Here is a 71,901-nt window from a genome sequence, read left to right on the forward strand (position 1 = left end):
CCCTCTTCAGACAATTCGACCTTCTCCATCCCTGGAGTAGGCCCCACAGCTTCGATATCATCTCCTCCAGTAGCAACCTGATTCAAATCAGACAACTCAACCATCATTATCCCGGCTGGCTCGACGTAATTGGCGTTGCCAATTTGCATTGGGTCAGAATCAATCTTCATAGCAGCCTTATCCTTTTCCTCGAACTTGAGCCGTCCTTCTTTGATTGCGGTTTGCACCAGATCCCTGAAACGTACACAATTATTAGTCCAGTGACTGAATACATTATGAAACTTGCAAAACTTTTTTCCTTTCCTTTGGTCGAAAGGTACTTCTTTTTGATCAGGAGATACTTTAATTTGACCATCTTTTAACAGAATATCATAAATCGCGTCGCATTTAGTAACATCGAAATTATACGCTTTCACAGGAAATTTACCAACACCTTTGTTTGTTTCCGCATTTTTAGATTCATAGGGTTTTAACATCCTACAAACATAAGGAGGTCCTGATACCAATTCGGCCACATCAACCTCCTGCTGTTCGATATCATCACAGTTGCCTGGATAAGAGTCATAATCGACTTCATATTCGCAACTTTCGACGAACGCAACTTTACCCTTCTTGGGAACTCTATTAAATTTTTCTTTTTCGAGCTTCAAATTTTCAATCTGTCTGACCCTGTCAGCCAATTGAGCCATGTCCCTAAGATGTTGGGTATCTATCTTCTTACGAATTGAGTAGTCTAGGCCGCCAGCCGCCATTTCGACTAACTCATGTTCTGGGACCTGAGTGAAGCACTTCGACTTCATTTGTCTGAACCTATTCAAGTAATCATCTATGGTTTCTTTGAATTTTCTTTTCACGCTGGCCAATTCCTTCAGACTGACTTTCGACTCACCCCTGAAGAACTGTTCGTGAAAAACTCTCTCTAACTGAGCCCAATTATGGATTGAATTAGGCAACAAAGTAGTAAACCAAGTAAAAGCATTTTTAGTCAAAGAGCTCGGAAAATATTTCATCTTCAGGTTCTCATTATTTGCTATATCCCCTGCTTCTATTTGGTACCTAGCGATATGTTCGACTGTCGACTCTCCAGTATCCCCCGAGAACTTGGTGAACTTAGGAACTTTCCATCCTCTAGGCAATTCTGTTTGCAGGACGAATTCGGAGAAAGCCGAAGCAAAATGGGGTCGATTTGCATAACCCACATTGAATCCATGTTGGTTCAATAACTGTTCGACTATGCCTGCTATATTTTGATGCCCCCTAACGTTATTTTGTCTAACTCTCTCGACTACCCTATCTGCATCCATATTCCGATTTATTAAGATAGGATTTTCAATGTTCAGAGGCATTTGGCCACCAAGGTTATCCAATTGATTTCGACCTTGCACTACCGCCACCTCGGCATTTGCTTGAAACGGAACATTCTGAGGAACCGCATTTATTTCGACGGCATTATTCGCCGCTACCCCCACAGGATTCGCCACCTCGTTTCGAGGGACTCCAAAAGCGTCAGCAATTCGACCCATTTGTCTCGTCAACTGCTGATACGACTCATTTGTGTTTTGGATTAAAGGATTAAACACAGTTCCTATTTGTTGGGCCAACATATTCACCATTTCGTGGTTACTATCATCCATTTGTTGCCTCAATACGTTAACAGAGGTATTTGTCAACGAAGTCCCTAAATGGTTGACACTCGCCCCTGCCATCCCCTGAGGATAAATATTATTTCGACCCCCGACGTTGGAGGCCGAAGCCTGGTGTTGATTCCTCGGGGATCCGACTGACATTACGTTATCTGAATATATGGCAGGAAATGTCCCTACTCCAGCCATTAACCCTGGAGGCATCCCAAATGGCGGATTCACCGGCATGTTCACCGGTTGAGGGCGAGATGCCCCAGCAACCATTTGTGATACGACTGGAGTCGTCGGAGAGGGCACTGTAGCCGCTTGCGTCACCACAGGTATAACATTTTCGGCCACATTGGTCGTTGTTGCCTGTGCCGTTCCAGAGTTCAAGGCATTTCCCTCAACATTCACTCCAGCACCGGGATTTCCGGTTTGATTTGCCGAAGGTCCAGTATTCGCGGGAGGGGAATTACCACTTCTCGATCTACCATTCGCCATACTTACTAGTCTTCCACTTCTTAAACGCATAAACGTGGGTTAAGTAAGTTTGAATGATAACCGAATTCAACAACTATTTTCACAAAGAGGTCCCACCAGGTGTGCCAATTTGTTTACACCAAATTTTGGTAAAACAAATAGAGAATCCAAGGATCAATCTGGGACTGGATTCGAGTCCTCTTGGGTTCTTTGGTGAAAATAAATTAAATTTAGTCACTCAAAACTAAAGAGATTTAATAACAAATTAGAAACAAAACGAATACATTCGGTTTAAATGATAAAAGCAATAAATGAATTTTCTAAATCTGAATGATAATAATGAACTATAAGATGCAGTGTTACACGAATCCCTACTTTTTCACTCTAACTTGGCTTGTAATCATTGTGATTGATTGTAAGCACTTGAGAATTTTCGAGTAAAGATTGTGTACCCCTATTCTTTCTACAACCCTGCTATTTATAGACTTAAAAATGTAACTGACTTCTAACGGTCAATTGATAAAACCATTACAAGTGTCTTCTGAATATGTCTTCGTCCTACACGTGTCCTTTTTTGCTCCTTACGTGTCTTTCGCGAACTGTCTTCAAAACAACCGGCCTCCCGTAATGGATTCTTCACATCTCGAAAAAATACTTTCCAGCCGAAGTCACTTAGCACTTGGTAAATTTTCTTGAGTCTCCTTACTTTCGACTTCATAGGTCGAAATTATGCAACATAGGTCGAAATTATATAAAATTGTGTAGTCAACACCATGTGAGCATTATTACTTGTACTAGAAAATAGAAATCAACCTTTTTCTCTTGAGAGGGACATTAAAGGTTAAAAGTTACATTATCTTATTTTGCATCTCATCTTTTCCTCCACATCTTCATGAATTTTCTTATACACATTAGGCAAGGTATGTTTTATCATCAGTGATAGCAGCCATATGCATATTTTGAAGACATGTTATTATTTTCAGCTATTTTAAAGTTCTTATTATTTTGGTGGCAGCGAAACTTACAACCCTCCAAAATAATGCTTGTTAGCAACGAGAGGAAAATAACTCATTTACCGCTCTAATTCATCTCCTCTTCTAGAGAGAAAGAAATAAAAGAGAGAAAAGTAAGCGGTAGTGTTTCTGTTCAAATCTCAGTTTCATATATTTGAGTGAGCACATACATTGTGAATACCCTTACGACTTACATATAGGTGAGGTGAGTCCCCATAACCCTAATTTAATCGCCTCCCCTCTACACATAGTTAACAAGTGTCGTGATTATGAGAATGTTGACAACAGGCTAAAAATAAATATCTCCAACCCTAATTTACATAGTCCATAACAGTAAAACCATTTTAAAATTGCAAATCCTAGAGGTCGTCAGAAACGCGAGGTCGCCTCTGGCCTTCATTAAGGACATGAGATTGCCTCTAAAGACCTTTGATGAGTCTAGATTGCCTTGAACATATCCGACACAAATTCTTTAGCCCATTTTCCACTGATGAACCCCCATAATGCGATTTATCCGAGTTGCCATATTCTAGTCCAAAAGTCCACAAGACATCTCGCTTGAAGTATGAAGGCTAAATGTGTCATCTTTCAACAGTTGTCATTTTCTCATTGCTCATGATCATCTGGTCCATCCAGTCTAGATATGATATGCGAGTTGATGTGGTATGAGTAGAAGAGCGAGATATGAAGAACAAATGAGTAAAAATGTGATAAAAAAGGAAATGGTTGCGAGGCGGTTTTGGAGGTTGTGATGTGGTTATAGTCGTAGAGGAGGATGCGTGGGAGAGGGACAGTGAGAGCGGTGAAGCAGGATGAATATAAATTTACCATTTTATCATCTTTTCAATCATAACTACCCATCTAAAAAATACTCATAGTTTCTAAGATCTAACAGTGTTCAATGGTGGTCCACCATTGACCTTCGCCTCAACTATACATATATACCTGAAAAAATATTGATATGCACCTGGAATGTATGCTTTCTAAATATAATGAGAAAATACAAATTTAATATTTGTATGTTTTAAAAAGGACTAAGAATGTGATATAAACAAATTTATTATGTTTAACAACAAATATTATTACAAAATCAAGCGAAATGCAAGAATGCAATTGTAACCATCCTATTTTTTCATCAATCTCATGGTTATTGTTCTGAGGGTTATTGGTCTAAGGATGAAATCGAGCGCCTTATGCCAATCGAACATGTTTGACCGAATGTCCTCGCAATTGCTCATGATCAATTGTCAAACCAATGATATTAGTTACCTTACCACATCACCTCACGTGGTTGTGCACAACAGCCAAGATAGAGGCGCGGGATTGCACTAGACAATCATGACAATCTAGAATCTTACAATGTTAACCTCTATCGAAGACAAGTCAATGAGAACATAAGGTGCAGATGATCTATTTCATATCTCAAGTTCCTTAAGCCCTAGGTTCTAACTTGAGCGTCGTAGTCTCATCACATGGACTCTCCCAAACACGATGGAAGATGGAGCTATATGGAGACTATCACCTTACCGCCCTACCTCACCAGAGTTTCATCGATCATATTCAAGCAAAACCCTTCTTGGTGATTGAATTCCTCCCATCAGTTATCAATTGAGTGTTTCTCCACCTGCCAAACATATTTGTAAATTGTAATTCTTGCATTTCACCTCATCATCATGTTTCATACTGTTTAACATTGTTGTATATTTAATTGGATAAGGATATTTAATGTTATAAATTATTATTGTATACCTCATCATCATTTTTCTTCCAATTGAGTTTTAATTTATCTTCTATTCTCCCACTTTTATTTTAACACCAAATAAACCGTGAGTGATTTGGTTAAGATGTGCGATTATCCATTCCATCGCTAACTAATGAGTTACGTACTACTGTTTGTAATTGACTGAATTGAATAAAGACATGGTTTCGGACATAAAAGAAATAAGGGAGACATGATTCAGTGAGGGATGGGACGTGAAATGTATTGGTTCAGGCTAGAGTGTGTGGCTAAGACGCGTTCAACACCGTCGGACAGCAACTCAGGCAACATATCCACCTCACAAACTTAACTAGGTCTAGGTTCCGCCATGTCACACTAACATTCTGGACTGGTGGGTTCGACCATATCGTAACTGGATGAATATCCTGAGCTACCCAATTATAGCTTGACACGTTCCTCTTAGCTTCTTTTAATCCATTTCCTTTTCAGGAATTGATAGATATGAGATATCCTATCCTAAATTGGAAATGTTTTCGGTGGCCCCACAAAGCCAGCTGTTTATAGCGTTTTTTTAAGGAGTAACATTTTGTGGGAAATAAATTATTCACATGTAAATTCCACATCCACTTTAAAATGAGATAAAAAAAAGGTGAGAAATTAAATATAAGATAAAATTGAAAAATCAAAGAGATTCAAATGAAAAATTAATGGAAATGAAATTGAAAAATGTGGTTGTGAAATTTTGAATGTATAAAAGCTCAATTTTGTTTAGGCATTTACATCGTTATTTGTTTATAGTAATTCATTAGGTTATTTGATATTAATAATAAGAGAAAATAAAAAGTAAGCATTTCAAAAAAAAAGTAAGAATAAACTTTGTGTTAGTCTTTATTGAACAAGAGGCGCCAATGGTCCCCAAACTTGAGCCTATTTGTGTTAGATTTCTTCCCGGAAAACCTAACAATTTGGCTTCATACCGTGAAGCACTGGCTAATGTACCACATCCGTGCATAATAATTCTTCAAGAATTTGTAAAAATGCAAAACATACAAATGATTAAATTCTCTTTTTTTATACATCGGAAAATGACAAGAAAACAAAAAAGCTAAATGACTCCTATAGATTCTTGGAGTAGTAAAACTTCCAGCTCCTTAGGAGGAGAATCCAAGACAGTGAACGACGACACACGATCTTGAAAGCTCCGCTTTGCAATCCAATCCGTCGGGCCATTGATCTCACGAGGAATCCAAACAAGTTCCACTCTCCATCCTCTGTTGAGCACAAATGATTAAATTCTCAACCAACTATAGTATTTACTTGAATAGTAGAGAATTTTTTTTTTGGTTAAAGAAGTAGTAGAGAATGTAGTTAATAGAGAATTCTCTTATAGAATGCAACTACACAATAATTACTCCGGTTTAATTTACGGTGATTTAATATAACTGCAATATATTACTTTAAAGTTTTGTGGATTCAACTAAAATTATTATAAATATAAGTAGTTGTTTTAATTCATTTAGAATTTAACTACTTACTCTTTTTGTTTTAGAAAGATTGTTGTTTTTTGCACTCTTTTAATATTCTAAAATGTTTATTGTTTTAAAAATCAATCTAGTTATTATTAATACATGTTTGCATTTGTTTTTCAGTAAGTGGATGTGAATTTCAATAATGATAATGTGAAACAATATTTCAATCCATCTCAATAGAAAAACAAATACACACTCTAAACAAATTGGCAAGTGTCATAAAAAACTTTGAATTGTTTCTTTTTCACATGGATGCCGAGGTATTTAAAATGTTTGTGGGGTGCCTCTTGTCCAATATTTGGTTCTCAACCTCAATGGTCCCTGCCCTTCTTTCATTTTCCAAGTTGAGTGGATGGTCTTGTAGCCTCAAACACATCAATACTGACGCGACTTTAACTCCACATTCTTCCAAAGGCAGCACGCCATTTTCAGGTCCAGCTCGCATTAATTGAAAGAACTCTACCCTTACAATTGAATGGTTATTTTGGTTGTGTAGTATTGGTCAAGTTAGTTTTTGGACTTTAAAAATATGTACCTCACGTATAATTTTTTATGTTGTAAATTGTCGGCCACGTTAGTCTTAAAAGTCTTATACATCAATTAGCTTTAAAGTTGGAGCTGATGTTAAACATCACTTTAATGTTAATTTAGTCTACTCAATTGTCAACTTAGTCTCAGCGAGTCAATAATTAATCACCTTCTTCCTCTCTTGTTAAGCCAAGGATCGATTGTGTGATGTGTTGGGATCGAAATGGGGATGAGATCTTGAATGCACAAGTTAGTGTGAAGTTGGATGAGGAAGGTTGGGTCAAGTCGAATCTTGAGTTTTGGGATGGGTGTTTATACCTGACTCACATAATACCACCTCAAAACACTCTTTTTTGATTATGAGGAAAATCAACGAATTCGGAACGCTCTTTAAATTTCAATAACTAAACGCAAACCACACAAAATAATAATTATTAATTGGACAATGATAATAATAGTACACGTATGTTTCATCCTTATAAAATGCTCCTTTAATTATGTGTTAGAATTTTTGACACTCCTACTTCTTACGGTTGAAGCAATTTATATTCATTAATAAATTACTTTTCTTATTAAAACAATTTTTATATTATATATTTCATTACATTATTTTGTAACAATACATTTCTATTTTACTAATATGATGATATTTCAAATTTTATGTTTATTAATTTTATTGTGTTTTTTTTGTCAAACTTTTATTGTGTATGGCTATCCTATTCTTTCTTTTTATCCGGCCCAAGCTAATTCTAAGATAGCGAGAACCTTCTGTTTCTAGCTTTGCTAAAATCCCCAGGCCCATCTTCTACATGGGCTGTAAAGTTAGACCCACTTCGGAAAGGAGGCAACTTTCCAAGCCTCTTGGTCACAGAGGAGAAGAAGGAGTTCTTCTTGGTTCAGTTTCAGTTTGGTTGAACTTCTTTATAGGTTCTTTTCCTATTTGGACCAAAAATAACTATTTTTTCTAAAAAAAAGTTCTCCGTAGAAGCTCACAATGAAAAGTAGGGGTGCACATGGGTTGGGTTGGATGGATTTATAGGCTAATCAGGATCCGAACCAATCAAAATTGTTTGGGTTGAGTTGGATTGAATTTTGTGAGTTTTCACCTTCTGACCCGAACCAACCCAATCCGACGATCTTCGGGTTGGTTCGGATGAGTTGATTGGATCTATATTAAAATATTAATAAATTTGGAATATTGAAAAAAAATACTAAACCTTCAAAAAAAAATCAAGAAGAATTGGTAAATACGTTATAGTACCAAATAGCATAAAAAAGACACAAAACATTGTACTAAATAGCATTAAATAATATTACATAAATGACATAGAGTCAAATACCATGTAAAACAACTGCGACAATAGAATCAAGTTAATCAATACGACAATGACATGACACTTGAAATTTAAATATCTCAATTCTCCGACATGTCAAATATAATTTAAACAAAAAGTGAATAATGTGAAAAGTAAAACTGTAAAATAAAATAAGGGTTTTAGAATTTACATGTATGTTAGGTAACACTTTTAAAAATATATATTAATAATATATTATTATTATTGTATGTTTGGATTTCGGGTTGGATTGGGTGGATTGTTATTAAATTCGATATCCGATCCGAAGTTGATTGGATCGTAATAAAATCTGTCTGATTGACCCGTTTGCCCAATCCAACCCGCATTTTTGTCATTGAATTGGGTTGGATCGGGCGGGTTCATTGGATCTACCCGACCCATGTGCACCCCTAATGGAAAGCTCCTCTATAAACGCTATTTAGTGTTTGGATGCTCACATGCATAAATAAGTGCTTATTCAAGTAGGAAGTGATATTTGGATATATTTGTATAAGCACATTTATTTTGTAAAATTACAAAAAATGGCATGATTTTAATATTAGTAGATTCAAATATTCATGATAAAAAAATTATTAAACTATTTATTATTTAAAATATTTAATTTATTTTATAAATGAATTTCTATTGACTGTTTTTAAATTATTATATTTATAGATTTTAATAAAATATTCTTGAAAAAATATATTTAAACATTGTTTCTTTTTTAAAATAACATTGAAATATTTTATTTATGTATGGTAACATTATGATGTTATTGCATAATTTTTTTATGTTAATGCTCAAAAAAATTAAATACGTACACTAAGAGCATCTCCAATGCAAGGTTCATAGTTCTTATTTTGGAGTTAAGAATTAAGAACTAAAAACTTTACCATTGGAGGTGCTGACATGGACTCCTTAGTTCTTAAAAATAAGAACTCAGTTCTTATATAAGGAGTTTTGTTTTTTGAGTTCTTAGTTTAAAATATTAATTATTTCTCTCTCATCCAAATTACTTTATAAGTTTTGTTTTATTATTTTATGAAAATAAAAAGTATAAATAATGTAGTTGGTGAGACCAAATGAATAGTGGTAAGAATTAAGAACTAAAAACTCATGGTTGGAGCAAAATTGCTTGAGAGTTGCTTAAACACATGTGAGAATACGGACCCACATGAATAGTGCTAAGAACTAAGAAATAAGAACTAGCATTGAAGATGCTCTTTGTGTGCATATTTTTTTTTTTAACGTTCTTAAATGTATTGTATTAATCCGATAAAAAGAACAGAAAAGAAGAGCTATGACAACATCCCCAGATTTAATTTTTCTTGGTTAGTGATAGAATTAGGGAAGGAATTGAAAGCATTGCAACCCATAAAACTACTCCTATTAAAAGGAAAACCTGTCACTTTATAATAAATACATATAATAAATGAACAACAGCCATTATGTCGAGGGCTGTGAGTTGTGAGGGACCACTATAATATAACTACGTTAAGTCCGCAAATGAAGAATAACACAAATTAAACATTTGAACCAAGTTGGACACCATTGCTTGTACATGCTTGGCAGCATCAGAGTATGACAAGAATGAACTCCTCTAGCTAGAAACATTTAATTTTGCTGTGAAATTCAAACATGCCATCAATTTAATTGTGACATGTAACCAAACGGGGATAGAAAAGATCTTGCAAATTGCATTATTCAATATTTTTGTATGTTTTGTGTGCAGTGAGAGACTCGGATTAAGAAAGACCACTTAGTATTATATATAACCATGTTGATTTGGATATTCTTGTTGGGAATATAATGACTCTTTTGAATCAGCCGGCTATGTGAAAAAAGCTTGTTGTAATTATTCAAGTTGGCAATGATCACATGTGATGGTAACAACTAATTAAGATAAAAATTTGACAAAGGAAGATAATTTCTCCTTGATGAAGTACTGATCTAGAATTTCATATAAATTAGTTAATATTTCTCCTTGATGATGTCCTAATCTATATTTATACTTTTTTATGCATCTGCAATTGGGTACCATCCATTCACATTACATTCATCTGTTTATTTAATTTGAAGTTTTCAATATACTTCATTGATAAGAAACTCTGACCTTTAAACTCTCTAATGCTTTTTTTAAGCTTACGATTGGATTTGTACTTGTTTCAAATCAATATTATTCAAGTTGGAAAGTAGACATATGGTTTGAACTTTCCAAGCTCAAGATCGACCTGGTGAAGCTTGGGTAGATTATATTTGAATTGATAGGATGCCTCATCTCAAATCCAAATATTATATCCAAAAAAGCCCGGTTGTATCCCTCAGTGTACTTATAAGGACCTCACACTCTCCAATCTAGGGTTTGGTGCCGTCAAGAAGATAATGATAAGATTAGAATAGAACTTGTTTCATTGAATGAGGGGTTTTGCCCTTTATATGGGGCTAAGCCCTAACCCTAAGACTATTACATTTGGGTTCAATCTCGTCCTAATGGACCTTTAGTCAAGACGAGGTCAATTCACTAAATTTCGGTCTAGGCCTTAAGGATTCGATCCGCCCAGATCGATAGTGGAGGTCATGTCGCCTGTCCCGGGGCGAGACCGTTCCACTCCAGTAAAAGTATATATTTGATACATGATCTAGAAAGATCGGTAAGTAATTTTTTTCTCCTACCATATTAAGAAATAATTTAAATTGATGCCAAATGTTAATTAAAATTATGTTTTTATGCTAGGGCATTGATACTAATGTCATCCCGACACATCTTAATATCATCTTGAATGAATTCCACCAAAAATATGCATACTGAAACCAAGCCATTTAGAAACATCTTTTTATTATTGTATACGGTTAAATATGGTTTTTACTCTCTAACTTATACACCCAAATTTAAAATAATCTCTGAAAAAATTCCTCTTTCTTTGTCCCTATTTATTTATTCGATTTAAAATAGTTCTCATAATGTCATACATCATGCCCAATGTTTTCTTCTCAACCCTTTGGGTTGGGAAAACTCTTTTGTCTCCTTTAATAAAAGTTCTTTGACTTATAAAAAAACATAATCAACCCGAAGAGGAATCTCGAAAGCCCGCAGAGCTACCCTCATCATACACGGAGGGCCCTTCCACAACCCTAACAACATCCAAAATGCCATACTCTAGAGAAAGATCAGCAAGATGCAAGACCTTCCCAAAACTCTTCCTTGAGTCGGAAATTCAACTTGCATGTTGAAGGAAAACTCAGACCCAAAGAAGCCACATAGCACCAACAAAAAAGAACCTTCATCTCACAAAAATCCCTCATCGAACGATTCGAGTTCGAGGGAGAAGAAGCATAAGCCAGCCACACGGTTCTTGACAACCCTCCCACAACACTTAAGAGAAGAAGAATCCTCTAAATACATTTTTTTACATAATAATAATAGTAATAATATTAAGTGGTAAAATCATTTAATGGAAAAATGGAAAATTGAAAGACTTTGATACATAAGTAAATTAAAAGTCAGTTTTGTACAGTTTTTCTCTACATTTTTCTTGCAGTTTTTCCAATTCATTTTGCTATAGATAAATACCTTTTAATTGCTATCGGTTTTGCTACTATACTTTTTTTTTTCTAGATTTTTTCGTTCAGTTCTCTCCTGCATTTCTTTCTATAGTTTTTTCCAATAAAAATACCTACAACCTCTCCTGCATTTCTTTCTATAGTTTTTTCCGATAAAAGTACCTACAAACTAATACCAATTTGGTTCCTGGATAATTTCATGTTGATTTTCCTACAAGTTACTTACTCTGAATTCACGTGTAATATTTTTCTTCAAATTTCTAATTAAATCCTAAAGTTTTCCACAAACAAGTTTATATTTAATCTCTGAATTTTAGGAACTTTTGACTTTGGTGGACAGACTACTCAAGATTGGCTATGAGTGGCATTTGGTATGCTTTCTGCAATTGCACGTTTGACAAAACTTAGAACTTTCACACAAATTGCACATTATAAAAACCAAACCCATTTTACTGATAATGTAACTGCTCTTTATTTTTTAGTTGCTTTCAACACAAGTAAGTTCACCTTAATTGACTTGGTGCACTCCATAGGCTGACAAGTATTAACCATTTAATTAATTACTACGATTCGTTGTGTAAGCCAATATGAACACATCTCCGTGATGAATTTTGAAAATTGAGTTAAAGATTTCTACGGGTGATCATGGCGTCGTGCTTGAATGATCTTATCTGTAAAGATTATTTATATGTAAAAATATGGACCAAAGCCATAAAATTAGATGATAAGGACCAACATCAAATTTAAATACACTAGTGACTAAAAACTTATCTAATCCTATTATATGTGTGTAAATACTCAAGTGCAATTATTGTGTAAATATAATTTAGCAATAATGAATCAATAAATTGATAGAGCGACGTGCAACATGATCTTGGAAAACCTCCTTGAGGCTCCGCCGACCCACACGACTTGATTGGGACCGTGGGAGGCAACTAGAATAGCAGTCACCAAGACCTCTTGGGTAAATCTGCAAGGCAGAATGTTAGGAAATAGATAAACCTTCCACCCCGGCCTGTTAAGTTCAAATGGTAGAATTTTTTTTTTTTGGATAAGCTATAACATTGCATTCAACATTCAAAGTATACAATCAGAAGTGGACCAGTTAAGAAAGACTAGAACCAACTAGAAAAAAAGGAAACAAGAATGAGAAATACCTGAAAAGCATATCATAAGCAAAAGAATGACAAAACACTAGATACATCGTTTATCATATTTTCATGTGTATTATATTTCTAGAAATAACACTTATAACTCACATCCCTCATTGTCTAATGATTAAGTGCAAGACAAAGTCATAAGACAGTCCACACAAGAGAAGAATGGTCAAAGCTACAAGACAGTCTACACAAGCGAAGAAAGTCAAATCTGCTAGATCATTTGATCACGAGAAGAATACACCCAATGAAGATTTTCATCGTCTATCTCAAAGCTGACCAATGAAAACAATGTCCACATAAATTACGTGATACTCTACAAAGCACATAATTGATCAAGGAAACAAGTACAACAATGTCAATATCATGTTTCCTCCTTCTCTCACAAGGAATGGAATAAAGCTTATCGTCTACGCGACTACACCTGTTATGCTCTATCTTAGTCAGGCAACACACTTTCAAGACTATCAAATTCCTAAGAAGAAGTTACAAGCGATTGGTCAAGGAATATCGTCTAACTCCAGGTGACAAATGGAAATAAGGAAAAAAGAACTATTGAAGCAGAAGGACCATCTGAAGAAAGGAAGCTTATCACATAAAGGAAGTTGCAGTGTCTGAAGAATGTGCATCACGGTCTAATTAGAAAAGATTTCATAATAGCCTTGTGAAGAAGTTTTAAAGCAAGATCACATGATCTGACAAGGTACAATGCACAAAGTGAAAGTACAATGGTGACACTACCAAATTAGCATATCTTTATACCAACGAATAGAAACAAATACCAATGCTACCGACTAGTTGACAAACTACATCCTTTCGGCAAAATGTCTTCATCAAACAATATCATGCATTTAATGCTTCTGACACAAGTACACATGACGCCGTTTGATCCAACGACTAGAATCCTTGTGAAGAACAAGCTCCAACGACTATAATCTCTCCCATAAGTTTCAGAAATGTAAAGAGAAAGTTCTGAAGACACCACAAGCCAACTTTTGTGCTCCCAATTAAAAAGGTTTATCAACACCTTTTGCTTCAACAAACCATACCCAAGAGTCAAATCCCTTTATCCTGCTCTCTCATGTATTAGAGCATAAAGTATATTTTTAGAGTCAAATCTCATCTTTATTAATACTTTATAGTTCATGAGCTTAAAACTCCTCTACTAACACTCTTGTAAGAAGAGATCTAAGAAAACAATCTTGGAAAAGATTATTAGGAGAAGTTTTGTATAATACTTGGTTAGGAGAAGTCTTGTTTAATACTTGTTAGGAGAACTCCTAGATAATACGTGTGGGAGAAGTCCTGGTGAATACTTGTAGGAGAAGTCATTTATACTTGATTAGTGAAATTGTGGTATAACCAAGGACTGGACATAGCCCTACCGTTCTGGAGGTGAACCACGATAAAAACTATGTGTGTTCACAGTTAATTACTCTGCTTGATTATCCGCTGCACCAAACAATATTGAAGAACTAGATGAAATTGCCAATTGTTTGGAAAACAAAAATTTTGGATGACACAATTCAAACCCCCATTTCTTATGCTACTTCTAAATATCTCAAGGCCCTCTTCAATGAAGTGGAAAAAAACACTTATTTGTTAATATCTTGTTATACTTAATTTTAATTTTAGAAATTTAGTAGATTAGTGAAACTTAGAAAAGTAAAAAATATTTACTTGAATAATTAACTAATTAATAATATTCTTTCTGATGTAAAAAATATATATATAGCTTATAAAAAAACATAGAAAATATATCTGATATTTGACTAGAGAAGATAAAATATGATGTCAATTGAGTATCAACTTTAATAAATGAAATTCAACAATGTGGTACCAGATTTAATACCCTCTGGTGGACGTATTCTAATAAATGCCAAGAAGAATAAGAAAACCGCCAGAAATTGGAACTTGGAAATTGTCCCTATAGGCATTTTTGTTTGAGTGATTGTCTAATTCCATGTTACTAAGTTCATCCGCTTAAAGTCAAATACGCCAACCCCATTTCTGAGCTTCTTTAATTTTCATTCATCAACTTTTTTTTTTTATATCATTTCATATTTTGAAAATGATGGCTTCCCTCATCAATGTCAACACCTACCTTTTCTACTACATTTGTTGTAGCGACCCAGTCATATAGACAAGACCAACGAGGCTTATCACCATCCTGTTTTATTTTCCAGCTGATGATTCACTCTCCTGGTATATTAGCTGTAACACCCATGTGCTAGTTTATGCTCTGTTCCTGTTTTTTCCTTCTGAGTTTGAGTCTTTTTTCATTTTGGCTTCAATTTTGTTGTCTCAGGTATTCTTCTTTAGTTTTATAGATTCTGAGCTTCTGCATTTAGATGCATGAAGGAGTTGCTTTTTAAGAAAAAGGGTTTTCTTCTTTAGTTTGATAGCTGCTTGGAATATGAGTTTTATTGATTCTGTTCATGTTATTTTTGGATTCACATCAATGGATGTACCTTACTTGATGTTTTGTTAACAGGGAGTGAAAAAGTGCCCTGCTTAGTTCATGAGAGATAGTTTAAAGTTCTGGTGATTTCAGAGTTCCTGGGATGTATCTTTCAAAGGGTCACGTCATCTTGTGGTTCTGCTGGTATTTGCTACTGGCTGCTGCGCAGGATGCTATCACCGACCCAACTGAAGGTAAGCTCTCTCCCTGTCTCTTGGTTTTCCATGGTTGCTTTGTTTCTGTTAGGGATGTACTTAATATGAAAATCCATTCTGCTTATTGGGATAGTTGGCTAATGATAACATGATACATGAGCTTAGGGTTTAATCCTTGCCACCCCTGTTCTTCTAAATAAAATAAAATAAATGTTGAATTTATGCTGAGTTTGGGATTTAGTGAATGGTCAACTTGGTCCATGAAATATTTTTCTGCTGGCAAGTTAGTCCTGGAACATGGAAATATGTTCACCCTGAATGTGTTAGTTCACCAAACCTAACGTAGGGACTAACTTGACCTGACGTTTTACACATTCAGATATTTTGGAGCGTATTTCTTTCTTCGGACTAACTTGCCAATGGCAGAATCTCTCAGGACCTAGTGTGAGGGGACATGTTAAAAAATATTCATGTGCTTTCATTAATAACTTAAGGTTTTGGGAACCTAGTTCATGATAACTTCTCTTTGTTGGTATATAAGTGTTTCTGAAGTGGTAGTGATACAATTTGTATATATAATTCTGTATTTAGTAACTTTGTTAGGTAGAGGGACTCAGCTGTATAGTAAGCCTTAGATGGAAAAAGATAGAGTCTTCTCTACTTGATTTGAAGGAAGGATAATTTCATGTCTTATCAAGTTGCTATCCTTGAAGAGTATTTTATGTATTATTTCATTGTTCATTTTACAAATGAATATGTCCAGATATTAGTTTGCTTGTGAGTATAACAACTATCCTTTAATGGATCACAAGTAGAATTATTACAAAATCTGCAAGTACATTATTCATATGTCTTTTGCAGTAATAATATCCAGATTAATTACAAACATTGAAAACAGAACTCATCAAAGAGAAAAAGGGCATTGGCTGTAAAATATTGCATATGATGTGTAATTCTGTTTCTGTTAGTTCTATTGATAATATGATAATTTTGTTTTGGATTAACATGCAGTTGAAGCATTAAAAAGGATAAAGGAAAGTTTGAATGATCCTAATAGAAATTTAAGTAATTGGAACCGTGGCGATCCATGTACATCTGGCTGGACTCGAGTTCTGTGCTTCAATGAAACATTAGTGGATGGCTATCTACATGTTCAAGAATTGTATGACATCTATCTTCTACTCGAATTTTTATTTCATAAAAGGCGTAATAACATTTAGAAGCTTCCATTTCTTTTGTCTCTCTTTTATTTGCTTATCTCACTCTCTCTCTCTGGGGGATCTGTGAGGGTGAAAAGAGATTCACAACCATTTATGTGGACCAAACACTTTCTTACTAAATTGTTTGTACTTTTTACACAAGATATTGGTATAATTAACTAAAGAGAATAGGAGCTGTGAGCCACAAGTACAGTTCTTTATGACGATCTTCACAATGTATTTTGATATATTTACTTATCTTGAAGAATTATCTCCATTTGACAAGCAGTTGATTGATTTTTATTTTTATTTTTAGAATTATTCCTATTTATTACTTAATGCAGAGCTAATCATTCTTTGTTTGAGAATTGACAACTTTTTGTTGCTGCTCCTCATTTATTAATTTTGTTTTTCTTGTCTGTAGGCAACTAATGAATTTGAACTTGTCTGGAACTTTGGCACCAGATATTGGGAGCTTAGGTTATATGGAAATATTGTAAGATTTTAGTTGCATTGATGTTTGAAATGACAAATATTTCAAATGATTTTCAATTGAGAAATTGCTAGATGCTATTTTTGCTTATGTAGTAGATTTGACTCATTTGAGTGTTTCCACCCTGTTGTAGTTGTTACCTTCTTTTGATGATACATTCTTTTTTTTTGTATTCTAAAGGAACTTCATGTGGAACAATTTAACTGGAAGCATTCCAAAGGAAATTGGGAATATCAAAACTCTAAAACTCTTGTAAGTTGAACCTTCCCTTTTGACATGTATGTTGGTTTCCATATAACTAACTCAGTGGTTTTATTACCTCCGTCATTTTAAACATATTAGAACATAAACATCCTTGTCATTCCATGAAATCAGAATTATATCTTCTAAATAATTTGAATTTAAATACAGGTTCCTACAGAATGAAAAATAAACTAAGTGCATGATTGATACATACATGGTGGAAAACCACAGTGAAGCCAAAACACGGTGGACTCTTCCCTTAGCTTTTGCGACTGTCCACCATGATTTTGGCCTCATTGTGGTATTCCACCGTATATCCAAATATACACTTAAATGGTTGTAGAAATATAGGAATGGTGTTTTAACATAGAGAGCTATATTGGTGTTTTCAGGCTCCTGAATGGAAATCTATTAACAGGTCCACTGCCTGAAGAGCTTGGCTATCTTCCAAACCTTGATAGGATACAAATTGATCAGAATCATATATCAGGACCTGTACCTACATCTTTTGCAAACCTGAACAAGACAAAGCACTTGTAAGATTCTTTACGATGAAAATGTAGTTTAAGAAACTCTTGCTATTTTTATTTTAATTGAACCTTTTTTCATTATTATAAAAAACGGAAGGATAATAATGTTTCATTTTTCTTCCAATGGAGCAGTCACATGAACAATAACTCACTTAGCGGACAAATCCCTCCAGAACTTTCCAGATTACCAAACCTTGTTCATCTGTAAGTTGGTGATTTGATATCATTGACATGATTGCATCCATTAACATATTGTTCTGGTTTTTATTTAATCCTTAATTATCATACTTATATCTTGTTCACAAGATGTCTCTTTGGACCTGCAGCCTTCTTGACAACAACAACTTATCAGGATACCTTCCCCCTGAGCTTTCCAAGTTGCCAAGCTTACTTATAATGTATGGTTCCTTGCTCTCTGTAATGTGTTTGTAAGCATGTATACTACTGTTCACGGTTTTAAATCAAGATCTGCGACTACGACTATGGCTGTGACATCATAATTTTGATACATAATACTGGAAATTTTCTTTTATTTTTCAATTGTAGATAATTTTAATCCTTTTTTTATGCTTACTGCTTAGATAGCTGTTTTGATAAATATTCCTTGTAGTATATTCAGATTTTAAAAGTTTTTATGTGGATTTTCTTGATCTTGCAGTCAACTTGATAACAATAACTTTGGCGGGAATACCATTCCAGATACTTATGGCAACATGTCAAAATTGTTGAAGTTGTAAGTGAATTTCAAGATTCTTGTCTATGAGTAGGTTTTGCAAGTAGAAGGAGTGGAGCCGAGGGGCTAGAGCCTTTATTTTAATTTTTAGGTGTGAAGTGCCAGTTGGAAATTCTAACATATTTGTGACTGATTTCATATATGGAAAAGAGAGAAATGTAAGCCAGGAACTGTAAAAAGGCAAGCAGTTAACAAAAAATACCTTCTGGAAGTCATGTGTAAACAGTTAACTACTTGATGGAACACCATAAATGAACATAATGTTTTACACATACATAGAGTTGTTTGACTTAATAAGATTGACATGGTTGCATCATATTTCCTTAAAATGAGTATCATATTATCATTGCATTTGTCTTGTTTTATTTTTCTGTCAATTTTTTTACTTTGATCTGTTCTCTTTTGCTTTTATTTGAAGGATAGCACCTAGTCCCTCTTTGCACTTTCTCCTCTCCTCAACTTAATAAAATTTCTCATCCTGATGGAATTGTTTTAGTAAGATTAGGAGATTAGGAGAAGAGTTTGACTTCACGTTTGACAATCTAAACGTTGTTTTTGGTTTCTTGATATTACCAGGAGTCTCAGAAATTGTAACTTGAAAGGCCCAATTCCTGATTTAAGCAGGATACCTTCCCTTCTTTATCTGTAAGTCCAGTTATGCTATTAAGAGAAGTGATTGTTCTAGAAAAAATGAAGATTCTGATGTACATTTTTAAAATAAAGTCTAATGCAGTCTGTATTGTACTTACTGAGTACTGACCATTATTGTGTACATTCCAGGGACCTCAGTTCCAATCAGTTGAATGAATCAATTCCTCCTAATAAGCTTTCTGAAAATATCACAACCATGTAAGAATCTCTATCATTTAAATAATTTGTACTCTTTAGATTTTGCATTTAACTATTTGGATTCCATATGCCAAATATTTCCCTCATATTTTATTGGTTGGGGGTATATCTACTGAATATGAGAATAATTTTTAATTTTTGACTCCTGGGGATATTTGCAGTGATTTATCGAACAACAAACTTACTGGAACAATTCCATCTTACTTTTCTAGTCTTTCAAATCTTCAGAAATTGTAAGTATCTTCTATTTTATCTTTTCATTCTACAGCAAACTGTGTCATATACTATTAGCAAAACAAGATTTACTAGGAATCACCTTATTTCTTGTGCTCATTGTATATCAGATTTAGTAATAGCTAGAGAGATGTTAGTTTTTTTTTTCTTTTATATTTCATACGGAATCAATCATGTTACTAATTAAATGGCTTTTTACTCATATCCTCTCTGGCAGGTCACTTGCAAACAATTCATTGAATGGCACTGTTTCTTCCACCATTTGGCAGGACAAGAATTTCGACGCAGAAAGATTTCTCTTGTAAGAGTGTGCGTGCGTTCTCTTTTTTGTTTTTTAATAAAAGGGCGAGAGTTTTTTTATTAACTGATTGTATGTGTGTGCACATGAAGATAAATATTTGCATATTTATTCTGAGGTATATGATGGGTACTTTTATATGCTAACATCATTGATTCATTTGTATTAACTGATTGTTTTTAGATGCTACCAAGTACTTAGTAGTACTCTTTTGGTTTTCTGAGCCTGGATTTCTGATATTGCAGGGAATTGGAAAATAATAAATTTACATCCATATCTGGAAGTACTGTTCTCCCTCCAAATGTCACAGTCTTGTAAGGTTTCTAAACTTACTGCGCAGTTTGTACTGACATCATTGTAGTGCAGGCTAGAGATTTCCATATATCTTGTTGTTATGCATGTTCAAAAGACTAGTTTCTGTTTGCTGAAGTTCAAGAATTGAACATTAGATATAGCATGTATACTCCATTTGCAAATAGCTTCCTTTGTCATCATTTTAAAATCACTGTATTTCAGGCTTGATGGTAATCCTCTATGCTCAAATGAAACCCTGGGTCAGTTCTGTAGATCTGAAGGTGTTAATGACACAAATGGCCTATTTCCAGCAAACTCCAGTGACTCCTGTCGTGCTCAATCATGTCCACCTCCTTATGAATACTCTGTGGATTGTTTCTGCGCAGCCCCATTGCTCGTTGGTTATCGACTAAAAAGTCCTGGATTTTCAGATTTTCGTCCATACTTGAATGCATTTGAGAAATACCTGACTTCTGGTCTTAGTATATATACCAAGCAGTTAAACTTCACATTTCAGTGGCAATCGGGACCTCGACTGAGAATGAACTTGAAGATTTTTCCATTATATGTTGATAGAAATAGTTCTCATACTTTCAATAGAAGCGAGGTCCAAAGGATCAGAAGCATGTTTACAGGATGGAAAATTCCTGACAGTGATTTGTTTGGGCCTTATGAACTGAATAACTTCATTCTCCTGGATCCTTACAAGGATGGTAAGTCTCATGAACTTCTTATGATCTGCTAGAGGGCTTGAAGGAATTTGGACTTGATGCATATTTATAAAACCAAAAAGCTTGCATTTCACGTTTTCTTTAGCCGGCTGACCATTATGTATTTCAAACCCAATCTATATTGATTCATTCATTCATACAATATTTATTTTTGCATGTTTTGAGCTTATGGTTTTCCATCTTTCAGTACACAAAATAGCTTTCTCTCCATATGCATGCTTGAAATGTAACAGTTTGAGACAATGGTATACTTTTGCTTTACCTCTCATAAAAAAAAGCTGGCTAAGCATGGAAAGCTAATGTCACTAGAGCTCATCAATTATAAGCTGCTGCATAATATGTGCCATAATATCTTATTTGCTAACTGTCATATGATTGTCCTCATACTGCTCATTATTGTTGCAGTGGTTAGCGCCTCTTCAAAATCTGGGATAGGTACAGGTGCACTAGTTGGCATAATCCTAGGGTCAATTGCCTGTGCAGTGACGTTGTCTGCAATTGTTACTCTTCTTATATTAAGATTAAAAATGAGAAATTATCATCCAGTTTCCAACAGACGTCATGGTGAGTACCTTATCACAAATATTTTGAGTGTATTGTTTTGCTCTCTCACTTGTCTCAAGTGCTCTGCTTCTGTCATGACGAGAAGTTTTGATGTTATGGTGTGCTTTTTTTAACTGAGTATTTTAAATTTAACTTCCCTTTGTTATCATTCAAAATTGTCTAAAACATTTGGGGGCTGTTCCTGCTGGTATGTTGCCAGAATAAATGGCTTTATGGGAAGAAGGGTAGGATCCTTGTTAGCATTCACTGGTTTATGTCACTTTGGTTTTGTGAAATTGGCTCTACTTGTATTCCTGTTTTGAACTTGCAATGTCTACAGATGCTATGAATCTACCATCAGAAACCATATTTGATTGGTTATCTAGAAAAACTTTATTCAAGAATCTATTAACATAGGTTTATATTTATTTACAGCATCTAGAATCTCAATAAAAATGGATGGCGTGAAGGCCTTTACTTATGGAGAATTATCCTCCGCTACAAACAATTTTAGCAGCTCTGCTCAAGTTGGACAAGGGGGATATGGGAAGGTTTACAAAGGTATTCTTTCTGATGGCACAGTTGCGGCCATTAAACGTGCACAAGAGGGATCACTGCAAGGTGAGAAGGAGTTCCTCACAGAAATATCATTACTGTCAAGGTTACATCATCGGAACCTTGTGTCTCTGTTGGGATACTGTGATGAAGAAGGGGAACAGGTACTCATTATGTCAAATTCAGAAAATTTAACACTAGTCAGTTAGACTTTACCCTAGTAATTTTTATAATTATCTTGGATTCTTGATGCTGCTTTTGGACGTTTAAATATCTATAAAATATATTTATGTTACCAACTCCCTCTCAATCTTCTTTCTTTCTGACTATTGGATTTCTTCCATCTGGAATTTTGCGTCATGCTTGCAGATGCTAGTTTATGAATTTATGCCAAATGGCACGCTAAGGGATCACCTTTCTGGTACATCTCATGTTCTTATTTTCTGATTTGCTGAATTTATCTATTAACTTTTAGATTTTCATTGCATTTTACTAATGATGTGTGCCTTTATATGTTCTTACATATGTGCTTATTGTTTGACAATTGACACTTTGACCACAGCTTCATCAAAAGAACCTCTGAGTTTTTCCACGAGATTGAAGGTTGCACTAGGGTCAGCTAAAGGTCTTGCGTATCTACACACAGAAGCTGATCCTCCGATATTTCACCGCGATGTCAAGGCCACTAACATATTATTGGACTCTAGATTTTCGGCAAAGGTGGCTGATTTTGGACTTTCCCGGCTCGCCCCTGTTCCAGATTTAGAAGGAATTGTGCCTGGTCATGTATCTACAGTTGTAAAAGGGACCCCGGTAAGGCTTTCACGACTGAATTTGGTTTTTCTAGAATTATGCATGCGCACAGGAAGTACAACATTGGTAATCTTATTGATGAAATATAGGGTTTGATTTTATCCTATTCAACCCAAAAGAAAAAGGTTAGCTGGAGAAGAGTATGAGAACTCAATAATTTTAGGTCAGATATATCATTAATGTGTTTCACTATATAAAAAAAAATGATACCAATTTATACTCTAATAGAGGTCAAGTTCAAGTACCTACTACTAGTACAAGCCAGTTCTGTAAGACTACTAACATAAAACGACTCCTAAATCATGAATAACCCTAATATTCCAACACTTGTTACCTACAAACTTGTCAAGTCTCTCTCAGCCTCTGTACAGGATACCTATTCTGAAACAATTATTGAGGAACTTCCAATTCTCATTATACTGGTAATTTTTTCATCGACACTGACCTAATAATGGGCAATGTTTGGAGTGCTTATTTTGGTAAAAAGAATGGGTGTTGAATCCTAAGTCCGAATGGTATCAGAGCTTGCTGTGAACCCTAAGTCCTACATCGGATGGAGTGGGGATTAAATTACGATATAACCCTGTCCACTTGAAGAAAACGGGCTAGCGTTTTAGCTCATATTCAGCGTAATGGTAGTCTTGGTTTGGTTTAGAACCCCTTTGGATGCAAACTAGAGAACACTTATTCAAGCTTATTTAGTGCTTTTTTAGTAGGTAAGCTCCAGTAAGTCTGTATCCAAACGGGCAGTTAGTTCAGCACAACAAATGGTATCTTAAAGAGCAATGACCAGTCAGAAGTGTGTGCGTTTGTGTTGGAAGGTTGATTTTATTTATTCAGTGAATTTTTATCTTTATTGTTTTTTACTGTTTAAATATGCAGGGTTACCTTGATCCAGAGTACTTCTTAACTCACAAGTTGACTGACAAGAGTGATGTTTATAGTCTTGGTGTTGTACTTTTGGAACTTTTGACCGGGATGCATCCTATCTCACATGGCAAGAATATTGTTAGAGAGGTAATTTCTTCCTGCTGGACTTAATTTCTCTCCCTATTCTCTAACAAGTGTGGTTGAATCAAACTGGGATTAACAGTCGGAAAGTTTAACATTTGTTAATTTCTTTTGTCCATTTTTTGAGTAGAATCTGAATAATACAACAGGTTAATGTTGTGTTATTTGACATTACATACTACATAGGTTGAATCAAATTATGTAATTTCCAAGTAATTTGTATCCTTTTATCATGTAAATGTTCCTTTGTGCATTTCCTATCTCAAGATATCGAAATAAGAGTGCTTTGACATGGTCACTTTTCTATACATTTCTCAGGTTAATGTTGCCTACCAATCTGGTGTGATATTTTCAATTATTGATGAACGCATGGGATCTTATCCATCTGAGCATGTGGAGAAAATTTTGACTTTGGCCCTGAAGTGTTGTAACGACCAGCCAGATGCACGGCCTAAAATGGTAGAAGTGGTTAGAGAGCTTGAAAATATATGGTCTATGATGCCGGATTCAGATACCGGGGCAACTGGATCTATAACCAGTGATTCAAGCAAACCACTAAGCACACCATCTTCATCCTCTGCTATGAAGACTCCTTTTGTATCCGGCGATGTGTCCGGTAGTGACCTTATTAGTGGAGTGATACCAAGCATCAAGCCAAGATAAAACTACAGAAGTTGAAAAATATTAGGTATAGCAATTACTGATCTTTATGTTACTACCCTGTGAATTGGATCATGAGACCATATGTTACTTCATTCCATCTTCACCCTTTACATTATTTTTGTTTGTATATGAGAAACTGATAGAAAACTAGCTGGTATACAACATTGATTTTGTACATCATTTATACCGAGTTGTTTATGTAGTGCAATTGAAGTACTAGGAAAGAGAATTCCAAGGTAGGATATTCAAATCTTTGAAGTTCAGCAACTTAATATAATTTTAAAGCAAGAACTTCTGATTGAAGCCCCTCTTGGACTATTTTTATAAATTTAACTTATTGACTTACATTTATCTTGATACTATACATAATATCTTCATAACATGCGCCCCCCCCCCCCCCCAAAAAAAATTTGGAAAGGCTTTAAAAAGTTCTGGATGATTATGAAAACTTAAGAAATGATTCCTCAAAAAATACTTAGTAAAAGTCCTCATACAAAGAATAATTTCTTTTACCTTTCCTTCTCATTTGACATCTGATATGTTTCATATAAATATACACTATAAGATATAACTTCTCTTTCTAATGACATTATTGTAGATACCTGGGATAAAATGAATTTGTATTATTTGTAAGTGAGATATGGTTGAGCTTATTAAACACAAGAGTGACATATTAATTGGTGGAAGTAAGGGCACTCTTATGCATGATCTTCAAATGCTAATACAGATCATGATATTTAAAAAAAAAAACAGAATATGGTTGATGGTGGAAGTAAGGACATTAAATTCAATAAATGAGAAGCATTAAATAGCAACCCTCAGTTTTACGTAGGGATGACAATGGGTAGGGTTTGGGTATGATACAATAGTACTCATTCTCATACCTGCGTTTTCAAAAATTATCCGTACCCAAGTTCCCACGTGGGTAGCAACTTCAATGCTCATCCCCTACCAATATGCTCGTACCCATGCCATTACGCACAAAAGGAGTAAGCGATTGAGTTAACCAAAATATAAATTTCACTATTTTCATTTCAATTGTAAACAAAAATACAATTACTATTATGGAATAAAATACATAATTTAAAAATACAAAAGATCATCCAAATATTTGACAAGTAAAATCATTTAAGTAAGTATAATTTTTTTGGAGGGAGTAAGCGATCGAGAAAGTTATAAGTTCAAATTTATAATTTTATATTTTTTAATATAATCATAAAGTTAAAAGTTATTCTGCTTTCGAAAAAAAAAAAGTTAACAACTTACTTATTTTAAAAATAAGTAGAGTAAATTATCAACGAAAAATATAATACTAATACTAAGACGTAAATTGCTCACTTATTTAAAAAAAAAAAAGAGTAAGTTAGAAAGTTGCCTCAAAAGATGAAGTTAGAAAGTTGCTCACTTATCAATTGATTGTGCATTTATTTTAACCATTGGTACCAACTGTTGCTATGCTATACAAGATATCTCCATCAATAGAGGTACTATCAACACATCATTGAGATGTACTTGCCTCAAAAGACTTCTCACCATTCTTCTTGTTGAGCGAACAATCGTTATTTAAGTATCCTTTCTTGTCACAATTGTAGCATTTGAGGCTTATCTTTCTTCAAGATTTTAATTTACCATGATTTTGACTCGCATTTTGGGGACACGTTTCGTTGATCCGCCTCTCACCACTATCAAGGCTTCTAATTTGAGCTTTCTGGATGATCTTTCTTATTTTTACGCCTGAATTCTTTGTAGAATGATTCATTGACATATTATTTTACCACTTCCGCTAAATGAAGATAAAGACTTGTTTGTTGTAAATCTCTGGTTCCCCTCGTTCCTTCTCTCTTGGACACATTCTAGGAGAGGGCTCGTACTGATCTTTGAGAAGATTACAAGGTGTTGGAGTGGCAGGCAGGATAAGGGGTCTTTAAGAATAGCTCTTACAACATCTTAAAGGATACACATTCAATATTGTTTGTAATATTGATGACAAGTTGATCATACGAATCTAGTAAACTCAAGCTTTGCACGTTTATTTTCCAGTTTTGAGAAATTCAGGTAGATAGCTAATAAAATAATGTTTCAGGTTGTTGATGTGATCTGACACCAAAGTGAATTCACTCATTTTAAGAGTATAGAACTTTCTCTGTAGGAAAATTATGTTGTGACATGACTTGAACTCGTACATTTAGATGAGAGTATCCTAGATCTCCTTCGTAGCTTTCTTTTCTGTAATACTGAAAATCGAATATGTCATTGCTAGATGCAAGTTGGCATATGTCATCCATTGATTTCTACTTTTTATCAGCAATCTCAACATGTCTACCTTCAATTTCTGCTAAGCAATTACCCTTCCTCAGGAGTTCCTCTATCTTCAATTTTCATTGGGAGAAATGACTCAAATTGAACTTCTCGATCTTAGTTTTTTTGCTGAAATGGTTTTACACCAAATAAAATTGTAACCAAACCGCCTAAAACAATTTCACCATGAATAACACAATATACATGAACATTATTATATATTATGACAACACACTAAAATGAATCTAGTATACGTTAACAATCACTGCAAAAGTCATTGAGAAAGCAAAAAGAGAATCTCAACGCCTACAAAGAGTCTCAAAGTTTCCATAATGAGTAATGTGTATGTAAATAAACGACTACACATGCATTTATAGGTTCAATGTCCATCATAATAGTCTCTCAAGGCCCTTAAGAAGACTTACCAAGATCCTAGCCTCCCTCGGACAACCCTGTGTGGTTGTTAACAAATCGGTTGGCATCTCGCCGATTAACCTTAACTTGAACAGGATGCTCCTTAAATACGTCATCACGTCCGCCTCTATAATACTCACTTAATTGCAAAATCTTTGACCCGACTGAGATGCTATTGGTCCTTTTATGCCGGCCGAAACAAAAAAAATCCTCTAAAATGGTAGGAGAAAAACCCCATCTTTGTTTTTGTCCACTTTTTTATGTTTTGAGTCCAACCAGCTAAGCCACCATCTCGAACATTCTGGGCCGCGTGTGAACCCACTGTGAAAAGATGACGCAAGCCCACACGCACACACCAAAAAACGCGCCATTGCAAAGGTATATATACCACCACCTCCCTCTTCACCTTCCCACCATTTCCATCCCATTTTCAACAACCACAACCGCCATGGGAAGAAGTAAGCAACTCTCTCTCTCTATATATATATATATATATCACATTTGAGTAACCAGCTCTGGTATGAATTTCAGGACCGGCGAGGTGTTACCGGCAGATAAAGAACAAACCATACCCGAAATCCCGCTTCTGCCGCGGCGTCCCGGACCCAAAGATCCGAATCTACGACGTCGGGATGAAGAAGAAAGGCGTAGACGAGTTCCCCTTCTGCGTCCACCTCGTCTCATGGGAGAAGGAGAATGTCTCCAGTGAAGCACTCGAGGCGGCGCGGATTGCCTGCAACAAGTACATGGCCAAGTTCGCCGGAAAAGACGCGTTCCACCTCCGCGTGAGGGTGCATCCCTTCCACGTGCTCCGCATCAACAAGATGCTATCGTGCGCAGGTGCTGACAGGTTGCAGACTGGGATGAGAGGCGCGTTTGGGAAACCGCAGGGGACTTGTGCGAGGGTTAGTATTGGGCAGGTGCTGCTTTCAGTGAGGTGTAAGGATGGGAATGCGGTTCATGCTCAGGAGGCGCTGCGTCGCGCCAAGTTCAAGTTTCCTGGTCGCCAGAAAATTATTGTTAGCAGAAAGTGGTTAGTTTCATGAATTGTTTGCTCTCTGTTCTTCCTTTGAAATTTTTGGATTTTAGTTCAGGTGAAGCAAATTTTTATGCCTGGTGTGCTTGACTTAATAATTGTTCTTCCAATTTTTTTAGGGGATTTACTAAGTTGAGCAGAAGTGATTACTTGAGGTTGAAGTCTGAGAACAGAATTGTGGCTGATGGGGTCAATTGCAAGGTTTGTTTCTAGCATGATGTGGTGGTGTTTATGATGGTTTTGAAATGAATTTGAGCAATGTGATGTGATTCATGGTTTGTTTGTTGGGTAGATTTGATAATAAGGGAGTTTGGAGATTTTGACTATGAGCTCGTTTGGATGCCTATTAACACTGATTGAAGCTTATTTAGTGCATTTTTTAGTAAAGAAGCTTCGATAAGTGCTATTTAGATATCATTCAAACGGGCTCTATGTTTTGGATGGATTAGGGGAATGACTAAATTTGTTTTTTCTCTTCCTTTCAGGTTCTTGGGTGCCATGGACCTTTGGCGAATCGGGCGCCCGGAAGAGCTTTCTTGCAAGCTGCGGCTTAGGCCATTTAGTTGTAGGAAGCTAATTGAATGTATGATTTGTGTTTTCACCTGATGAATGGGGATTTCTGTTTGAATTTGAACTGTAAGAATAAAACTGTGTTTAGTCATACTAGTAGGTATTTGAATTATGTATCTAAATGTCTTCCAAGATGTTATGGGGCATGAGAGATGCAAATTTGATGTATCTAATTTGATTGTTCTGTAAAGTTTTCGAAATATATAAATAAATGTGTTGTTGTTTCATTGTGTACGCATTGTTCTTAACTATGATGTTCCTACTGTTACCCGTTGTGTTCCTTTAGTAACATCCATTTGCGTTGCTTTTCTCCTATAGAAATAACACCTTTTAAAATAGGAAAACTATAAGCAACATATACTTTTATCGTGCATCCTTCCGACATGTTTGCAGCAGAGTAATTTCTAACCGCTGCAAACATTGGCTGGGTTATTTCTCTAAGCAACATATACTTTTATCGGACCCCTAAAAAAACACTTAAACATTCGCCATTGAAGGAAATATTGGTTTGGGGTTTTTTCTTAGTCATTCTGCTCACTAGACCGCCTACCTGGACGTGACAAAGTTAGCTTATAATTTGTATTCTGATCTCTCAGCTTCTTCAACAAGCAATACGGGATATGTGTTGCACCTTGATCGAAGAGTTGACTCAAACACCCGAGTAGCCAAATAAGTCAGACTACTTGATTGGGGGCCTCCTATTCTGGACCGACGTATTTGACCCAATTTTAGGCCAAAGGAGCGTCAACTTAGTCCACTCGGCTTGAGGCTTTATCACATGGTTCAAATATTTAAGTCTCTACTACTCTATAAGGATATGGGATTGGGTCAAGCCCTAACCCCCTCAACCTCAATAACTCATCTCACAATATCTTGGACTCTTGGTCTTCACGGATAATAAGATATCTCCTTCATGACAGCCATAACAAACATGGGCATATTGCAGTATAGCCTACGACAACTTTTATCACCAACTATATATAAAGGGTCGCCCCACACAATTCAGGTACCGACACTTTCTATGAACTTACACTATGCTCAACTATTTACTTATTTGAGTATCATAGTCTCTTTTACAGGTGACCCTCTGCTGATCCAATCATTCGGAACATCAAGAACATCCATCCATCATTCGAGTCTGAAGCTCCGTCACCAGGCCCACTCACAAAGCTGTTCAAATCAATTAGCATGCCTGCTGTCAATTTACTTGCATTACCATATTCATTGACTACCCATCTCTACTTTATGTGACAATGACAATATTTACATGTATCCATCTCTGCTAAATATATCGTAAATTGCACATTCTCATGCTTTCAAAATCTCATACATCATCCTCCCTCCACCCAAATCACATCTTTCTTTCATCATTGACTCAATACTATCTTAACCTCTTGAAAGTCCCTCTAAATCTACTAAATAATGAAAAACAGTTTTTACGAGGACTTTGAGCATCATTGCAGTTCAATTAGTCCCCTAATGTGGCTGTTTGGTGCTACATTGCGGAATTTTTCACGATTTTAAACACACTGTAATTGCAAACACCTCCACAACAGCAAAATACTGAAGCTCTGTCACGTGATGCAGTTCGTAATTTGAATCCATGATTGATCATCAAGCTCTGTGATTTCAAAATGAACTATAAACTAATGAACATTATTTGAAGGTTGGTGGTATATGGTAATTTGCCGATAGAACTACTCAGAAAATGTGTTTGTTTTACGAGGTAGTAAAATTTTGCAAACAAATAAGCAAAAAGCGGGATCCTACTCTTTCATGAAGGAATCATTGCTAAAGACTCAATTACAATTGCTTGGACCTGTAATATGTGCTTGCTTACGGCTGGTTGTTGGGCAGTTTGCTGAGAACTGAGTGCTCCGGTTTGTGATCACACTCGAAGTCTAGATGAACAAATGCCCGCTCAACGTCTGGAAGCTTCTCAAGCTTTATCTGCAGAGTCTCTCCAATCGTATGCGCTTCTTTTAAGGGTAAATCTTCTGGCAGTTCAATGTCAACCTGCCCCAAATCAAACCCAAATGAAGAGGCATTGAATCTTATCTTTCTGAAGAATATATAATAATGTCTATACTTCATATCTCCCAAACTCTAAGGTTGACTTTTTTTTTTTAAAGCAAAGATAGTTTATTCATCAATAAAATTCTGAGATTATCTCTCTCAGATAAGAATAAGATAAAGACAAACTCCCACCAATCATAAAAAAACCCTACCAATGAAAAACCATTACAAACACCCACCAACTCTAAGGTTGACTTATATGAACGATTAAGAAAAAAAGTATAGTGGGATCAAGGTGTTATTTGAACACAAGGGTCAGGTTTGTGAGAATAAACCCTGTGCAAGTCTCATCATTTTTTGTCATGATAAAATATAAGTACTGACATTCAAAAATAGTCACAAATATGTTGAAAATGTAATATATCCATTTCGAATGTTATTTTCCAAAGAGAAAACTAACTGAAATTAAGAGAAACTTGACTGGATCCATTAAGCATATTTCTCCATAAATGAGTACAGGGTTAGATTCATGTAAGCATTTTGTCATTACTAATGCAGAATGCCAAACTAAAAATTTAAAAGATTAGAGATTGCTTTATATAAGTTTTAGTTTGGCAATACAAAAAAAAGTGTGTATTTTGGTGAACAAGGCTAATCTAAAAATGAATGCTTCTATAAATTAATCTGGTATAACATAACATACCTCCACAAAATATAGAACGCCAAATGTGTATGCGCGGACGGTGTCAACACGCTTAATTTGCGGGTGCCTTATAACGAGATATGTCAGCTTCTGCAAAACTTCAGGAGGTGCAGTTTGTCCTACTAGTGAAACTGGGCATAGGAAGCAGTCTCAGAATCAGAATTGAAACACAAATTTGTTCACAAATAGCAAATAATTTTGCATCCATTTTATACAAGATAATGCAAAGTATTAATTCTAAAACCATTTTAGAATTAATTGCAGAATGATTTCCATACACGCTATAGGAGGTGAAAAAAATCTACTTTTTAGGACGGATATGGCTTGTCCTTCCAGGAAAACATTCATTTTTCATCTCATTTCCAAATCAAAACACTTCATAATTGAAACCAGATATTGCTAATGTGCTAATAATTCTCATTTCAAGGTTTTTTTTATTTATTTCTCTCACTGGCATATACACTTATTGTAACAGTATTCTGTTTGAAATTCTGATAAGGGTTTACCTGCATTTTCCATGACAGTGCGAGACCAATTTGAAATCGTATAAAGTGCAAGCACAATAGCTCCAACCGGGTCAATCCACCAGTAAAATTTATCACCAAGAACAGCCGCAACTAATCCAACCACATTTGTTATAACATCAAAGTGGTGATCCTGCAAGTTGACAATTCTAAGATGGTTCAACTATTTTGTGACTAAATTGATAATATAAACATACAAAGTAGAGCACTAACATCTGCATAGGCACGGACAATCTTGTTCCCTGAGCTTCTGCAGTAAAGCCAGAGAATAAGCTTCACCACCGTTGCTAATATCATAATAGAGTACAACCATATTAGCTGCTCTGTAGACATCTTTTCACTTGGGCTGTTTTGTATTAGTTGCTGTACGGCTGTGATTAGCACCTGAAATCCTGTAACAAAATGGACTCTATGTATCATGGAATCTTATGAATGTTCAAAACTATAAGGTAGTACAGTCTTAGAAGCAGTACAATTCTAACCATTAACACATTTCAACATATACATCAATATGCTGAAGTTCACTTTTTATCCAGCACTTCATTAATAAAATTGAGTTCAAGTTCTCTGATTGAGGCTAATATGACTGATACTCTGTGCTGTCAATTTTCTGAGGCAAAAAGCCAAGCAATCTATGTAAGGTATAACATTCTTTGTTATAACAGAATCTTCTGATATATGATCAAAAAAATTAAATAAAACTAACGCATCTATCTTAGTCCCTAAAGGTGTAAATATTCTGTCATCAGCTATAACCAATAGTTGAATGCTAACTTCATAAGAAAGCCTACTCATTTTAGAAATTCTTTTCAATATTTGTTCTCAAAATGATATGGCCTTCCAAGTTTACCAAAGAACTTAGAATTTAAATAGAAGCAACAGAGTGAGAGTGTGGAAAGTAGGAAAAGTTGAGGTGAGTTTGACGCACCAAGTGTTGCCATGATGGCCGCAAAGACGATTATACCCACAGGCTGCACCCTCAACTTTCCAATGGGGTACTTGTAGATATTGATGTTCTTCATTGAGACGTGAGTGAACCAGAGTATGCCACCAGCCATGAGATCAAGCAAAGAATCCAAAGTTGATGCTGCAATAGCTATTGACCCACTCCTTAATGTGGCATAAATCTAGACACAATATGGATATGTATATTGTTATTTCACAGAAAGTACTATGATTGACTTAACTTTTTAACAAGAAATTACAGGAAAAGAAAAGTTCAAATGATGTTACAATAATGATAACTTTTTTAAATATTAGCTTTTTGCAGAAGTTAAAATCAACTTTTACACACCTTAACGGCTTAACCTTTTCAGATGCTCTCTGCTTTATAACAACATATAAGTACAAACAAAATACTCATGTCAACTAAAAGCTCCTATAAGCTACAAAGTAGTTCAACTTTGCCTATCTATCAGCAAGTATAATATAAAACAACAAATATGAAAGAAGCCAATCAATGATTGAACAAAATGTTCAAATATTCGATTCTCACAAGTCACTAGTTTCAATCCAGAATTCATTATTGATAGAATTGATTTTGGTAAAATTGAGTTGAACTTAAAGAGATTTATGTTTGAATTTATTTATAAAAAAGTGATTTCTGTAGGATATTGTTGAGAAGCTCAATTGTAAAATTTCACGATTGATTATGTTCACCTAGAAGCTGTTTTTTGGAGCTAAAATTGATTGTGAAAGGTAACATCAAAACATGTACAAATTGATTTTGACATACCTAGCATACACATGAGCAGAGCAGCATAACTAAACTAGCTACTACAAAATGAAAACATGAAATTCAAATGAAATATACCTTCAATATCAAGAGAGCAACATTGGCGTAATTTGAAATCTTCATTGCCCACTCTTGTTGAGCCTGTTCTTGATTATCCTCGTCAACATTATTGCAACTATCAGATTCCTCAATGCAATCCACTTCCTCAAACGATTTGAGAGTAGCAAATTGTCTCTCATAGTACTCTTTCTCCCCTACAAATCAAAATTCCAAACACGCCATTAATTCATACTTCACAAATCACATATAAATAGAGAGAGAGAGAGAGAGAGAGAGAGCTCTACCTTGGCTTAAGGCGGTGGCGTTGGAGAGATCAACGTCGAAGGGAGACTCAGGGTCAAGAACAGAACGGACCTTATCGGGAAGCGTAGACAGAAAGTTGGATCTGAGCGAGTGAATCGAGTTCCGGCGAGCGAGTCCGTCGTGTTCGGAGGCGGCGGTGGTGGTCCGGCCATTTTTTATTAACAGCGGTTTCGTGGGATCCGAACCCGAATCTCCGTCCATGAAATGAAATCAATGAAATAATAATCAGCGGCGGTGGTGGTGTATCATATGATATGGTGAGTCACCGGCGCGCATGCAAACAACAACAACAACAACGCTCGCGAGCGGGGGGGACACAGATAACGAAAAGGAGAACGCCCATATCTTGTTCATATATAATAACTGCAAATAAGTCATAAGAGACAGAAATTAAAAATATTCATTTCGAATTGAATATTCTTCTTGCAAGTTTTTTTTTCTCCTACTAGCTAGGTGTCTGTACGTAAGTTTAATAATTTACTGTTTTGTTTGACTACCAGAAACAACTTAAATAGAAAATGCCACCAATACATTTTTCTTACACCAAATTGTCACGACTCATCCTTTAAGTGTATTCACTCAATTCAATAAGTTCAATCCAATAAGTGCATTCTGTTGGCTGAATGTGCATTGAAAATCGTGATTTCGAATTCCAATGCTTTAAAGTTCAAACAAACTTCCTAACTGAAAATCAAACAGATACTAAATGTTTAAAGCAACTCCCGACAGTATAATATTTTATTGGTAGTAGAAATTATTTTGAACATATTTGGTGTATGATGAGATACTTTATGTTGTGAAAACTAAAAAGACAACTGACTTTTAATTTGTGTCTTTTAAAAAAATAAACTAATCAAATAACTGTGATTAAAAGAATGTCATCACACATAAGTTGTTGGTATGTGGTAATGAACACATACATTCTGTGAGGAGAGTATAAGTTTGAATTTTAGGAAAAATATTTGTTGGGATAAACAAATATATTACAATTTCTCGAATAGTGAAATTTGTCAAAAGGTAAAAAAAAAATTAAAAAAATAGTATCATCAACTGGGCTATGGGAATTGAGCGCATTTTGTGGCTAACTCATTTACCACTTGATAGGAATGTGTGGATACTATAGTGAAGGGTTAGTCACCAGACGGTTATAGTACTTACTCTAAAATGAAGAGTGTTATCAGCTATATATATATATAACGGTGGTAAAATCTTTGTCTGTGGGCATGAAAGAAACCATAATAGTTGTTATCAAAAGAATAAAAGAGCTAGAAACCATAATTGTTATTTTTATGATAATATTAATATCATATCAAGGCTTTTTAGATAGTTTCTGCATAAATGTTTAGGAAAACTGGTAAGCGTGACAAATGGAGGAACAAGCTAGATATATTTCGAAATTGGTATTTAATATACAGGAATAGTTTTTTTCATAAGCACGAGTGGAATAGTTTATTTATATTATGTTAGGGATGTGTTAATTTGACAAGAATATTATGATGATGACTATTAAATTGTATTTGAAGTTGTTGATGATTGATGTTTGCAGTTAAAATATAAGTTCCCCTAACCCAGTAGTAACCTACCATCGATATATTGGTTAATTGGTATATATGTAAGGTTCCGGCCGGAAGAGATCATGTGAAAAGAGATGATGAGAAGGACAAATAGCTTAAAAACTATATTTTCCAAAAAAACTATATTCACACTTCATCTCTCGACAACACTTAAGGACTCATTTAGTACGCTGTATAATATAAGACCTAAAAGTATAAGACATGATTCTATTAGACCTGATAGGATAAGGCCTGATAAAATTTTAATACTATATATCGTTTGGTCATACATTGTATAATTTGATAGTGACAGTGGTGAAAGTTATAGTGGTGGTATTGGAAGATGATGATGATGATGGTGGTGGTGGTGGTGGCGACGGTGGTGGTGCTAGTCGCGGCGATGGTGCACTGGTGGAGGGTGGTGGTGACAATGGTGGTGGAGGGTGGTGTTGGTGGCGGCGGTCGTGTGCTGGTGGAGGGTGGGGGCGTTAGTAGTAGTGGTATGACGATATCAACAATGGTGGTAGTGGTGGAGCGTGGTGGTGGTGGCGGCGACGACGGTGACAGTGGTGGTATGACGGTATCAACGATGGGGGAAGTGGTGGAGCGTGGTGGTGGCGGTAGTGGCGGCGGCGGTGGTGGAGGGTGGTGGTGGTGGAGGGCAGGGCAGCAGCAGCAGTGGTATGACGGCATCAACGATGGAGGCAATGGTAGAGCGTGGTGGTGGTGGCGGTAGTGGCGGCGACGTGGTGGTGGAGGGTGATGATGGCGGCGGTAGTGGTGGTGGTGGTGAAGGGTGGTGGCGACGGCGTGGAAAGTAGTATTAGTGGCAATAACGATGACGGTATCAACGATGGTGGCAGTGGCGGAGCGTGGTGGTGGTGGTGGTGGCAACGACGGTGGTGGTAATGATGGCGGCGGTGGTGATGGAGGTGGTTGTGGTGGCTGTTGAATATATTAAATATATTCATGTAGTTTATTATACATCACACTCTTATCATGCTTTATCCATCATCTCTATGGTGGATTAAATAGTGCATCATTTAATGTATAAGAGGGGATTGATGTATAAGCTTATACAATACAATGTGAACACCAAACAATGGATAAGTTCATAATGTATTGTATAAGCTTATACTATCATGCCTAATATGGCGTACCAAACGAGCCCTTAGAGAGCAAAAGAACTACAGATTCTCGAGGGGAGAGATATGAATTTGAAGAGAAATAAAAGATATGACGAGTTAGAGGTATATAAGATACGACCTTGTCTGTTGACCTATCTCAACCCAAGTATTGAACTCGCACTTCATTGTGTTTCATCGTGTCTAGTGACATGTTCGAGTTTAAAACTGATACCCAATAAATATTTAGGGTCGAGTGAAAGACAGGTTCAACTCGTCCATGATGAAATGACAAACTTAAGCCTTTTTCGTCTCATGATTTATTAAACGTTTCTTCTTTGAATGAGTGAAATTCAATTTTTTCCAAGGGTGTATGTATGGGCTGGTCCCATGACACCAGTGGCGGATCTACATTGCTTTGAGGGGGTTTAGATGAACCCCCTAAAAAAAGGCACTTACCCCCCTATATAATTATTTTTGAACCCCTTGAAAATTTTAAATTATACTAGTAAACCAAGTTTTGCACCTATTTGCATCAAAAGACCCACACTCACTTACTCCTCTCACTCTCTCTCACTCAATCACTCTGTCTCTCTTTCTCTCGCGTACGACATACCCTCGTCCGTGGATCTTCACGGGTTGTTGTGCACTGTATGTATAATATGCCCCAATTTTTCATACCAACACCCCTTTGATCTTGTTTTTCTTTTTTTTTTCACTCTCAAAATCGGTTTTTTTTTCTCCTTCAAAGTTTTTCCCATTCTGAGTTTTTATCTGAATATTGAATGAATTTAAACTATGGAAGCTGTGAAATAAATTGAGTTCTAAACTAATTGGATATTAATTGACCAATCTGCTATGAATATTGTGAAGAATAGGTTGTGTAACCAAATTGGAGATACATGGATGAACGATTGTTTAGTTACTTACATTGAGAGTGATGTATTCAATAACATTGACTCTGAGCTTATATTGTTGACGATTTCATAATATAAAATCACGTAGAATACAACTATGACTTGTATAATTTTTTATGTATAAACATATTAAAGTTGTTTTTAATTATATTTTTACCGATTTGTTTATTTAAAAAATTTGAACCCCTGACCCCGGGGTCCTGAATCCGCCACGGCACGAAACCCAAAATAATTTAATTTCTTTGCACACCAAATATGTTTATATACTCTATTGAGCCCCTTCACAGATTTTGTGGTTTTGTTATAATTTTATTCTGACCGCATAAAAAATTTCAAATACGCCCTTGTATGAGATAACTCTTCCAAACCAAATAAAAAGTATGGTTGCAATGAAAGAGAGAAGAGAAATGAGAAAAATATAGATTCCATATATTTTGAGTTTTTTCATAAATGAGAACAAGATATGGAATTTGAACAGAAAAAAACAAAAAATTTAACCTAACTTTTTTTAACCAGAAAATTATTTTGATATAAGAATGAGGAAATAAATAGAGACGTGTACCCTTCTCATAAAAGATAAAAAATCAACAAGTTCAGGAATCAACACTAAATCGGAAAAAAAAAAGCTACCAGCCTAAAAGAACCAAGGAAAAAAACCCTAAAGCCCTCTAAGACCCCAAAAGCACATTAAGACCCGAACTTCATGCAATACCCAAAACCCCCCTAGACAAATCTAAGGATCCCTACGCACTCGAATTTGAGCTACAATCTCGGAGTGGCACAATCATATGAGCAATTATACTACATGCCTAGATGCTTCCCCATCATAACATAGCATTGAGCGCTCGCGTAATGTCGCTTAAAGGCCTAGAAAGGTCCTCAGACAACACATCAAATTTCAATAACTTATTTCTAATCGATTTTTAATATTTGATATTTGGAGCAATAAAATATGACATTTTATAAATAATTTTTTCATTCTCTATATAGCCAAATAAAATGAGAGTTATGTTTCTAATCTTTCTTTCTTATTTTGATTTTATCAAATAGGCTTAAATACTTTGGAGGTCCCATGAATTGTACCCCGTACAAAAATAAGTCCCTGAAATTTTGCTACATTTTTGTCTTTACTTATCTTCACTCTTTTCATTGTCTCTTTACTCACCTTTTCTACAAAACCAAACACAATAATGGTATGTGAACAAAATCAGCTACATAATTATTATTTTTAGAAGTCAAAGATGTATTAAAAACTAGAGTACAAGGGGTACTCGATCCAACTCATAATACAAAATAGTATAAAGGAGAAAATCAAAGGAAAACAAGAAAATAAGCAGATAAAGCCAGTAGAGAGGCAGCAAAAGACAACAGAAAAACAAAGACAATCAGGTAAATATGGTTTGTATTTAAGAGAGTAAACTGCATGAAAAAATTTAGTAGTTTTACTACATTAAAATATATAGATAATAACTTATAGTTTTATTAGAAAAACCGTCTAGCTATATTTTTTACTTAATTATTAGCATTTCTTATTACATTTTATATTGTGCATATATCCTATATTTGAAAATGTAGAAAATTTACTCGGGCCACTGTCCTATTCTGAAGATCTGTTCAGTTAAGCTGTAATAATAACTAAAGAGAGAAATAGAAAAGTAAAAAGCATAAGCATAACTCAGAATATTCTTGTTTTTTTATATAAAAAAATCAGATAATAACATTCAAATATAAGGATCAAAATAGGATAAAGCTGTCTCTAGTAATGAGATAAGCACCAAGTTGGTTCTCCCCACCACCAACTAGAAAACTGAAAGCATGGGCAGAATATTCAGAGTTGAACACACTAAATAGGAGAGTACAACATAGAAATATCGTAAAAGGCATTACTGATCGATAATGACTTCCTTTCACCGGTGTGATCGGATGGCACCGAGTTGGTTCAGATTCAGAATGTTTAAATGTCTGAATCAATAAAATATATTTGGTTTGAATTGGTTTAGATTTTCTAATTTTATCTTTTAAACTCGAACCGAACCAACTCAATCTCAAAACCTCAGTTCGGGTGGTTGGATTTGGAAAAAAATATTATTTAAGAATTTGCACGAAATTTACACTAAAAAAAGTGAAAAAAAAATATAGGAACCTTATATAATTCAACATCTTCTGAAAAATAAAACATTTCATAATCCATATAATCCAATATAAGCAAGGTAAAAAGTAAATTTGTAAACGTGTTAGGGCGTAAAACCTAAATGAGTAAATGTAAATTATGTATCAGGATGAAAATATTTGAGTTGAATGGTAAAAAATAAATCTCAATATTATTGGACTGGTTCGAAATCATCAATTACTCAATCTCCAAATTTAGTACCAAAACCGATGGCGATCAGATTCAGTACAAAAAACCCAAGCCGAACCAATAACTTAATCCAACTGTACCATAATGTGTTTGATTTAGTTTTGAAATTCTGGTTCTCGCACAGGACAGATGTCGAACGCGATGCTGGGACAACTGGTTCGACAACTGACTAACAGTAACAACTGATGTGCAGCACAGTATTAAATCAACAAAAACAATAAAGAACACAGAGAATTGTTAACCCAGTTCGGTGCAGCATCACCTACATTTGGAGGGCTTCGCCCAAAGAAAGGAAATTCACTATATCAAGATTTAGGAACTACAGACACTCATGAACACCTCAGTTCATAGTTCTTTTCCTAATCTACAAAGTGTTTTTCTACTTAGTATATCGACCTAAGTATGAGAGCCCCTCTCACTTTCTCTCAATCACTGCCACAGTGATTGGTAACAACAATAAACACATGTTTGAAGAGATTACAACTCAACTAAAACAAACCAACTCTATGCCATATGAAGATCAATGGAGGCAGTAGAGTGGTGTACAAAATAACAGAACAAGGACTCACAAAATACAATCCTAAAACCCAATCATTGGGTGCCCAAGGCACACTTTGCAACTAGGGTTAAGCCTCCTTAAATAGTTTTTCTTCTGGTCTTGATCTTCAATGGGTTTGCACGAAAATAGAGTCCATAAAACAGATCTGGAACAAATCTTTTAAACCAGTAACAAATCTTATCAAATAAGATTTGAACAAAAGATAACATCTTTCACAATTTAAACCAAATCAAATCTTCTTCAACCTATTTGATTCCACTATATTATATTCCAGATAACAAATAGAAGCTTCTTCAATAACCCTAACTTGATTATTACGAAATCAATCCAAAGCTTCTAGAAAAACCAGTCAAACACACAGCAGATCCGCAGGGACAAATGTCACAGCACGATGATACAACATCTGCTTCGACATCAGGTTGTTTTTGAAAAAATGCAGACAACCAAAAGTAACAACAAGTTTGGTCGGTCTAATTGAGTGAGCGAATCAGACCTTACCCGCAGGACTACTTATAAAGTTTCGAGATATATGAGTTTCCTAAAGCAAGCATAATTTCATCTCATAATTGATAAAGAAAAGCGCACATTTTGAAAAAGAATATAATTTTAAAGTGAATAGTAAAGGGGATTTTATGGCTTTTTGATTCAATACTTCATTCCTTCCACAAAGATTATTGTTTTAGCCTCTCTTCATATTTTCTAAAATGTTTGTTGTTTTATAAAATTAAGACATTCCCTTTTCGATGAAGTAAAAAAAAATTAAGACATTTTTTTTCTAAATCTTTCACCTATATACTGTCAATAAATAATTTTTTTCTCACTTATCAGTTATATCACCTTTCATATTAACTAATTACAACTCTTATCTATCAACTACATTCTTCTCTATCTAAGGTAGAATTAATAGTTGCACGTGACACTAATAAAACTAAATAAAGATAATTTAGTAATATTGTACTATCAATAATTGATTGTCATCGCTTAGTCTTGTCCCTCGGGAGGCAAACATGTTAGCTGATTGTTTAGCTAAGAGTGCCCATGTCTTTAACTTTAGGGTCCATATTTTACATTTTCCATTAGTGGAATGTCGTAGTATTTTGTGTCAGGACGTGTTAGAGGCTACAGCCGCTCTTAATCGTCCTGTAGGTTAGCGTCTTGTCGCTGTTTGGGGCTCCGCCCCGCCATGCTATCAAAAAAAAAAATTGTCATCTTACTCTTTATGTCACAACCTTCAACAATAATTTTACTATTAATATTGTACTAGCTGACTCTATAGGTGTCTCATATGTGAGGCCTTAGCTCGGACTCTCCCTGTTTTTCATTCCTTTTTTTATGAATTATAAAAAAAAATAAAAATCTTTATGGAATAGAGAGTGTACACTCTTAATCATATATGATTTTTTTTTTTGAAATACTCTTAATCATATATAATAAATGATGTTGTATATGGTAGACCATATAAAATACGGAGAAAACCTACGTACAGTTAAATAAAAACTCATGGTGTTGTTGCTAAATAAAATACTAAGTAACCCACTTTTTAATGATGTATTAGTTTTAACTTTTCTCTCAACTACTTATTGAAAAACAGTCAAAATTGTACCAATAGAATTTATGTAGGTTTTGCCTATAAAATAATGGTTCACTTGTGCATCACTATCGAAAGTAAAAAATACGCTCTACCACACTCACTCTCCTCCCTCCGCATCATCCTCTGTGAGATCGTACGAGAAGGGAAGCGAGCATGGACGAGTGATTGTGGTAAGGGGAAGATAGGACGAACATAACTCATGTCCAAGCTCATAGAACAAAAGGCTTCACACAATTTTTCTTAGAGACAAAGTCTACGATGTGGTTCCAGCCACTAGGCCGAAGAGGGGGTAAGGGCATCACGGCTCCAAGGGATGGTGTTAACAGAGGCTAGAGAGGATGGGACCATGGGACCGTGATGATCAGTTGTGGCTAGAGCTACATCGAGACACAGAGAATGGAGAAAATTACAACTGATTTTTTTTCTTGATAAGCGAGAAAAAAACTGATGGTTTGTGTTTTGAAAAGCCAGCCAAATTTTAATAATTGATAGAAATGTGTTAACTTTTAAAAAAATAAACGAATTAAATGTTAGAAAATTATTTAAAAGAGTGTGTTAGTAACACTGAACAAAATAGGTGGTAAACCTCAGTTTGTGGAGTGTGGTGGACGGGCATGAAAGAAAGGTATTGATATATTCACCCTATTTTTTTCATCCACCTTATAAATTGATAGATATCATTTTATCACTATTTGTATTTTTTTAATTACAGTTAAATATAATATTAATTGAGTATTTACTTGTTTCAAATCCTTTCATTTTTTTATATATCGGAAGACATTTCAAATCCTTTCATTGTCAAATGTGTTTTGAGTTTGACTTATATTTATCAATTTATTCATTACACTTTAAATGCATTGACTGCCACGTGCTGATCATGTCAGCTTAATTAAACTGTATCGAGATCTTCTTAACAAGGAGTATAACAATGTTGAATGGTTCCTCCATTTAATTGTTACAGGTATATATGCATCATCATCACGCCATGCATAGTATGTGGCTGACAATCTTTTAATTATGTTTATAATCTTTTTTATATTAATTCAAATAATCTGAAATATTAAGCTCCTGGTTGTGTGTTTAGATCCATTATGTTAAAATATATGCAAAAGCTAAGTCAAGTTCATATACAAACGAATAATTAGCCTGTATCATGCAGTTGTTTAGTTCATAGTTGACAATTTTGTTTAATTACGTACATTATAATTTATTTAGTAAACAAAAGCACTCCAATCATTAAGATGCTATATAGTTGATTAATTAGATTCTCATATTCATAACTGCGTTCAATAAACACCACTTTAAAAGTAGAGTGCTTATACACTATAAAAATGATCCTTATTTATCGCGCCGATTCTGCTAAGAGATTGTATTCCATAAACGAATTACTTATTTCCAGTCTTCACAAGAAAGATTGTACATTCCCTAAATGGATTACTTTACTTTTCGCTTGGTGGACTGCATTCATTGTCGAATTGCTAATGCCCAATCTTCGTTGAGACACATAGACTATATTGCTTGAATGAATTCCTAACGGTGTCTATTCCACCCCAGGGAATGCATTGCTTAAAAGGATCGCTTGTGTTTGGTGTTAGCCCATATAATAAAGATTGCATTTGTTAAATGGATTACTTTGTTTTACGCTCGATGGACCGCATTCCTCATCGGATTGCTTATATCCAATCTTTGTGGAGGTAGATAGACTGTATTCCTTGAATGGATTACTTATCACATTTATTCCACCTAGGACTGCATTCCTTAAAAGGATTGTTTATGTCCAATCTTCGCTAAACAAGATAGATTGTGTTCCTCTAATGGATTACTTATCACGTCTATTCCGCTCGGATGGTGGATCACGATCCTTTCGTGGATCACTTGTCTGAATAGTTTTATCTGCGAATACAATAAATAGACACAAGAATCTTCGTGTAATTTCTCGTCAACTTTATTAAATTCAAATATTCAAACGTGAAATTAAGGCAAACAATAAACAACTTATGGAAGACAAGATTCATGAGTTTTTTATATAAAGGAAAACTAAAGCTCACATCCCCATGGTGACGTGAGAAAACTCCCTAGAGCATGTTGACGAGTTCCTTTGGGTACTTTTTCCTTCGAACTCGGCCCTTTATTTGAGCCTCTTCCATCATCACTCTCTTCAAAAGACTAGGTTTCCTCATATTGAAGATGCTCTTTCGTCTATTGGTAGTTTCTCTGATATCGTCATCATGACTCCACTTCGGCTTCTGAAACTCAACCAATTGTTTCTAGTCGAGACAATAGTTTCTAAGTTGTGTAAGGTTGGTTACCCTTCACGCCAGGCCATATAGCGAGCCAACATAATTTAAGGTCGGGTGGAGTTAGGCTAAAATAAACGGGACCTCGTGATTTCTAAATCCAGCTCACCCCTCAATGGTCTACGAGCCAAACGAGTTAGCCCATGAGACACTTTTGTTACAAAATATATTTACTTAACAATAATATAAAAATTGATTAATTAGCCAACGAATTTAGTCTCAATTTTTTAGAAAAATTCACTTCCCAACTACAAAAAAGTTACTTATAATATCATCAAATGAAATCAATAATATTAACATCAATGTTTAATGATATATATAATATTTAGATTAAAAAGAGTATATTTCCTATATATGAAAACAAAAAAGACATGAAAATATTAAAAAAGTGACAAGCATTTTATTGTCATTTTTACCATTTTATGGGCCAGCTGGTCAGCCCACATCGGGTCGACATATTTTCGAGTTAAGATGGGCTGAACCAAATTTTTTGTGGGCCTATATTTATTAGCCGAACCCATGCTTTATCCCGGGTTATTCGGGTCAGGAACATCTTGAGGTCTCTACTTGGTAGTGATAACAATTGAATACATAAAGTATAGCAGCTTATTTAGACATATGTAGTGTCTCTGATACCAGCATTTGAACCCAGGACATGAGGTGTTGAGATCCAATAAGTACCATATAGGCCACCAATGCTGGTAGACATATGTATTGTCTGAATATATTGTTAATCGCAACCAAAAGAATATTGTACAATGATGATGATAGATCTGCTTACCTTAATTCTTGAGTTTAGCAAGTCATAAAACATACTTTTAGCTCATCTTTATCCCCACAAAGAAAAGGCTTGTCTTTATGATCAGTAAAGGGTTAGAGAACTATTGATTAGACCAAGCAAAATCAGGTCACCTTGTCTCATAAAGCTTCAGTAAACAACATCCACATCTGCATTAAATAGATCAAAGGCCCCACCATTTGATGTTGCACCTAATATATGAGCTTTCTGCTAAAAAAGGGATCTGCTAAAAAGTTCAACTAACTGTTTGTGCTCCTATCCATGGCCAAACTTTGTATAAAGAAGTGGTATATTGAGAAGAAATTGCTGTTATACTATGCTCAGTAAAGTACATGTGATATGAAACAAATCTTTCTCATACTATCAATAAACAGTTTATAAAATCCCAGCAATACCATAATTATACACATCACAGATAGATATATGAACAGGTCAAATCATAGTTCAAAAAGAATTCTGCCAGTTTTGCAACTCCACTATTGCAATAGACTGGCAGTGAATGTGTTTCTCCCCTTAGTTTGTTCTCCAAATCAGCAAGATTTTCTCTTTGCAGCCTTACAGAATTCATTAGTAGGAAGGAACATCAAGTGCAAGTGTGCAACAATCTCAACATATAACCATTATTGATCCGTTTTTGCCCGTTTTATTTCATTAGAAGTGAATGGAGAGACACTACCGCTAAGTTGAGGGCTCTCTTCTCTAAAATTGGAATTGAGCATTGCACGCTCTCTTAGTTGCTGTCTCTTGTAAAAGTCCTGTGATTCATCCTGCATATGAAAAAAGAGGAGAATCAGAAACAGTACTATTATAAGTTATAACAACACAAGAACCTCCTATTCCTAGAAAATTTGGCTCAAAACAAGGCCCATTATATACGTGAAGACGCAGGATTGCCTGCACCAATGGACCATAAAAAAGACCACTAAGAAAAACGGACACTGAATCTTCACCCAAAACCTTAAGGTGTTGAGTTTATAGATCATATATTTTATACTACTTTCACCTCACTCATTCTTAATTAATGTCGGACTCCAGACATCACACTCGAATTACTGATACATATGAGTGCAGATGTTAACAATGATTATTGAGCATCAGAGTTAGGAATTAGGATGAGATACCACGGGCTTAAGTATCTCTTCGATGATTTCCTGTGCTTGCCTCAACCTTACATCAACAATATTGGCAGGTAGTTCAGCTTCAATCAAAATGTGAAGCGGTTCACTCAGGTGCTCATAGCCCGGCCTTCCCCTTAACAAGTCTTCCTATGGAGTCAAAAAGGAAGAGAAAAGTTAAAAAGTTACAAACAACATATGTTGAGAAACATTGCCAACAATTTGATAGGAGAAAGTATGAAAATTTGAGACACTAAATGAGTAACTATAAATCCCAGGTAGTTAAAATTAGGCTCTGGAGAAACATGATAATGCAGCACCTTGTCTAGGTCCTTAATTGAACCTTTCCCTCTGATATATACACGGCAACCCGTGGTAGCTTCAACTCGCTTCAGTGAATTACCCCTAGGACCAAGAAGCCGCCCAACAAAATTAAGCTGAAAATTAAAATAGCCTCAGCATCTTAAAGATCAATAGAATGTAGAACTATCAAAACATGGTAGGAAAATGCACAGTTTATTGCTCATGATAAAATGAAAAAAGAGTTATAGACATTACATTTGAGTAGCTTTCCATAGGAATATCCAAGCGCAATATCTTCTTCACTATGTGAGAACTTGGAACAGCTGGTGGTGCTTGCCAATCCATGTTTAGTCCCTGTGCTCCAGCCAACCTCTGCTGTATGATGAGCTTAACCAATCAGTGAAAGAAACTAGAGCTTACCAAAACTGATCAAAGGAGAAACAAAGAAAAGCAAGGTAGAACTACATTGGCCAAATCAGGTTTTCTACAATACAGAAATGAATGGAAGATTTTATTTGGAGTGTTCAAAAGAAAGTAGAAACTGGTGATAGTGGAGTAGTAGAAAATTTCAAATCGATTAGAACAAAACCTCAGACACTTACTTCATGAGACAGGCTGTTCCATCCTGAGAAGTTTGGCGTTAACTCTGAAGAAGTCATATGACCGGGGCTTAAGACTTGCAATCTATCAAAGTCACTAAACCCTTGGTTCTGCAACATTCCATTCTTCCCAGAAGCCCTTAAAATCTCTGATAATAAGGTAAATGAGAGAGTAAGATCTTGTATAAAGACTACTGAATCAAGCAACATAGATGATATTAACGCGACCTTGACAGAAATTGTAAACTATGAACAGGCAGTGTAGTAGAAGACACATATTTTCAAGTTTTGACATAGAGTGAGGCAGATACTGTCTATAAGAACATCGTGACAATGAAAACTGTATGTTATAGAAAGAGTCCATATTAAAGTTGATCATCTGAACGTTTCCTCTAGTGAAACAATAGACTATGATATCATCTTAGAAGTTAGAATTCAGGTTAGGCCTGACTCTACCTCAAAAGCTAGCTCAGGGATGAGAATTGCGCTACCCTCTATAAAGACATACTTAGCCCTATCTCTAGTCAATATGCAACTTCTCAACAAATCAGTATTGCACCATCTTTTAGTACCTCATCGATTTTAAATGCTACATTTTGTGGTCATCCAAAACTTACCAGTGTTTTCCTTTTCATTGACTTGGACAACAGCTAAGAATTGTAGAGAACAATAGAGAAGTTTGCTTTGTCACCTAATATAGAAGACTAATTCTATCACTTGCATTGCATTTCAAAATATATTAGGAACTACGGTTGAATCAAACATGAATAGGTTCAGGCCAGCGCGAATCTCAGAAATTGACAATCCAGTGTATTTTAAAGAAGACTACAGCCCTTAGGAGAAAGAGTAATGACAAAATAATCAAAGTAACAAGAAAACTGAGTTTATCTTCTAGCTACGCATAATTCAAATTAAATTAGAGACGAGATCATTTGAAACGAGTGGAATAATAGTAAGAGCAAAAATTTCACAACAGAAACCTTGAAATCATAGAAATGGAATAAACAGACCTTGATTGAGAAGTCTGCTACACAAGGGCAGGACTTGCATGAAAGGTCTGAGTTTCTGGTGTTCAGCTAGCAGCTCCGCTAAGTATTGACTAGAACAAACACAAATAAGAACACATGCCCAGAAATTAATTGATGACAATACATGTATGCATCTGAAAAATCAAATCTCTCTAAACAAATTACCAAAGAGGTATCCCCTACTTACCTATCAACATCAAAATTGCTTCTCATGTTTATATTTGGAGAATTAGCCCTTTGGGATGAAGGTGAGGAAATCTGATTGTACATATTAGACATCAATTCTACAAGGGTATTGATTGCCTTGAAGATTGGAGAAAATTCAAAGGGAATAAGGAAGATGAGAGAGTTGGTTTAGATTGGATGTGGTTCAAAAATCCTCCTAGAAAAACAGAATCATCTAACCTGTGCTTGAAAGAAAAGAGGGAAAAAATAATAGAGTTGATGAATGAAAGGTACAAAACTACAATTACGAAGGAGGGCCACTTGTGTAGTAGCTCAGTAGTAAAAGCAAGCCATAAAGGGTGTCCCTCTGTACTTCTCTAGGTGAGTTTTCATTGAGTTTTTGTTGCATATGCAAGGTTTTATCATGTATGTATATTTTCCCAAACAGGTGAATTTTTTTGTTTAAACAGAGTAAAAATCAAGGACTATAATGGAATAAGCATTAGTAAGGATTTAAGATGATTGAAGAGAGATAGATAATAAAAGAATAGATATTCAAAGATAGAGGGGTAGTTAAGATGGTAAATATTCGTGTTGGCTTAATTCGTAAGAATGAATCACTTTCCCTCAAAAAGTTGTATGTTTGATTCTCGCTGCCGATGTGAAGATTGTGTTGGTGTGTGATCGGTAAAAATATCTATAAGTGACTTATGGTCTCAGAAGCATGTCTTAATTTAATTCATGGTGGTGATTAGAGTCTAACCCACCTAAATTTTTATTCAAAAACTAAGATGCTAAAAGCAATCATGCACACTCCAATAAGGGTGCATAGCATGGATATGAATTTCCTTCAATCAATTAAAAACAAGAAGCACAGAAAGAGGCCACCTCAATGACTAATGTGGGTCACAGGTTCTCTGTCACCAGATCATGAGCATGTAGATTGAAATCAACCACTCGCATGCTTCAAGCTTATATAGATATTTATTTAGTGTAATACTATAGTATATAGTAGGACACTATAATATGACCATATACAATAATCAAATTAAATACCTCCTGATCTTTGTTATACCAAGTCATTGACACAGCCACCACCAACAGCAGAGAAAAATATCTTCCAACTACAAATATGTTAACATTGAATTTTGTCCTATCTAGATTCATTTGAATATTATCTTCATTTAAACCATTGTAAAAAAAAAAAGATAAAAAAAAGTTACAGTGAAATTTTTGGGACCAGTTGGATTCATCTTTGCATGTGCATCATTTTCAAGACACACACAATCTTTGCATCCACCATCACTAACCCGTGTGTGAACCATTAATAACAATTCGTCGTGGTCCTCCCCGGAGAATCTAAGCTGTGTCTGTCTGAGCTCCATCTTCAATTCTTCATTTTCACGACGGGCCTTGTGGTTGCCGGAGGAAGGCCGTCGGCCATGGGAAGAAAAGCTCTGTCGTTTTGAAGGAGAAAATGGCATTATGCCCCTTTTTTGCATTTTAATTTTTTGTTATGTAATTACTAATTAACCCCTATCGGTCAAAGAAGATGTATTCGATAAGAGTTGCTTATTTTACTGACTTTCACATGGTAAATGAGATTAATTAAGTACGATATAAAAATGAAGGAAAAATAGTAAATATATCTTTAAACTCTTGCTCATTAAAAACCTTATCAAGAGAAACTTAGGGCTTGTTTGATTGCAGTTTTAGTTTTAGTTTTTATTTTTTAAAACAGTTTTCAGAAACAATTTTTAATAACAGTTTTCAGAAGAAGAAAACAGTTTAAATGACATATTTTCCAACATTTAGGGCTTGTTTGTTTGCAGTTTTCATTTTTTAAAAACTGAAAACCTGTTTGGTACGACCTGTTTTCAAAAACCGTTTTTGAAAACAGTACTCATTTTCAGTTTTTAAAACTAAAAAATCAAAATAGCTAAAAGATGTTTTCAGTTTCAGTTTTTAGTTTTCAGGTATCAGTTTTCAAAATGTTCAAAAACATGTCATTCAAACTGTTTTCTTCTTCTGAAAACTGTTCTTAAAAATTGTTTCTGAAAATTGTTTTAAAAACTGAAAGTGAAAACTGCAATCAAACAGGCCCTTAGAAACTGATATTTGAAAACTAAAAACTAAAACTGAAAACTTCTTTTAGCTGTTTTGGTTTTTTTAGTTTTAAAAACTGAAAAATGTGAACTGTTTTCAAAAACTGTTTTTGAAAACAAGTCGTAACAAACAGGTTTTCAGTTTTTAAAACTGAAAACTGTTTCGAAAATTGCAAACAAACATGTCCTTAATGGGGAAAAAAGACTGCAATGCATTTTAGATGATATATTTAAGTCGGTAAACTCTGGTTCTCAATATAAGCTTTTCAAATGTTGTAGTTGGAAGGGCATTCATAAATAAGCATTTATAATTATCACTTGAATGAACTTGTTGGATATCTATAACATCATTCTTTTGTAGATCGTGAGTAAAGACCATTAGTGATTTGTGATTTGTTCTATCTCTCTTGGCATACCCTCTATTTGTATGAGCTATACATTCTGTATTATCTTCATATTTAGTTGTTAACAACATTTCTTCATATGACATATAAACACGCATTAAATTACATACCTCAGCCAGACGTATTCTCGACTTGTCTCATGTAATGCTAATATGTATGCATATTTGTTGATGTGACTGTTATAGTTTATTTCATAGATTTTCATGAAATGGTTGTGGCGTCACATGTAAGAAAATAACTTGTTTGAGATCGTCTATTATGTAGGTCTGACAAATATCTAACATAAGCATAACCAATTAGATCGAACTTTGATATAACGGGGAAAACAAAATCATATCAATTGTTTCTTTAAGATAATGAAATATTTGTTATATTCCATTCATATACCTTCGTGTAGGTGATGAACTATATCTTACTAAAAAATTAATAGCGAATAATATTTTAGATAAGGTATTGTTAGCAAGGTACATTAATTCTCCAATAGCACTTAGGTGTGATACTTCACGACCAAGAAATTCTTCATCGTCTTCTCGAGGTCTAAAAGGATATTTATTTATATCATGGTCTTACAACCATTGGAGTACACATTGGATGTGATTTGTCCATGTCGAATTTTTCTAATACTTTTTTCTACATAAGTCTCCTGGTACATAAATATTTTATCCTCTAGATACTCAATTTGTAAGCCTAGACAAAATTTTGTTCTTCTCAAGTCTTCTGTCTCAAATCCTTTCTTTAGGCTATCTACAATTTTTAGAAGCACTTTTGGAGTACCCATGATGTTTAAGTCATTGACATAAATCGCTATTATGGCGAACTCATGCCCAAATATTTTCATAAATATGCATGAATAAGTTGGATCACTTTTGTAACTTTATTTAAGCAAGTACTAATTAAGGAGACTATACCACATGAGCCCAGATTATTTTAGAGCATGAATTAATTTATTCACTTTATTTAAAAAATCTCCTCGAGGCCTGAAAATGTGTGGTTCAGGCAATTTAAAGCCTTCAATGAGTTTCATATATATGTCATTCTCAAGTGCGTCATACAAATAAGTTGTAATAACATCCATTAAGCGCACATTGAGTCTTTCACATACTTCCAGACTAATTAAGTATTGAAAAGTAGTTGTTTCATCCATTACATGTGAGTATTTTTCTTCAAAATCAACTGCAGGCCTTCTTGAGAAACCTTGGGTATCAATTCGTACCTTATATCTCACAATCTCACCATTTTCATTTCTTTTATACATAAAAACTCATTTATATCTAATTTGATTTACAGCTTCAGGTGTACAAACTATAAAGCCAAAGGCTTTGCTCTTCATGCAATTTCAATTTAGCTTCAATTGGGTTTTTCCATTTTGACTGATCATTTCTTTGTTTTCATTCTTTAACATACGTTGGTTTATGATCCTTATTACCATTTTTCTATTCTATGTGGAAAGATATCGTCAATGTTGACTTTGTTTTGGTTCCATCCGACACCATTCATCACATAATTGATTAAGATTTTTTTAAGAGATCTTGTATATAGGTAAAAGAGAGGGGAATAATATTGATAAATGGATAATACATTTAAGTCATACACAATTTGTCTCTAATCATTAGGGTGATTGAAACACAAAATATATAAAACTTCATAGCATTTCTTAAAAATATTACTTATTGAATTTATTTTTATGTTTATTATTTAAAAAGGAATTTATTTATTTCTTTTAGGTTGTGTTTGGATGGGGTAATTTTTGGGGGAAATGTAATTTTAGAGGGTATTTAAAATGCTTTGCTATAAAATATCTTCTTTGGATATATTTTTGTAAGGAATTCTAAATTCAAGGAATTTAACTAGGTATTTTAACTTACTAGATTCAAGGGAATTGAAATGACCCCAAAATAGAAGGAATTTCAAATTCCTCATCTCTCTCTAAAATAAGTACAAAACTCAAATATCAGCTTAAAACATCAAAATTGGTCGAAAAACGTAAAATCAACACAAAAGCCGACTTTAACCTTAAAATCAGCCAAAACACCTAAAATCAACCGTAAAAACTAAAATCGGCCGAAACACCTAAAATCGACCCAAAACCCTAAAAATCTATGTAAAACCCTAAATTCGACCTTAAACCCGAAAGTCGGCCGAAAACCCTAAAATCGGCCGAAAAACTTAAAATCGGCCATAAACACTAAAATCTGCCGAAACACCTAAAGTCGGCACAAAACACTAAAAATCGTCCGAAAACCCGAAAGTCGGCCGAAAAACCTAAAATTAGCCATAAACCCGAAAGTCGGCCATAAACCTTAAAATCGGCCGAAACACCTAAAATCGACCCTAAACCCTAAAAATCGCCCGAAAACCTGAAAGTCGGCCAAAAAACCTAAAATCGGCTGAAACCCCTAAAATCAGCAATAAACCCTAAAATCGGCCATAAACCTTAAAATTGGCCGAAACACCTAAGATCGGCCCTAAACCCTAAAAATCGCCTGAAACCCTTAAAAAATTATCATTATTATTATATTAAGATAAAACAAATAAAATGAATGAAATTCAATTATATTACCCAAACAAAGAATTTTACAATTGAGGGAATTTCGTCTCTTTATCCAAAAATGAAATTTAAAAATCAAGGGAATTCAATTGAATCCTAGAATTTAAAATCTCTTGAATTTCTACAATCCCTCATCCAAACGCAACCTTAGAGTTTAATAGATAACCGATTACACCATGTAGAAGGAATAATAACTTCCAATGTAAATTTTAATTTAAAACAAATCTATATTTTTTATGTGGCGAAATTCAATTAGGTGACTATGTAAGTAAAGTTTACGCTGAGGGTGCACACATCTTTAAATTCAATCCATCACTTAATAAAAAATGAAGTAAATTTTTTATTAATTCTAGCCCATTTCCTCTCTCCTGGACCCTTGTTTCTCACTTCTCAACCCTTTTTTCCTCCTTTCTTGTTGAAACGAGGAGCCACCTCTCCCTATCGCGTTGTCGCCCTTAGTATCATTGATGAAGTGTTGGACCCTTTCTCTTTTTATTCTATCATGTTTCAAGTCCTGAAAATTTGAATACTTAAAATGAGACATTTGAGGGGCAAATAAATAACACCAGAAAGGGGGTTTGAATTGTGTTCTTGAAAATTGCTTTTTAAAACTTAAGATTGTGAAAAGAATATTAGTTCTTGAGAAAACATTTAGTATGACTTTTCATAAACTGTTTAGTGCAGCGGAAATATAAGCAAGTAAGGCAGAACGATCAACACACAGAGATTTATACTGGTTCACCCTAAACGATTGAGCTACGTCCAGTACTTGGCCACCACCAAGATTTTCACTAGGAAGTTTCAAGGACTTCTCCAATACAAGTATTCTCAGGGACTTCTCCCACAACAAGTATTCTCAGGGACTTCTCCCACCATGTATTCTAAGGACATCTCCTCCAACGTATTATCAAGACGCCTCCTTACAAGTATTATCAGGACTTCTCCTAAAATAATCTTTTGCAAGATATTTTTCTTCTACATGATCTCTTCTTACAAGAGTGAGGTAGACAGTTCAGCTCAAATGAACTACAAAGTGTTTTGGACAGATTTGACTCTTAGGAAACTTTGTGTTCTAGATCTAGAGAGGCTTGAGAGAGGATTTAACTCTTTTGGATCTGTGCTCTCTTTCTAAGATATGACTCTTAAGCTCAATACTTTGAGTGCTAAGTACTTGGAGATGATTCAAAGTTTGGTTCTCTAGTACATGGTTGAGAAGAAGAAGTGTTTTACTCTTAGCTTTTCTTCAAAGGATGAAGATCACTTGAAATGAAGGATGACTGGAATGCTAAGTGATTTCTCCATTCTAGTACATGGTTGAGAAGAAGAAGTGTTTTACTCTTAGCTTTTGTAACCGTTGCTCCAACAGCTCTTTTCTTGAGCATTAAATATCTTGTATCTGCTCCCCTTGACTTTTTGCTCAAAGTGGTACTTTCTCTCTCTTCCTTTTTGTACTTTTATGACAACATTGTAATTCGTGTATTGGAGAGTGTGTAGAGATAGAAATCACGTGAGCTTCTTTGCTTCTTCTCTAAGCTGATTTGACAAGTCCCCTTTTTGATCAGAAGATATTTTCAATTTGAATTTTCCCGGTTCGTTGTCCTGAAGGGTAGGATGATGACAGTACCCATCGGACAGTAGTCATCAGACGAATGAAACTTTGCATAGTGTAGTCTGAACAGTCTAGCTCTTCCTTCGGACAGTTTGTGATGATGACATGAAATATCTTTCATGCCTTTGCTTTGACTGTCTGGCTTAAGCTTTGACTTTCCTTCTCCTTGTCTGAACAGTTTAATGATGAGGCCGTGAAAATCCTTTCACGCTTTAACTTGAACTGTTTGGCGAGACTTGTCTTTGGCTTCATTTCTACTAGCTTGATCAGTTGACGATGATGATCTCATGGAAGTGCTTCCATGCTTATGACTTGAACTGTCTAGCTCAAGCTTTGTCACTATTTCTTCTTCTTCCTCATTTCACAGTGGCTTCGGATGATGCACTGAAATTTCTTCCATGCTTTAGCTTGTACTGTTTGGCTTGATCCTTGATCTCTTCTTCACCAAGTAGTCTAAGATATTTCCAAATATGAAGATGACACTTAATCTGTAGACTTCGCAGCTTGCTCCGTTGGATAAACTTTCTTTGATCCTTTAGAAGGTCCTCTTGCTTTAGACTGTCTTCTTTCCTTAGATGGTCTTCTTTCCTCAGACGGTCTTGTGACTAGACAATTGACTTTGGCCAACTCTTCAGGGTTTGAACTGTCTTGTAGATTTTGCATTTTTGTTTGGACAGTACACATAACGGGTATGGATGATAAGACATGATATTTCCTGAAATACACAATATATGAAATTTTTAGTATTTCATTTATACCCTTGAAATTGTTATCATTCAAAACATGATAAACGATGTAGATATGCGTTGGAATCTTACAATCTCCCCCTTTTTGAAGATGACAATTTTAAGAGAAAACAGGAGATTTCATATAGGAAAACTATGGAATGCTCCCCCTGAGTTCTATAAGAAAAGCCTTTGATTTTCAAGAGATAAAAATTTCATATCGTTCACTCTCTTCCTAAGCTTTCTTTTCTAAACTAGGTCATTTTTCTCTTTTTATTCTTCTCTCACTTTTTCTCTTTTCTCTCCCCTTTTGGCATTTTCAAAAAGAATGAACTAATATGCACAAGCAGTAAGCATCTATGCACCATGCATCAAATTATAATCATGCTAGGATCATGCATATACTTGCAATTAAAAGTAAAGCATTAAATAGTGAGAGTTTAGGAGAGTGGCTTAGCCAAGTTTCTTCAAGATCAACTCCAAGGAGCTTGCAATTGAGTCACAACGCCGATTGACATATGCTATGTGATCCTCAAGGGCTTGAGCGAGCAAAATAGGATCAGCAGCAGCAAGCATATTCTCCTCATGCTTTTCTTCTTCAACCAAGAGCTTAGTTTGAATCAAGTTCTTCTTGATGTTGAATAACTTCCAGATCCATGATGATAGATAATGAAGTCCTTGGTAGCATAGAACCAAGGTAATTGTGTGGACTTAGGTGGCATGTGATGTGCTTCACTTGTCTCCTCAGAAAATGTTATTTTAAGCGCTTGAGGTAGTGACCATTTAGGCACAATGTATTCATTTTCCTTGCCTTTCCTGCTATCGTCTTCCTCTCAGACTTAGACTGAAATTCTTCAGGAGCTTGAGAATCATCAACTTCAAAAATCATTCTCTAAACATCAAGAAGGTTGATGGGTTCCAAGGTAGGGAATGGAATAAATGCTTTAAAAACCCAAGTGTCATTAATGCTAGGTATGATAACTATTCTGCATTAAATGCGCCAAGGCCAGTCCTCTTCTTATCACATGAACTGATAAACGATGATAATTCCAGGGTTTGAGCTTATCCAAAGGTTGACAATCAGTAGATATGAACGATATCGTGCAGACAGTGTAAGCTTGATCTGGACAATACTTTATGAGATAGTGCATGTTGTGGACGGTGTTGGTGGACGGTTGAGTTCACTTTGCTGAACTGTGCTTCATTGGACGATTGCATCGTCTATCTCCCCTGAACTGTTCCTCCAACTTGCAGGATGCAAGCCAATACATTTTCTCAGATAGGCAGATATGTTTTCAAGTGTGAGACTTTGTAAGGATATCAACATGCTGATCATCTGAATCCACAAATGAGAGACCCAAGTGACCTTTAGAGACATAGGCCTAAAGAAATAAGCTTTGATCTCAATGTGCTTTGCCTTTGAATTCTGAGCTGGATTCTTTGGGATATTGGTAGCACATGAGTAGTCACACAGCAAGAGAGTGTTGCACTTCTGGATTTTGTGAACTTCATATTGATGTATAATCCAGAGAAATTGAGTACTTCATGATCTGGTGACGACATATTCCGCTTCAGCAATGAGATTGAGCCTTGTCACTTACTAGTCCAAAATATCATACCTGACCAAGGTAGTGGCTGTCTCCACTAATGTTATTTCTTCCAATAATGTCTCAAGAAGAACGTCGGATGGATGTTGGTCTTATTAACCTTGTGAATGGGCAGTAAAGAACCAAGAAAGTCTGATGCATGTGCACCGAAGAAGACTTCTTCCTCGCCCTCATCCTCCTCAACATCATCTGCTAGATTTTTCTTCTTAGGATAGCGAGGTTTGACAACCTCCTCAGCATATTCTGGGTATTGTTTTCTTAATCTTCTTAGCTTGATAGGAGCAGCTGACTTGTTGGTCACAAGAGACCCTTTGTCGGCCCGTGTTTTGGAAGCAATTGGTTGAGAGAGAGAGAGAGAGAAAGAGAGAGAGGTGGAAGGGGGTGCTCCACTCTTAATAATTCTGATAGATCGTCTTTGGTGGGACCTTGCCAGACAGTTCTACAACATCGTCACTGGACGATGAGATCTTCAGTCCTCTAGGAGAGACTTTTCAAGACGGTCTCTTCTCTGCCTTGCCAGAATCAACTTTCTGCTTTTTCTTCTTGTCCTCACCAGACGGTTCAGACATTTCATCTTTCCTCTTTCCTTCAGTACCCTTCTTCTTCTTTGGCAAAAACTCCTCAGGAACTTCAGATGCATCATAGTCAATTTTGAGTAATGGTGATATGCGTCGATTAACGATTTGAGGTGACGGTTTTGGAAAACTATGCATTGGCGGTTTCTTTGTAGAGAGAGAAAACAATAAGCCATGGGCAGTGGTTTGAATAACTGTTCCACATTGAATGTGATGTGACTCTTCAGAAATAAACTGTTGAAGCATGTGTCATAGATATGATGACGTTGAACTTTGACAATTACTCTGCCAGCTGTGACTGAACGGTAGAGAAATCCAGATGGCTATTTCATAGAACGATAAAATACTGAACGATTCACATAAGTTGATAGGTGATAGGGATGTTGACTGATACATGACTTTATTGAACGGTACCTGCAAAATAGAAAGATTTCGTTTTCGTACCTTCAATATGCAGATTGCATATTGATTCTTTTCCTTAGGTCAGTGAATCTGCTTTCCTGTAAGGGTTTTGTAAGGATGTCAGCAAGTTGATCTTCAGTGTGCACATGTGATATATCAATATGTCCTTTTGCCACTAGATCTCTAATGAAGTGATGTTTGATTTCGATATGCTTTGTTCTTGAGTGTTGAACTGGATTCTTTGCTATGTTGATGGCACTTGTGTTGTCACAAAGCAAAGGTATGTTGTTCTCATGGATATTGTAGTCTTCAAGTTGATGCTTTATCCATAGAAGTTGAGTACAACATGAGCTAGTTGCAACGTATTCAGCTTCAGCAGTAGATAGAGATATGGTACTTTGTCTTTTGCTAGACCAAGAAACCAGACTTCCTAGTAAATGACATCCTCCACTGGTGCTTTTCGTTCAACTCTATCTCCGGCATAATCAACATCACAGTATCCGTTTAACCTGAAATCACTACCTTTCTTATACAAGAGACCAAGATTAGCAGTACCTATTAAATATCTGAATATTCGCTTAACTGCACTAAGGTGTGATTGTTGAGGATTTACCTGGAATCTTGCACATAGACAAACACTGAACATGATTTCGGGTCTGCTTGATGTTAGGTACAGGAGAGATCCTATCATTCCTCTGTACGATGTTGGATCAACTGGTGAGCTCTCATCATTCTTATCCAAAACAGTGTTTGAATACATTGGAGTACTCATTTCATTTGAATTGTGCATGTTGTATTTCTTAAGCATATCCTTTATGTATTTGGTCTGATGTATGTAGATCTTGTCTTTCTCTTGCTTGATTTGTAGACCGAGGAAGAATTTCAGTTCTCCCATCATACTCATCTTGAATTCGCATTGCATGAGTGTGGAGAATTCTTTGCACAGTTTATCGCTTGTTGCTCCAAAAATAATGTCATCAACATACAGTTGCACAAGGATGTAGTCATCGTTCAACTATTTCTGAATAGTGTGTTATCTATCTTTCCTCTTGAGAATCTGTTCATGAGGAAGGAAATCTCATTTTGAAGACATAAGCTTTTCTGACTCTTCTGATATAGTAATCCTCATGGAAAGCCACTTTTCCAATACTTAAAAAAACGTTAGTCCATTTCCTCTATGGCCACACATCTACAAATAAATAGTTAAATGTTGCTCGGTTGTAATAGCTTGTAAGGCATGGGCAAGGCTAGTTAGCTAGATCTAAAGGCTCTAAACTATGGATTTGGATTTCATTACCGAATATCATACATTCGCGTAGTCAAACATTTTAAGCAGTCGAATCCTAGTCGAACAATTCACATTTTTAGCTTGTAGTAAGTAACTTGGAGTTGGAATAGTAAATCACTAAATCGTAATGCAAGGCTCTGAGTCTTGATCGAACATCTCTAAATGAGTGTGGACTCTCTTAACTTCTAAGAACCCAATACCCTGAACTATTGATAGAAAAGTGTCACAATCAACGTAGCATTATTTCCGGCGGTCGGTGCCCAGTTGGAGCCTGACCACCATAAACCATTTGTACAACCAGATACCCGCCAGATCACCCGGTTGAGGTTGGTTGGCTCAGTTCCGAGTCTGGTGATGGGTTTTAACATGATAAATGATTTCTCACATAATTTTGCTTCAAAACAATCACAATTATTTAATTCTGAAGTCTACTATTTTTGTTAGTCCCACAAAGAGCTAATTGCCTGTTTAGAAAATCTAGTGCCCTTTGGAAAAGTTAATTGTGCAGTGGGTGCACTTTATTGAGACTAGTGAAAAGAGAAGGTCGTATCTTCCTACAAACCATAGCTACATGTGAAATGTGATTCTATTTTATCATCAGAATGAGATTAATGTTTTGTAAATTCACTTATAAGACATTGTTTCCAAGCACCTATAAATTTCTTAACCTCAATTTTGACATTACTTCTTTCAAAACCATTTCTACAAATGAATAGAATGAAAGACATTACTGATAAAAGATAAGAGAAATGAGGGTTCTATAAAACCTTCTTTTGGTCTCATTATGTTTGCAGAGTAGATGAGATTCAAAGAAATCATATCAATGGAAACAAGGAAATTGAATTTCTGAGCATTGGCAAGTTATAACATTGTAACTCAACAATATGAACAGAAAAATTATGATCCCAAAAAGGGGAGAAAATTTTGGTTCTACAAGAATCCCTCAAAAATCTAAGCAATGTAATCATTTTCTATAGTTGGCCTTGTACGAGTTCCCAATGCTAATGGTGCTTTGGTGCTTCCAATTGATGCCATGAACAATGTTTCATTGCTATCAGCTCCCCATTCCAACTCCTGAATCTTCATCCTTCGCTTGGCCCTTCTCACCCTAACAACCAATACACTCAATAGAACCAACAACAAACACCCACCAACCAAAGATCCAACAATTATCCACACCTTGGACTTGTTCTTCCCACCAGTTTTCATAATATGAGCTGCAAAAGCAGGTGCTGGGGATGGGGCATTATCATCAGATTCCACAACAATGGAGAAGTGCCCTTGATGGTATGAGAAACACATGTTTCCTGGTAACAGGATATCAAACTGCACTGAACCATGAAGATCAAAGTACACACATTTGGGAACAGATCCATATGGTGCTGGTTTCACATCAGGGAACCTAATCATAATTGGCTTATCAGAAGCTCTTATATCCAACTCTGGCAACTCAGAAGCAGTCAAATTGGCACCACTGTAAGATAATAAACCCAAAACAGGAGCCAAATAAGAGTAACCAGGCAAAGGGTAAAAATCCTCAGACCAATTACCCAAATTGTGGTACACCAAAACAAGCCTTTTCACATAAGGCTGTTCAACAACCCCAATTGGGATCTGAAATTCTTTGTAGCTCTCAACACCTCTAGCTCTCATACTACCACTCCTGAGCCTCATTGCTGAAACTCTAACCCCTGTTAGGTTAGAAGGTACTACTTCAGAATCATAAGACACCCCAGTTTTTGGCCTCTGAAGTGCCTTGAAGGCACAATCTTGAAGAACAGCATCAAGGGCGCGTGATGAAAATCCAGCACCAGGTGGAGGAAGAAGAAGCAATGCCAATGAGAGCAATGCAAGGAAACAGGTTCCAACCCTCATCAAGATCTCATTTGTTCAGTCAAAAAATTAAGCAAAACCCCCTGAGAAATCAACCACAAAGAGACACAACCAGATGCTAGAATGCAGCAAAGAGAAAAACTTTACACTTCACACAGCATCAAATGCCCATGAATTGCTCCACATTCTGTTGGGTACTTCTGCAGATGCTAGTGCCAATGCCACTGGCAGAAACTTCACTTCAAGAAACAAAAATCAGATCTTTCTAGAGACCCACTTGATTTTCTGTGATGGGTTGGTGGTGGAATCTTGAAATTCTCATAAAAAACTGGTTTGGTATGGGTGAAGGTTCTTCCCTGAATCTGTTTGAAGAAGGAAAATGGTGGAAAAGGAGAAGAACATTGGGTTGGAAAATGGAAGAGAGATTAGCAAATTGGAAGAATGTGAGGTTGGAATGAGGGTGAGATGTTAGGTAGCGGCGATGCCGTATGAGATTGGGAGTGGAAGAAGACACACACTGTTGTGTGCATGCACATTGATTTCTTCCTTCTGCAATTTTCTGTTTTGTTGTGTTCTGCATAACCCCTAATTTTAGAATTTTATATATGGTTTTTTTTCTGTCTATATATGGTATATTTTTTACATGGTAATTTATGTAGTATATGGTATTTTTTTATGGGAATTTATATATGGTATTTACCAGAACATATATTGGTATATATTTTATACCAGTATATTGACTATATTCATTTTCATTAATCACTGATAATTGATAAATGTGATTTATATTTAATAAATTTGTGAAAGATATAGATTTAATTTGATTTGAAATCATTTGCTACAAAACTTTTACTAATTTCTTTCTGTTTTGGTAATTGGAAATTTATTTCAGTATTTTTAGGATGTATATTATATACTACCTGAATAAAAGTATGCAATTTATGTATTTATGGAGATGGAATTAGCTGGTAGTGGCAACTGGCAAGTGTGAATTAATGGGATGTTTGCATTTCAGATGTCAATGCCATAGCTAGGTGGACTCCTCTGCTGCCTAAATAGGAAAAAAGGAATTACCGGATTGGCAAAGCACAGCTATGATCAGAGTGAGACAGCTGCCTCTCTATTCACTTGATAAATCAAAATCATGGATACTTAATTTACATTTAAATTTTAAGGAAAAATACTAAATGGTACTTCATCTATATTTACATAGGATTTAGGAAAATGTAGTTTCACACTTCATATCATACTACACTAAGAGAATAAAAAGAAAAGAAATAAAAGGTATGATGTATAATATCATAGAAAAATAAGAGGGATAAAGGCAAATTAGTGGAAATGAGATTGATGAAAATAATGGATTTTTTGGTACATCGGAAAGATATATTACACCTTTTAGGAATTGATTCTTGGATTTACCCCTCCTCAATTAATACGTCTCTCAGCTCTTACTACTTGAGTTATCATTCGTAAATCGTGATAAGAAAAAAACGGATTATGAATGAATAATAGGGAATAAGATCTGTAGAATGATCTTTTAGAATTCAAATACAGACTAATTTTTAAAAAGAAAAAATTTAATAATATTTTTTAAGTTTACTTAGCTTTTTATTATTTATTACTTGTTACTAGTCAATTAAATTAAATTTTACCAATAAAATTAAAATTTACAAATAAAATAATTTATAATAGAAAAATTAGTAATAAAACATAGACATGTTTAGCCTGAGATTACCGAATTCAACTATTGGACACCCTTGTATTCAACTAGTGGTTTTTAATGAGTATGTGGTTTGACAAAAAAAAAATGAGTATGTGGTGTTTGGTTTTCTTGATTACTTATCCACTACGATGCACACGCGCAAATAATGAAAGAAAACTTGTAAAAGAGCACTACTTTTATATACAGAAACATACTTTTTTTAGGGAAAATATTGCTCATCCTCTTAAGAAACTTACTGGTTTAGGTCATACACGTATGTCAAAAAATAAATAAATAAAACTTACGTTACACTGATACAAGTTACAAACTTACATCAAGGTAATGTCACCACGATGCCCACAAAGAGCAATACATAAATAGCAACCAATCAAAACAGCATCAAAATGTGGTGCATCACCATCAAAACAGGGGAGTTTCATGTCATTTTGCATCATTTCCTGTTGTATAAGAAATACTTCTTGTGCCTTCAGAACTCTTAACATCCTTTGAAATCGTTTCAGAACTCTTTGCTTCCTTTTCGGATATGGGAAATGAGATACCTCTTGTTGATTCTGAACTCATGCTAAGGTTGGCTTCTGGAGGCAATGATGAGGATGCTGCAGATGGAGTAATAACAGGCCTTGGGGGGAAGTTAAGAGGGTTCACTTCCGTCACTTCCTCATTGGCCTCATCAAAGTAGACAACATCCTGCATTGTAAGCTGGTGGTATTCAACAACCTCCCTTAGAAACCGATTCTCACGGGCGTAAACTGAGTTCTCATGAGCCAACCGAGCTTTTTCAGCTAAAAGAGTTTCAAGTTGAAGTCGTATCTGTAATGAAAAAAATTATCACAAAAACATGGAAAACTTAGGTGAAAACTGAAATGAGAGTATTCAGAGCACATTTTCCATAGACAAAAGAGGGCAGAAATCTGAATAATCAAATCAAATGAACTGATTAGGAATTATAAAGCACAGCTGGGAAAAACTCAAATTCATCTGAAGTTGGGTGAAGTTTCATGGTTCCTTTTTATGATTAGACTTGGGGGGATAAGTTGGGCCAGAGTTAAAAAAAATTGGGGGTTAATTTTTCCTCTAAGAATAAGGCTTTCTTTGCAATTAGTTACGATTTAAATTTTATTAATTTTAGTCCTTAAAATCTATAGAAGTCATACTTTTAGTCCTTGGTGACTGGTGAGGGACCATAATTGAAGCTATGCAGAGAATATGGGGATTCGCCATATTCATAAAAGGCATACGGTGATTAGTAGCCAAAGGCAAAAGCATTAGTTGTGTTTACAAAATGGGTTGTGAAGGAAAGGGGCATGTATATTTTACAGACAGATAAAATATGTGAAGGTGAACATCAGATCACCTTCTATATGTCACTGAAAGACTAATACAAGTGGAAATAATTGAATTGAACAATGTAACAGTAGAGAGAGAGGCATACCAAATCATCATCATCATGGCTATCACCCCTTTCACGATTCTCATGAAGGATTCTATTTTCTTCCTCTAGCTGAGCACATCGATCCTTTGCAAAAGCTAGATCAGCTTTGACGGTCTTTAACTCCCGAAGAAGTAATTTAGCTTTGGCAGCCATTGCCATTGCAACCTGTGACAAAAACCAAATGGCGAAAATGCATCCCATTGAGAAGATTAAAATATATCATAGAAGATATTATCCTATGATGATACCAACCTACCATGTTGCAAATAAATTTGATATAGATATTCATGCTTTCTGATTAAGAAACAAACTTACTGGAAAATAACTTCTTTTCTTTAGGTAGTGAGGGAAAGAGGGAAACATAAAACCAATGATGTTAATGATGACCCTTTATATTGAAATAAAAAAAAACAAAAGAAATGTCTGTGCTCTTATTTCCATTGAAATAACCTAATGGCTAATAGCCTAATAGTAATGATCTTTATTTTTTCTTGGTACTCATGTTTTGTACTTTGATGTGTGATTATCTCGGTATCATGTGAATTTGTATCCATGTGTTTATTCCACAGCAGAAGCTAGTTTCCATGAAGCCTAACATAGAAGCTTTCATAAATGAACACACCCTAAATTCTCTATCTTAAATCATATCGCAATTCTCTGGATCTATGGAATTTAATAACACAAGATATTTTGGGTAAAACTGAGGGGGGAAAGGGAGATAAATTTCAAAAATAAACTGGAAGAATGTTGAAGTTTGATGCTGCATTACTTCAACTAAACCATTTTTTTTACCAATTACCACATTAAAAAATGATACATAGTTGCCACCTTACGTCGCGAGATGCCTTCAGTTGAAGTTCTTGGTCTGTTTGCATTGATGACATACGAGTCCGCCGCAATTGGGATTGTTCAGACATAGTTGAATGGTTAGTCTCCTGATTTTGTCCTGCAGTGTTTCCAGGCGTTTTCCTGATATGTTTACGTGTTTCCTGAATGATACCTGAAGTTCGACTCTCAACTTTTGTAAGACCTTCCTGCAAACATAAATTAGCATGGGTACTAATAAGATCACGAAGTATATCCTTATGGGAAGGGTAAGACCGTAAGAGAAAGAAAAATTTGCACCTCAAGCTTAATAACCTTACAACCTACTTTAATATATTCCCACCATCATCTTTATATGCCTTAGCCCAAAAGACATACATTAGTGGACAATCTTAAGTAGAAATAAAAAAGACCCACCTTCAATCCCAACAACAACTAAAGAGAATGCAAATATAAATCTAATACATTTTCAGAGATGGAAGATGCCCATGAAGAACATGATAATAATTACATCACAGAGAAAGATAATACATTAGCAAAAATCTTTACATAAAAGCTCACCTCCAAAGATTTACCAATGGAGCCACCAATATGAGTAAGAGAAGATGTGATAGCATCTAATCCCTTCATAAATGTTGGACCGTCTCTTTTGAGATCGCTCTCCTCTAAGTGATCCAAATTTTGGAACTACACATGGAGAATGACAATAGCATTCAATTTTAAGGCTCAAAACTGATGAACAACCAGCTAATTTACAGTCAACTGAAAGAATATGACAATAATTCAATTTTATGAACAGAGTCTATATGGTGTACAAGGCTCCTCTTTGGTCTTCAGCCAGTGTTATATGGTAGAAAATTGCACTAAAAATCTCCTATGCCATGCCATATAGCACATAGTGTCGCGGGCAAATAGCAGAAGTGGCATCGCAGTTGAAATAAAATCAAATATATATTTAAAAAACTAAGCTGTATGTAAATAAAAATAAGCTGCATAAAAATAAAACAAACTTCAAAAAAGGTGGCATAATATTAACTCAAAAGTTCAATTGTTCAAGACAAAAAACTATTAAATACTAATAAAATCACTAAACAAATTATTCATAGAAGACAACAAATCTAGAGAGAGAGAAAAAGATGAAAAAAGGGATAGGAAAGAAAGGGAAAAGGAAGAGGAAATAAAGAATGAAGAATGAAAAGGGAAAAGGGAAAAGACAGAAAGAAAGAAATAATAAAAAATGAACAGATGAAGAATAAAGGGGATAGGAAAAAAGAGACGAAAAGAAAACAAAGAACAGAGTGAAATGGGAGAAGAAGAAAAAACAAGAGGAATTAAACTTTCTAGACCTAAGACTCGCCGGAAAATGATGACAGTAGGAGATTGGAGGCTCTTGGAACAGAGGAGTGTGTTGGAGGCTCATTGGGACAGTAATGTTGGAGGAGTGAGATCTCTTTTGTTTACGTGAGTCGAAGAGAATCAGGAGGGAAAAAAGTCCGGTACAAGTCCCACATCCCCTTTCCAATTTCGTTTAAAAGAAAAAAAAAACTAAAAGCACCTATTTCTGCTATACCAGCAACGACCATACCACCAATGCTCATCGCAGACGCAATTGCCAATTTCACAGATTCTGCAACGTTATGTTACGTAGTCAAGATAGAAGTTTCATAATTTCTGCAACGTAATTATAACTTTTTTTTGCAAGATGCGCATCTCTTTCAAAATGCAAAGCACCATTCTTATTAACAACTAAAATTACAGAATTTACTAGAATATGATTATTTACAATGATTAATCCACATGAGCCTTCCAAAATCTTGACCATGATAAAAACTTAAGTTACAACTCAGTGAAATCATCAGACTTTTTTTTTATAGCATAACATACAAAGCAACATCCTCTTTGAGGACTTGAGATGTAATTATATACTCACCTTGCCCCTAGATGTTGAACCCGGTATTTGTGACCTCGTCGTCCCAGGCATTTCAGATTGCCGGGTTAAATTATCTTCCTCAATAATTGATTTGGCTTTTCTGGCCAAAGCACCCCAAAATCCACCCTTGGTCTCATTCAATTTCTTCATAGAAGTATATTCATAGGTTCTTGAATCCTATATTTACATATAACATACAATGTTTAGCAAGATGAGACTGTGATCTTGAATCAACAAACTGATACATTTAGCAGAATCCAAAGAACACAAAATGGAAGGAAACAGAATGAAAAGCATATGCTGACATGCATTTCCAATCTTCAATGAAGAATTCAGTGTTATAATTCATGCAACAATTGTAACAGATAGCTCTAGCAGATATTTCATCTGGGTTTTCGTATTATAAATTTATAATAAATGAGGAAATGGAATTAGAGGGACATTAACAATTAAAAGAAGCAGCAGCTTTAATATGTGGGGCCGTGAGCTACTATCTACTAAAACAAGTTCATCAAACGAGAGAGAGAAATACAAAAGAAGCGGTAAGGCATCCTCATAAAAATGCAGATATATACAAAACCACTAAGATCCTCAAGGCAGGACAATGCTGAGATAAAGGTCTTCTAACGATTTGCACGTGATAGAGTCTATAACAAACTAGGTTTTCAATAATTCTCTTAATGTCGATGTCATTTTCACATTCAGCGCAACCTAAAATTTACATCGCTAATGCCCCACAGCGCAACATGAACCTTGCAATGCAAGAGTGTTGTGGCAACAGTGTGCCATGAACAACTAACTATGTCCAAAGCAATGAACAATAGTAGTTCTAACCAGGCTTGTTAATAGCGCACAATAGCACTATAGCGTAGCGCCCTGAGGGTTCACCGCTACTCCACTATTCACCACTATTTGCCGCTATAGCGCCACAATAGAGCTCGAAATAGCACTCTTTGGGCTTACCGCTATGCTATGCTATCCGCCATTAACAACCCTGGTTCTAACCCGTTAGCTGGCTTGCAGTGCATTTAGTCAGACCATTTTCTATCAATTAATCTGCTCTGGGATATGAATAGTTTTCTAGTTCTCCAGGCATTGTGCTAAAGATATTTCAATTCAATGGTTTCCTTGAAACATAAACAATTCAATGGATATCTCAACTCTTTTCAAACTCAAGTTTTCTGTTCCTCTCTCTTAAGTACCATTCCTAATCCTCTAGCTCTGCACTTCTCTAATTTTCTTCTATTCTATGATAAAACTATACATCAATCTCACAGAAAAATTCACAAGCAATACAATGTAACTCAATACACAAATGCAATTTATGTATATACACTAGCATCTATTGAATATCAATGTTTTGCAGAAAAACAGCACAAGGAAAAAAAATCAGAGAGAGAGAGGGACCTTGGAGGAGGGAGGAGCGGTTGGGGTGGGTAGAGTACGAGAAGCATTGGAGAGGTTGGATTGACCGTAGAGAGACGAGAGGGAAGAGTCGCGGCGCGCGGAAGAAGCTCTGATGGCTTTGGCAGCGAGCGAAGACGACGAAGAAGAGGAAGCGTCGCCGAAGTCCTCATTCGACGAAGAAGAAGAGGAAGAAGGTGGATGTACGGTGGTGCTAGGGTTCCGAATTGCGTCGTTTTCGAAGGTTGAAGAAGAATATTGGTTCGGAATTCCCTGCTGTTGTCTCCTTCTATACGCCATCGGAATCAAACCAACCTCGATTGGATCGAATGGAACCGCCGCTAACCTCCGCTGTTTTGATCCCTACGCCGGTGGTTGTTCCTCCTCCGCCTCCGCCGCTGCCTCCTCCTCCCTCAAATCCGGATCGGATCGTGAACCACCACACAATCGATAATGACAGAGGTAGCACCGTCACCGGGTTTATGAAATTAAAACCCGTGCGATTTGCAGGGAATTTTGTCTTGTAGGTACTGTATTTTTTTTATACAGGTACTATATTATGTTATTATATTATGACACAGATAGTCTAGGGGTGCACATGGGTTGGGTTGGATGAACTTTGGTTAAAATAAAATCCGAACCGATCAAAATTGTCTGGGTTGAGTTGGGTTGGATTTCACGAATTTCTTTTTCGGACCCGATCCAAACCAACCCGACGAAGTTCGGATTGGGTTAGATGAATTGATTGGGTCACTATATTAAAATAATAATATATCTGAAATATTAAAAAATCTTCTAAATATTATTATAAATTCAGAAAAAGTTATAAAAAATACTAAATATGTTCTAATACTAAATAGCATGAAAATGACACAAAAAATTATACCAAATAGCATGAAATAATACCACATAAATGACATATAGCTAAATATCATGAAAATATAAAACTTCATTACCAAATGACATTAAACAATCTAACATAAATAGTACCTAAAAAGTGAAAAGCAACACTAAATGTCATGTCATGACACTTAGAACTTAGATGTCTCCAACATGCTAAATAATATATAAAGACATGTAGTAAATAACTACGAACAAATCATCTAAGTTCAAATATGACAAATAACTACAAATACTTAAGTCTCAAAGTTTCAAAAAGTCATCACTCCGACACTAGCACTCTAAATATGAGTAAAATTATAAAAAAAAAAAATTATTATTATATGTATGGATTCTGGGTTGGGTTGGATGGATTTGAACTGAATCAGAAATCCGATCCGAACTTGGTTGGGTTGTAGTAAAATCCATCTGATTAACCCGATTACCCGATCCAACCCGCATTTTTCCTATTGGATCGGATTGGGTTGGACGGGTTCATTGGATCTACCCGGCCATGTTCACCTCTAACAGATACAGGGAGTATTATTTTTTGTGTGTAAGAAATATATAATAAGTGTGATTTTTTAAAAAAAATTAATTTAAGAAGACGTAATATATAATTACCATCTATAGTTAGTTAATTAATCCTAAATAATTAAGAAACAAATATGCAGGATAACCCAAATAAATGATGTTTTTTTTTAACTCAAATAAAGATGTTTCTATCAACAAACAGATTTATGATAGAAACTTAAAGTACCATATTAAAATTTAAACATCTGACTCAACTCAAAAGTTAACTTAAGATTCAAGGGTTATTTTACCTTTTATAAATGTTATCTATGTCATATTTATAGAAAATTTAAAACTTCTAACTAAGGTGTGTCAAATCATGTTGACCGATAAACTTTCCTATATGTTGAAATTGATGTGAGTTTTATTAAAAAAAAAATGAGACTCACATAATTAAAAACGGGAGTCATATAATTTAATGAATCACATGTTAATTTGAATCAATAAAAAATTTGTTATGTTTAAAAAAAAATTGAAAATAGAGAATTGAAGTGAGCAGCATTCTTTCTTAGTATGGGCCAGTTTTGACAAAAAAAAAAGGTTTGCTTTCTAGGTTGTCACACTATTGTTTGGGCTTTGTGCTTCCCTTGAGTCTTGGAGTTGGAGGGAGATCTGGTGATACTTCAGCGGTCTGCTGATATTGCGTATTTCTCTCTTTATTTTTTATGTTTATTTTTTTGGTTACAAGAGGAAAACACTCATGCTTATTTTATATGTGTGCGTTAAAATAGATGATAATTAATTGTTATAAACCACTTTGTATCTAGTCATTTTTTTAAAATTTAATTGTAGGGCTTGGCTAAATAATTATGAGAATTACTAAACTTCAACCCAATAGATCAATATAATTATTTATAAATAAAATATAAAATTTGTATTCCACTTATCTTGAATGTGATTGGTCTATATAGGACTATGAGTTATTTAATCCAAACTTTTCTATGAGTCATTTTGTTGGAAAAACTACTCAAAAAAGTCACACGTTGCCTATGTGAGTCTTCTAGAGGTTTTGTATATCAAACTTCATATAGAGGTGGTAAAGAGCTTAGTTGAGTTTGATGGGTCTCGTTGGCCCCACACAGTGCAAATCGAAGGATTCCCCCACGCAGGAAAGAGCTTACCTTAAAACCCTTATTTTTCACATGTGTGTCGACCACACCGTCCAACTTGAATAAATTACCATAATTTGTTGTCCTGCCGTCCAAGAATTTAAGTCTTG

The 71,901-nt window shown here is 35.2% G+C and overlaps 6 protein-coding genes across 8 annotated transcripts; 2 read left to right on the top strand and 4 right to left on the bottom strand.

The window, feature by feature from the left end:
• Positions 1-14,966: 14,966 nt before the first annotated feature.
• On the top strand, positions 14,967-24,932 carry LOC130722405 (probable LRR receptor-like serine/threonine-protein kinase At1g06840). 2 transcript variants are annotated; one of them, XM_057573117.1, is made up of 21 exons: positions 14,967-15,255; positions 15,442-15,602; positions 16,575-16,725; positions 17,187-17,258; positions 17,436-17,507; positions 17,891-18,034; positions 18,161-18,232; positions 18,355-18,426; positions 18,687-18,761; positions 19,338-19,406; positions 19,542-19,610; positions 19,772-19,843; positions 20,062-20,145; positions 20,388-20,456; positions 20,659-21,149; positions 21,573-21,731; positions 22,146-22,429; positions 22,635-22,686; positions 22,828-23,078; positions 23,961-24,095; positions 24,408-24,932. In XM_057573117.1, exons 2-21 carry the CDS (start codon positions 15,512-15,514, stop codon positions 24,750-24,752), a joined length of 2,829 nt encoding a protein of 942 aa, XP_057429100.1. In that variant the 5' UTR covers positions 14,967-15,255; positions 15,442-15,511; the 3' UTR covers positions 24,753-24,932. The 2 variants fall into 2 exon arrangements, with proteins under 2 accessions (XP_057429100.1, XP_057429101.1); XM_057573118.1 differs by having other exon boundaries at positions 14,967-15,152.
• Positions 24,933-27,775: 2,843 nt separating this feature from the next.
• On the top strand, positions 27,776-29,297 carry LOC130723090 (60S ribosomal protein L10-like). The gene is made up of 4 exons (XM_057574020.1): positions 27,776-27,922; positions 27,996-28,497; positions 28,620-28,701; positions 28,986-29,297. The coding sequence occupies exons 1-4, from the start codon at positions 27,796-27,798 to the stop codon at positions 29,052-29,054; spliced, it is 780 nt and encodes a 259-aa protein (XP_057430003.1). The 5' UTR covers positions 27,776-27,795; the 3' UTR covers positions 29,055-29,297.
• Positions 29,298-30,652: 1,355 nt separating this feature from the next.
• On the bottom strand, positions 30,653-34,758 carry LOC130723089 (metal tolerance protein 4-like). Its single transcript, XM_057574018.1, has 7 exons — positions 34,393-34,758; positions 34,127-34,302; positions 33,242-33,440; positions 32,527-32,705; positions 32,296-32,446; positions 31,790-31,920; positions 30,653-31,086 (listed from the first exon to the last, which is right to left on the bottom strand). Exons 1-7 carry the CDS (start codon positions 34,610-34,612, stop codon positions 30,907-30,909), a joined length of 1,236 nt encoding a protein of 411 aa, XP_057430001.1. The 5' UTR covers positions 34,613-34,758; the 3' UTR covers positions 30,653-30,906.
• Positions 34,759-45,950: 11,192 nt separating this feature from the next.
• LOC130724362 (KH domain-containing protein At3g08620-like) lies at positions 45,951-49,221 on the bottom strand. 2 transcript variants are annotated; one of them, XM_057575569.1, is made up of 7 exons: positions 48,843-49,221; positions 48,638-48,726; positions 47,631-47,776; positions 47,284-47,400; positions 47,046-47,162; positions 46,732-46,875; positions 45,951-46,377 (listed from the first exon to the last, which is right to left on the bottom strand). In XM_057575569.1, exons 1-7 carry the CDS (start codon positions 48,932-48,934, stop codon positions 46,231-46,233), a joined length of 852 nt encoding a protein of 283 aa, XP_057431552.1. In that variant the 5' UTR covers positions 48,935-49,221; the 3' UTR covers positions 45,951-46,230. The 2 variants fall into 2 exon arrangements, with proteins under 2 accessions (XP_057431552.1, XP_057431551.1); XM_057575568.1 differs by having other exon boundaries at positions 47,284-47,403; positions 48,843-49,220.
• Positions 49,222-61,034: 11,813 nt separating this feature from the next.
• Positions 61,035-61,958, bottom strand: LOC130724835 (uncharacterized). Its single transcript, XM_057576106.1, has one exon. The coding sequence runs from the start codon at positions 61,956-61,958 to the stop codon at positions 61,035-61,037; it is 924 nt and encodes a 307-aa protein (XP_057432089.1).
• Positions 61,959-63,796: 1,838 nt separating this feature from the next.
• LOC130723294 (uncharacterized) lies at positions 63,797-69,754 on the bottom strand. Its single transcript, XM_057574287.1, has 6 exons — positions 69,234-69,754; positions 67,827-68,003; positions 66,458-66,583; positions 65,905-66,105; positions 65,072-65,236; positions 63,797-64,449 (listed from the first exon to the last, which is right to left on the bottom strand). The coding sequence occupies exons 1-6, from the start codon at positions 69,528-69,530 to the stop codon at positions 64,060-64,062; spliced, it is 1,356 nt and encodes a 451-aa protein (XP_057430270.1). The 5' UTR covers positions 69,531-69,754; the 3' UTR covers positions 63,797-64,059.
• Positions 69,755-71,901: the final 2,147 nt, after the last annotated feature.

The sequence above is a fragment of the Lotus japonicus genome, chromosome 6 (genome assembly GCF_012489685.1).
Source record: "Lotus japonicus ecotype B-129 chromosome 6, LjGifu_v1.2".
Classification (NCBI taxonomy): domain Eukaryota; kingdom Viridiplantae; phylum Streptophyta; class Magnoliopsida; order Fabales; family Fabaceae; genus Lotus; species Lotus japonicus.

Coding starts and splice junctions, on each gene's coding strand:
- LOC130722405 (XM_057573117.1), top strand. CDS start 15,512: ATGTATCTTTCAAAGGGTCACGTCATCTTGTGGTTCTGCTGGTATTTG. Junction 18,233..18,354: donor TTACCAAACCTTGTTCATCT/GTAAGTTGGTGA, acceptor TTGGACCTGCAG/CCTTCTTGACAACAACAACT. Junction 20,457..20,658: donor CCTCCAAATGTCACAGTCTT/GTAAGGTTTCTA, acceptor ACTGTATTTCAG/GCTTGATGGTAATCCTCTAT.
- LOC130723294 (XM_057574287.1), bottom strand. CDS start 69,530: ATGGCGTATAGAAGGAGACAACAGCAGGGAATTCCGAACCAATATTCT. Junction 65,237..65,904: donor AACTGAAGGCATCTCGCGAC/GTAAGGTGGCAA, acceptor TTTTTGTCACAG/GTTGCAATGGCAATGGCTGC. Junction 64,450..65,071: donor GCCATGATGATGATGATTTG/GTATGCCTCTCT, acceptor TTTTCATTACAG/ATACGACTTCAACTTGAAAC.
- LOC130723089 (XM_057574018.1), bottom strand. CDS start 34,612: ATGGACGGAGATTCGGGTTCGGATCCCACGAAACCGCTGTTAATAAAA. Junction 32,447..32,526: donor TTGTCCGTGCCTATGCAGAT/GTTAGTGCTCTA, acceptor GTCAACTTGCAG/GATCACCACTTTGATGTTAT. Junction 31,921..32,295: donor CACTGTCATGGAAAATGCAG/GTAAACCCTTAT, acceptor TCCTATGCCCAG/TTTCACTAGTAGGACAAACT.
- LOC130724362 (XM_057575568.1), bottom strand. CDS start 48,934: ATGTCTAATATGTACAATCAGATTTCCTCACCTTCATCCCAAAGGGCT. Junction 47,404..47,630: donor GGAACAGCCTGTCTCATGAA/GTAAGTGTCTGA, acceptor CTCATCATACAG/CAGAGGTTGGCTGGAGCACA. Junction 46,876..47,045: donor CAATTAAGGACCTAGACAAG/GTGCTGCATTAT, acceptor TTGACTCCATAG/GAAGACTTGTTAAGGGGAAG.
- LOC130723090 (XM_057574020.1), top strand. CDS start 27,796: ATGACGCAAGCCCACACGCACACACCAAAAAACGCGCCATTGCAAAGG. Junction 27,923..27,995: donor CACAACCGCCATGGGAAGAA/GTAAGCAACTCT, acceptor TATGAATTTCAG/GACCGGCGAGGTGTTACCGG. Junction 28,498..28,619: donor ATTATTGTTAGCAGAAAGTG/GTTAGTTTCATG, acceptor CAATTTTTTTAG/GGGATTTACTAAGTTGAGCA.
- LOC130724835 (XM_057576106.1), bottom strand. CDS start 61,958: ATGAGGGTTGGAACCTGTTTCCTTGCATTGCTCTCATTGGCATTGCTT.